The sequence below is a fragment of the Jaculus jaculus genome, chromosome 1, assembly GCF_020740685.1.
Source record: "Jaculus jaculus isolate mJacJac1 chromosome 1, mJacJac1.mat.Y.cur, whole genome shotgun sequence".
NCBI lineage: Eukaryota > Metazoa > Chordata > Mammalia > Rodentia > Dipodidae > Jaculus > Jaculus jaculus.
In genome coordinates, this window is record NC_059102.1 from 96,552,311 (window position 1) to 96,624,399 (window position 72,089).

The window sequence follows — 72,089 nt, forward strand, 5'->3', positions numbered from 1 at the left end:
CTCCTAAATTTCTTTCCTCAAGTCATGTAATTACTCAATTGGTAAAGCATGAGGACCTGAGTTTAATCCCCAGATAAAATACCTGTGGCTGGAGAGATGGTTCAGCGATTAAGGTACGTACCTGCAAACCCTAATGACCTGAGTTTGATTCTTCAGTATCCATGTAAAGCCAGATGCACAAAGTGATGCATGCATCTGGAGTCTGTTTACAATGGCTAGAGGCCCTGGAACCCAGTCTTTTCTGTCTATGCTGGATGTGGTGGTGCATTCCTTTAATTACAGCACTCTGGAGCCTGAAGTAGGAGGATAGTCATGAGTTTGAGGTCAGCCTGAGACTACATAGTGAATTCTGAGTCATCCTGGGCTAGAGAGAGACCCTACCTAGAAAAACAAAAAAAATTCTGGGTACTGGAGAGACAGAAGCAAGTGATTCCTGGGTTTCATTGGCCAGCAAGTCTAACCTAATTGAGAAGCTCCAGGCTATTGAGAGACCCTGTCTGAAAAAGATGTCATTCCTAGCTGGGCGTGGTGGCACATGCCTTTAATTCCAGCACTTGGGAGGCAGAGATTGGAAGATCACCATGAATTCAAGACCACCCTAAGACTACATAATGAATTCCAGGTCAGCCTGAGCTAAAGTGAGACCATACCTCAAAAAAACAACAACAAAAAGCTGTCATTCCTGACAAACACCTGAGGTTGTCCTCTTGCTGCCACATGCATGTGCACATGCACTGACACACTTTTACACACACACACACACACACACACACACACTTACATTAAAAAATAACAAAATCCTTACATTTGGCAAGTACATTTATCTCTGTTGAGAATTTTGTATTACCAGTTACATGTTTTTTAAGGCTGCTTATGGGCATTTCTCCTCTGGTATTTAATGCATCTTCTCGATTGGCATTCTTTCTTGAGCTGTATCTAAATTATTGCTGAATGCAAGACTTGGTTCAGGGAAGGGTAATCTTTGCAATTTATTGTGAGAGTGTGTGTGCTGTACATGTGTGTGTATGAGTATATGTATGTGGTATGTGCATGTGTATAGTGTGCATGTATGTGCGTGTGGTGTGTGTGCATGTTGATATGTGTGAGGCCATCCCTTATCCCCACCCATCTGAGTGTTGGAATTTATATGGGTGAGTGCTGGGGATCAAAATTCTAGTCTTTCTGCTTGTGCGACAAGCACTTATTCACTGATCTATCTCCCAAGCCCCCTTTGCATTATTTCTAATCTTTTATATATCACTACCAATATATTGCCATCTCTGAATTTGTTTTACATTAATAATTTGTAGCTTTTGTTTAATTCATTTTACAAAATGATCAGCACCCATCAAAATCTACAACTACTGGTTGGTGCTCACTCCCCCACTGAAACTCATTCCTACACTGTTTAATGTTTTTATTCATTGGAGAGAGGGGGGGAGGGGGAGAGAGGGGGGGAGAGAGGATAGAGAACTGGCATGTCAGGGCTTCTAGCCACTGCAAACTCCAGACGTGTGCACCACCTTGTGTGCATGCATCACATTGTGCGTCTGGCTTACATGGGTTCTGGGGAGTCAAACCTGGGTCCTTAGACTTTGCAGGCAAGTGCCTTAACCACTAAACCATCTTTTCAGCACAATTCCTACACTTTTAATGAAAATATTTTGAATCATTTTTTTCCCATTTTCCAGCTCCACATGAATCCTGTTATGTTTGTCATTACTTAGAAAATATGTAAGTGTTGGCTCATGTTTCCCTTTAACTTTTAATAGCTGCCACTGTCAGCCCCACTTCACAAGCTGGAGTGCTGAAGCGGCTCCATAGCAACCGCCAATTTGCTTATCCCTTTCTGTGTTGGATGACACTTGGCATCTTGGCCTTTTTGCTGGAGAATTATAGGGAAGGTGTTTTAAATGTGACTGTTTCTAGGTTATTTTTAAAATTTTTCATTATGTAGTGAAAAAGAAAGAGGCTTGGGGTAGAGTCTTAGTTGGATTACCCATTTGTTCTGCTAGTGGGTGCCCCTCCTCTTCTGCTATTGTTGTTATCCCACAGTTAAAAAGCAGAGACCACTGCAGAGGGACTGTGGTAACAATGTGAGACATGTCCATAAGTCACAAGACTCTTTCCCTATAGGATGATACCCTTTGGTCATTCTCAATCATTTCTAACATTTCTTTTAATTTCTGTAACTAGAAGTCTTAAATTCCTTATAAGTGTGAGGGTCATGCTCTTTGTCTTTTCTGTTTCACTCAGAGTCAGTGTTGCAGCCCTGCATGGGTCCTCCTGATAGCCAGAGGCCTACATGTGACAAACAGAATGGCATGCCTCAGCTCTTCCCCTCTCCTTGTAGTAGCTCTCTGCCTGGATTGAGTTTAGTTTTGTGACAATCTTTGGCCAGTGAGATACTAACAGATGTGATAGAAACCGAATCTTGAGAGCTGCATTTGTGGCTGAACTTGCTGTATCCTTCTCATTCTCATTGTTAGTAACACAGGGACATGTGCAGGGAAAACACTGATCCCAAAAGGATGATAAGGAGGGGCACTGAGAACAGGGAAGAGTATTTCTATCACCCTACTTGAAGCCAACCTAGATTATCCAGCAACCAGCTGACTCTAGATACAGAAGCAACCCTTGTAACGATCAGCTCAGAGCTGACCTCCTGTGAGAGATCTCACACACATTTATGAAATGGATCTGCAGTTTTAAAAAATATTTTATTTTTATTTATTTGAGAGATTAAGAAGCAGATAGAGTATGGGCATTTTGATACCCACATTGTAATTATAGCACTAGAAACTAGATGTACTGGATTTTATGACCATCTAAGTTCCTGGCTTTAAGAGCAGCAGTTTTAGAGATAATGATCCTGAAAAGCACCATCGTATGAAGAAACCTAAAGTTTTATAATTAAAAGAGGGGAAAAAATTAACAGAGGGTAGAGAAGCAGTAGCCAAAATGCTATTAAATATATTTTAAAATTCCAATTCTTCAGTGTGGAAAGTCTCTTGGAATCACTATCAGTGATAAGGAGAAAAAATGTGGCACTGTATCTTGCTGGGGAAAAAGGTACCACTGAAAAAACATTTATTCTGAACTTCTTAGTTGAATGTCTTCTTTACTTCTAGTTTCCTTCTTTTGATTTTTAACAGTATTAGCAAAATGCTGGTGTAATTTCTAGCTTCTTCACCAACTATCATATTATTTGCAATGAGAGAGAGAGAAAAAGAGAGAGAGAGAGAAAGAGAGAGAGAGAGAATGAGAGAGAATGGACACACCAGGGCCTGTACCCATTGCAAATGAACTCCAGATGAATGTACCACGTTGTGCATCTGACTTTATGTGGGTACTGGGGAATTGAACCTGGGCCATTAGGATTTTCAGGCAAATACCTTAACCTCCTAGTCATCTCTCCAGCCCTGAAGTACACATTTTTCCAGACCAGTTCTCTGATCCATATATTGATAAGTTAAACATGTTTGATCCTCTGTCCAGCCTCCATAGACCTAGTTATATGGCCCTACAAAAGCAGATGGTGGTAGAAAAGATAACATGTGAAATGTTGATACTCTCCTACCTCTAGTGATTTTAATCCTATGATTCTGCCCAGTTGTGTCAGAAGGCCTATGAGACTGACATTCCATAGTATAGGCAGAGTTGGAGTTCAGAAAACAGTGGAAGCTGTCTAAGGGTCAGGGAAATAGTGGTAAATCCTTGACATCTAAAGTCAAAGGCTTCATCACGCCATGGTCTTCCTTGATCCTCCCTCTCTGTCCCCTTCCAGCAGCAGATAAAGAATGTTGGAAGCTAAGGAAGAGCATTAGACACTGCTTAGGACTAAGACTTCATTTTGGGCCAAGTTCCAAGTGATGACTCATGTGATGAGTACTGAGATGATGGAGTCCCCTGTGGAGAGTTGACAAGCCTGTGCTTCTGAGGGCATTGCTGTGCTGTACCAGTACTCAGGCCCTGCTCTGCTTCTGAGCCTATGGTATGGAACACTGAACTTCTGTTGCTTGAAGCCATCAAGGTCATATCTACATATGACCTTGTGCTTTGTTTGTGTTAAAAGAAGTGTATGGAAGTGATGTGGGTTATTTTTGTGTGGAAGCATTTATGTGCAGATACTAAGATATTCCAGCTTGCGTCTTCTCTTGCTGGGGGTGGTGGGGGGTAGTCAGAGCCCTCACATTGGTATTATGGATAGTCTTCTGGAATTGTAATACATTTTGATGTATAAGGAATGGATTTTGTTGACTTTGAGGACATATTTTATTACTATTACACCTATACTATCCTGACAAGGATAAGCATTCTGTTTCCTATGTAGCTAGCTGGAAAGGAGATATGACAAAGACTCTCATACCACTCAGCTTGGAACCATAAAACTGAGATGGCTACACTGAGATAGTGTCAGAGGTGAGAGAATTGATTATTCTTTTTTAAAATATTTTATTTTTATTTATTTGACAGAGAAAGAGGGAGAGAAAGAGAATGGGTGCACCAGGGCCTCCAGCCACTGCAAATGAATTCCAGACGTGTGCGCCCCCTTGTGCATCTGGCTAATGTGGGAACTGGGGTCCTTTGGCTTTGAAGGCAAATGCCTTAACTACTAAGCCATCCCTTTAGCCCTTTTTTTTTTTTTTTTTTTTTTTTTTGAGAATCAGAGAATGGGCATGCCAGGTCCTCCAGCATCTGCACATGAACTCCAGATGCATATGCCATCTTGTGACTCTGGCTTCTGTGGGTGCTGGAGAATCAAACCAGAGTCCTTTGGCTTTGCAGACAGATGCCTTAACTGCTCAGCCATCTCTCTAGCCCTTGTTGACAGATTATAATTGTCCCATTGGCTCAGGGAGACAGCAGCTAGCAACTGAATCCCCCAAAGGATGCATATTTTAGAGGTCATGTAAATCTGGATATCTTAAAGGGTCTGAGACTATGATGAGGGGTCAGTCTGTAAATGATGGTACAGGCCATTCAGTCAAAGACCACATGAGGTCAAGGGTATAGTACTTTGGTGGAAGTCATTTTGAAGGGTTGGCAACAGTGGGTACCAGGTGTTGTGATTGCATATGATAGTAGAGATCAAGTCTGAACAACACTTGAAACCTTTTGTCACATACATCATCTCACTGTCATAAGCACCGGGGCTAGAAACAATCCCAGAGAGATAGGGGAAAGTCCATGAGCTGATTGAGCATACTGTTGAAATAATTAAGAACCTATTGAAGTGGTTTGAGTTTAATTTGAAATGATGAGATCAGTATTGCATCAGGAGGCATGAAGGGCTCAAGATAGAAATTAACTTCAATTATGAATGAAAAGCTCTATATTTTTTAATATAAACTTGTGGTTATCAAAATCATGCATGCCTTATGTTTTTCTGAGAGGACTGATGGAACAGAATGTTTCAAGAGTTGGACTAATGCATTCAAATGTAAATACAAGCCGGGTGTTGTGGCACACTCCCAGCACTTGGGAAGCAGAGGTAGGAGGATTGTTGTGAGTTCAAGGCCAGCCTAAAGCTATATAATAAATTTCAGGACAGCAGGACAGCCTGAGTTAGAGTGAAACCCTACCTCACAAAACTTAAAAAAAAAGTCAATACAAAGTCATGCTATTTTACAACTTAATATGGTTATTAGTGGCAAGGAATTATTGTATCCTTCAACCCATTAGAACTTTGCTTTGGAATTAGTACCTAACAATTACTATTGCACACAGGGCTGTAATTGTTCAGCTGTGACTCAGGCCCCCATGCCCTGGCTTACTCTATTGTGTGGTAGAAGTGTTTCTAGCCTAGTGCTGACTGCTAAACATTGAGTTCAGGCTACTTTGCCAGATGACCAAGATGTCCAGTGAATATTGGTGTTCAGAATCTCATACCACTGGGCACTAAAGTTTGGTGTATCAAATTATTTTGTGACTAATACTTCCTTATTGAATAGAGACTTTATAAACAAAAGCATTTAAAATATACACATGAAATTAAGATACCTACAAAGATGCTTAACAATGTTGTCATCCATATCATGCTACATGTATTGTAAGATAAATACTTATGAGAAAAGTAAACTTAAGTTGAAATATTATTAGATTAGCTGATTAAAATACTGAGAATACAACAACAACAACAAAACTAGTGTGCCTAGAGTGATATAAAAATGCCTCAGAACACTTGGAATGTGATCAAAGGTTTGCTAAGCATGTTAATACAGGGCTTTTATTAAATCTATTAACAATGCCTTGAGTACTACTTAGGCATACTTGACACTTGAGAAAATTGATATGCAGACAACTACAACTTCTTCCATCCACATACTAATCCAGTATGACAGCTGATTATATCTTCTCCAATATCATGGAACCAGTAAAATAATAGAGCTGTTCTTTTTAAGACTATGAACTGTAGGCTCTTTTTACTTCAACATTTTTCTGTATAGACTTCCTAACATCCTGTTCAGTGGTTTTAATTCCTTCCTCATTCTTATTTGTGTTCCTGATAAAATTTCTTTAGGCAGACTTACATTAGATTATCAAAGGAATGTGTCATCAGGAAAACAAAGTCCTTACTTAGGCTTGGGTCAGCTAGTGATTGCCAGTCTTGGCTATCCATCAGAATCATTGGAAGGCTTAAAACCACATTGATGCCTGGTGCCCACTTTGCTCCAATTAAATTAGAATCCCTGGGGGTGGGATTTGGGCATTTTTCTCTTACACAGGATCACAGGCCATTCTATTGTGTGGCCAGAGCTTAAGCTAACATTTCAACACACTGAAAATCAGATTGTAGCATGATAAAGCAATTAGCACAGGTGCTAAGTCAGTGCGCTAAGCACCTTATCAAAATAGTTTATCATCAGCAGGTGGTAAAGCAAAGAACTTTAATCAGTGTTAGGAAGGGCCACTGGCATCTGTAACTCAGGATGTTGCTCTGAAACTTGAGAAATGAATAGGTTCTCAGTTGTGTAACTGGCATTGAAATCTCATATTATTTCCAATTTTAAAAATGAGAAGAGGGAAAATAAATGATGAAATTCTAGTGGGGTCTGATGAGCTGAGATTTCCTCATATTTTCATACTTGTGAAGCAGGGCTTGATCAGGAGTGAAAGGTCTATGATAGAAACTGTGGCCAGAGAGAAAACCTTGTGTTCTAGGCACATGCTAATTCCTGCTGGAGAAGAATTTATATTGACAGTGGGGAAGTCTATGTATCAGAAGGGGCCTTAAATAAACATTCACAGAACTTGGCAAGTCTTCTTTAACAGTGATTGACTCATGGAGCCCAACATATGAATTACACACACACACACACACACACACACACACACACACACACAGTTTAAAATAACATGTCTGAATCCACAATACATGTAAATTAAAGATGACATTTGGGAGATGGAGTCAGGAAGATCAGAAGTTCAAGGCTAGACTTGGCAGGCTACACACTGAATCAAGACCAGTCTGGGCTACATGAGACTCTGCCTCAAAGAAAAAAAAAAGCAAACAATAAAATAAAATAGGACAAAAAGTACCTAAAGTCATCACTTCAAAAATCAGCCGGGCATGGTGGAGCACGCCTTTAATCCCAGCACTCGGGAGGCAGAGGTAGGAGGATCGCCATGAGTTCAAGGCCACCCTGAGACTACAGAGTTAATTCCAGGTCAGCCTGGACCAGAGTGAGACCCTACCTCGAAAAACCAAAAAAAAAAAAAAATAAATAAAAAAAAAAATAAAAAAAAAAATAAAAATCATAACTTGGGCTAAAGAGATTGCTTAGTGGTTAAGGCACTTGCCTGCAAAGCCAAAGGACTTTCCAGGACCCACATAAGCCATATGTAACAGGGCACATGTGTCTGGAGTTTGTTTGCTGTGGCTAAAGGCCCTGGCATGTCAATTCTCTCTCTCTGTCTTATGTTTCTCTCTCTACTTGAAAATAAATAAAATAAAATAAAAATTTAAAAAAGTCATCTAATCATGGTAGGACATCCTAAATGCAAAATATTGAAGTCATATTGTATAACTGAAAAACAGCTAAGGTTTCTTATTGTTTTCCCTTATTTGGACTTTCATTAAAATATGATTGACATTAATTTTACTTTTTTGATATTAGTAGTTCTATCCTCTTTTCTATCTTTAGAATCTTCAGTTTAGGCAATGTCATTACCCTTTTGGGCCATTGAAGTAGTCTTGTGCTTGTTTCCAGCTTTTGGAAATCTTGCCACAAGATGGCTCCCCATTGCCTGCAGAAAAAGGTCTAAGATCTAAAGTGTAGCATGTCAGCTTCCTACTGCAGGTGATTCTCATATCATCTGTATTTGCATCACCTGGAAACTTAGACATGAAGACGTTCAGAAGTTCTGCTTCAAGCCTGTTGAATTAGAACCTTCATTTTGACAAGGTCCCTATGGTGACTTGTGTGTACATTAACATTTGAGAGGCACTTGTGTGTCATAAGGATCTTATAATCTGGCTTCAGCCTATTTCTTTCTCTCTTTTGGGCATTTTATCTTCCAGAAATATCAAATGTACCTCAGAAGGACTGTCTTCCTGTCAAATGCCAGCTTGTTCTTGAAAGACTTTTCCATGGAGTAATCCATTTAATGACATTTTCTCTGTCATTTCCTAGACAGTTAATCCTGCCTCCTCTGATGATTTTCATTCCTTGTGGAAAACCCTAGTGCTGAAATTGCTTGTTTGCCTGTTGCTGAAAGTCACCCAGCATATGTTAAGTGCTTGAAAGAGAGGCCTGTGTTCCTCATCTCACTATTTCTGGTTAAACAAGCCTGGTCACTGGACACCAAATTAAGCACTTCCAATTTGTTGTTCAGAATGTGACCCCACAATTGCCTCTATTTTGCAGGGGCATGTAGTTCTGGGATTGTTCTGGGATTATCACGTCTGAAGATTTAAATTCTGAATTTCTGACATGGAAGTTTATTATTTTTCTTCAATGAAAATTATTAAACTATTGTATATTCCTCAATCCCAGCATTGAGGAGGCTGAATAGGAGGATTATCATGAGCTCAAGGCTAGTCTCCATTACATAATGAGTACCAGGCAGGCCATGCTACATAGCAAGACCTTATTTGAAAAAAGAAACAACAAACTGGTGGATATTCATATTTTCCCTATATAATAACTTTCCTCAGCATTCTGAATTGGGCTGATTGGTTGTTTCTTAATTTTAAACAATGTAGTTGAAGCATGTCATTTGTTAACAGCAAGAAGCTGAAGATTGACAGCTCAAGAGGCACCTTCAGTGGAAAGGGCTTTGCTTCCTTCCTACCCTTGGGCACCGGTGACACGTATTGTCTATGAAAAACTAGCTTCAAAATATCTCATTTCCACAACAAAATATTTGCAGTGGTTATTTCCATCAATAGGATCCACAATAATCTTTGTTTTTTTCTCCACTTTTGTTTGTTTGGCAGGCTGCTGATAGGCTCGTCTGCCTCAAATTCCTCCTTCTCCAGCTTTTGCTAATCAACTCTGCCTGTGGTGCTAATCTTCCTTTCTTTACTCCCTCTGTACGTTGTTTCCCCAAAGTTAGAATTGCCAGACTTAGAAAATAAAGAGAGGATGCCCAGTGAAATTTGACTTTCAGATAAACATAAATCACTTTTCAGTAGAAATATGTTCATAATATTGCATGGGACATATACTCAAATATGATTTGTCACTTCTTTGAAATTCAGATTTAACATAGAATCTGATATTTTTAGCTGGCAGTTCCCACACGAGCTCAAAGCCTTTGAAAAACTCAAGCCCTTAATCATCTATAAAACAATGAAGTACATAAGTTACCAATTTGAAAGAGAAAGGAATATTCCAGACAGAAACATCCACATAGATAATATCACTGAAGAGGTTTTCTTTGCTCAGTTAGCTAGCTTGCCTCAGGGATTCACCTGGCTCTGTCTTCTAAGTTCTGGGATTTGATGTGCATATATCTGGCCTTTACATGGACACTGAGGATCTGAGTTCATGTTCTCACACTTGCGCTTTACCAACTGAGCCATTTTCACAGCCCCAAGACTCTTATTTTCATTTAAAAATGATTTCATCAAAAATCATTACTAACTATATTAGTAATATTTAGTATATTATTATTTAACACCAATAAAATATCATGTTAATTATATAATTATTAATTATTATAAGTATTAACATTGTTTCCCAAATATATTAAAGGCATATTTTATAAGGCAATATTTTGTGAATTTTAAATGATTTTAAAATGACTCATGTGAATAAGTTTAAAATTAAATTAACAAGTGCTTTTTATTTTAATTCAAAGTTAAATACATAAGAAATTCTTGATAGTTATAGAAAGTGAAATAGTAAAGATTAACACAATGGGAAAATATCCAAAGATTATTATATATCTTATGTATGGAGGAAACAACTATAAATATTTTGTTAAATATCATACACATATCTATCTCTATCAGATGAGTAAATTATCTATACCTTCTATTTTATTTTAGCATTTAACTTAGTCTTATAAACACAACTTCATACCCACAAATGATATTAATGAAAAAAGAATGAATTCAAGGCAGCCTTTAGAACCCTGAAACAACTCTCTATTATACAAATACACTGGATCCTCATGTTTCCAACCACATGTCTAAAATTTTAGCAAGTAATAAAACCAATGATTTTCACAGACAGCATACCAAATGGCTTTGATTTTGTAATACTGAAATAATGAGAGGAATTGCCATTATTTAACATTTAGATTAAATGTTAAAGCCCTGACTCACTTATTCATTTTATTCAGTTATTTAAGTGTCATGGAGGACATTATATACAGTAAGTCTATAGTTTTAAATAAACAGGCAAAATACCTGCCCATACAGAGCCCCAAAAGTAATAGCAATAGTAGACACAAGTATATAAACATATTCGTATCTATTTATTGAGGGGTTGGAAATGTTGCTCAGTGGTAGAATGTTTGCCAACTTGAAAATTGGGATCAGAAAAATAATAGTGTGCTTTGATAAGAAATAATAATGTAGCCAGCATGGTGGTATATGCCTTTATTCCTAGCACTTGGGGAGGCTGAGGTAGGAGGATCACATTGCGTTCAAGGTCAGCCTGGAGCTATACAGTGAGTTCCAGATCAGCCTGGGCAGGAATGAGACCCTGCCTAAAAAAAGAGAGAGGGCGGGGGGGGGGGGGAGAAAGAACAAATAAACAAAACAAAAAAGATATAATAATGTGAAGGCTGGAGAGATGGCTCAGTGGTTAAAGGCACTTACTTATAAGCCTGATGGCACAGGTTTGAGTCCCTTTACCCATGTAAAACAAGATGCACAGAGTAGTGCATGTGTGTGGAGTTCATTTGCAGTGACAGGAAGCCCTGGTATGTCCATTCTGTCTCTCAAACAAATAAATGAAAATATTAAAAATAATGTAGACTAGAGATTAGTGGTCAGGGAAGGTTGAGAAACAATCTGAAAAATGTGTTTATTTTCCATATTCGAATTCTCATGGGAAACCAGGGAGGAAAGTATTATTACCTCCAACTTAGAGATTTAAAATATAGGACTCAGAGAAGCTACATGAATGTATTTTTGTATGCTTTCATGCAAAATTTTATGTTACCATGAAATCTAGTTGTGGTATGGGGGAACACTTTATAGGGTATGATTTGTTGTTATTACTGTTCACTCATCCAAGGAAATTCCTGTCAACTGGGGTTTGTGATCTCTAGAGACAAAAGTCACCAGATATCCATAATTAATCATGACAGTTTCCACTCAACTTTCCATTCTCAACTTTTATTTATTTTCAACACTACAACTCAAGTTAATTTTAAAAGGTAGGGAAATATTGACATTAAGGTAAGTGTGACAATATTTGGAGCAATAGTCATGTGAATATGCTCCAGGGCCCTTTGCAAACATGATTCTGGGCAGATGAGAATAATTCAAGGTTATTAGTGGTGTCAAATTCCTGGACAGGGAAGTTACTGTGCAAGACAGAGCCACATACTTGGGCAATTAAGACAGAACAAAAACCTTGGGGCTGAAGGCAAGAATAGAAGATAAGACATGTACCTGATTGGCTGTTCCTAGTCCACTAGCTTATGAATGAGCCTCAGAATTCCTGTGGTGAGGACTAGACTTTTCCCCAGAAAACTGTGATGTCTGCTTTAAGACAGGGTTGCATAGGTGAAGAAGTTCCAGTATTTTACTCTATGTTAACAGCATGACCACAGTGTATTTATCTTATATAAATTTCAAAATAGGTATTTTAACTTTCCATTATAATTATTATCAATGAAAAGTAGTCCATCAATATGTCTAATTGAATTACATATCCTGTTGACCCCCAAGGAAAAGAAAAACTATATTGTCAAGAACTATGATTGTAAACTATGTGAAATTGGAGTTTTTCCTAACTGGGGGATATTGGAAGCTGTGGCTCAGAATGATTCCAGAGGACATTGCCTTTATCCTTTCTTATAGGGAGTTGGGGGGGGGTGCAGATGAAGGATCCACTAACACTTTAGCTGGAACTCTAGCATCTATAGAGACGACAACTGTGTGGTAGTGTTGTGTTAAGTCTCACTGCCTTTCTAAGGAACATTATGGCTAGTTGTAGGCACCAGCCCATGGCATTGGTGCATATGCACCAGAGATGCCTTCACCTGGGTCAAACCTTAGGGACCAGGTGGCATCTTAAACACTCTCTAATCTTTCAACTACTCTAAGGCAGTGGAAAATGGTGCCTTGACTAGGGAAGACCTTGAGAACTGAAATAACATTTACTTGATAACAGTATGCAAGGCAATTTAAGATAAGCTAGTAGAATTCATCATGTCACAACGATTATGGATCTATATAAGCTGAGTGTTAAAAGTAGCAAATTTCATCCCAGGTCACCTTTAAGGAGACATTATAAACCTTTAAATACAAGTTACTTTTCTTCTCAGTGGGAGGCTGGTAATGATTGCTAAGGTGACTCCCATTTATAAGAAAGTGGTGTAAAAGACCCTGGCAGCTATTGTTCTTGGTAATCGGCCTTTTCTCTTCTATCCTGAAATTACTTTCAAGGTAGTTCATAAACTGGTTTACAGTTTTTTATGGCTTGCTGTTTTATAGTGCCTCCCCAGTCTAAATTTTGCTCAATATATTTTACCTTACCAATAGAGCTTAATTTATTGCTTCTAGTAGACATGGTTGGAGAATGGATTCAAGTAGTTTTTTTTCCCTTACTGCAATTTTTTTCTTACTACATAAAGATTTGTCAGACCAAATCTGCTGGCCTTTAACACTCAAGTCTATTTCTTTGCATTTGGCAGGACTTGAGTCTGTATTTTTTTTTTTTTGAGTAAGAATAAAATATAAAATGTGATCTAGTACTTATACCTAATCTATTGCCTGGCATATAGCAGGAGATCAATGATCATTATTCATTGACAGTTTATTTAAAATATAATTGAAGCCAGGCATGGTGGTGCACACCTTTAATCTCAGCACTTGGAGGCAGAGGTAGGAGGATCGCTGTGAGTTCGAGGCCATTGTAAGACTACATAGTCAATTCCAGGTCAGCCTGGGCCAGGGTGAGACCCTACCTCAGAAAACAAAACAAAACAAAAAAATTGGTTGGCTAGTCTATACCAGGTTCCATGTCTTGCACATAATCAGTGTGCCATAATTTTATGGATAAATTCATGACTCTATTCAAGGTCACTGTTATCCATGGAAGAAGCACCTGTAAACAATGGTAGAACCAAATAGAAAGCCTGAGACCAAAGTTCATTCAAAATACTGAAAAAGAAAAATTAATCATCTCAAAGGAAAAATGATATTTATGGAGAGGATTATTATGGTTTCCATAAAGATGTGGAGTGATGCATTTGAGTCTAGACATCATCTGTCATCTTTCTTTTTTTTTTTTTTTTTGAGGTAGGGTCTCACTTTAGCCCAGGCTGGCCTGGAATTCACTCTATTCCCAGGGTGGCTTTGAACTCACAATGATCCTCCTACCTCTGCCTCCTGAGTGCTGGGATTAAAGACATGTGCCACCACAGCCAGCTCATCTGTCATCTTTTTGAGACACTAGGGCTGTCAGAAATTTGTAATATTGGTGATTATTAATCTTAACTCTTCAAGCATCATGAAGAGTTGAAAATATTTTGTGATTTCAATGAAGAAGCTCTGTAATCTTGAGCCCAGTGTCCCACTGACCTATCACAGATGCGCACACTAGTTGTCATTTTCCCTAAACTGTGAATTATTGAAAGAAAGAGTAAGATGGGTTGAAGAAGGCAAAAGGGGGAGATCTGGTAAAGTGAAAGAATAGTAAGATAACACAGCAGTGGAACGCTAAACACGTATAACAGAAAATCATTCAGAAAGGCATTCCCGTATTTTTTTTTTTACAGTTTAATCTATTTCTATACATTGTTGTTGAGAACCTTAATATATGAGCATACTGTAATTTGAGCATATTCCTTTTAAAATATGTTTATTTATTTATTTGAGACAGGGATAAAGAGGCTGATAGAAAGATAGATAGATAGAAAGGGGGACGGGGAGAGAGACTGGGTGCACCAGGTCCTCTAACCACTGAAACGAGCTCCAGACATATATGCATCTTGTGCATCTGGCTTACATGGGTGCTGGAGAATCGAACCTGGGTTCTCTGGTTTTGTAGGCAAGAACCTTAACCACCAAGCCATCTCTCCAGCTCACCATAAATCTTCTTAATACTGACTGCTATAGTTCTCACAATGGAGAACAGTGGTGGAATGTTAGTATACAGAATTTGAGGCAATTAGTACAAACTAAGATTGTGTAAAAAAAGGGTAAATGACTTGTCATCTAATGTCAAGTAAAATAAAGGTGGATTCTAAAAATACGTATGAGTAACATTATATTAAAACACAACTTTGTGTGTACAAAATGCATATAGATAAGATTTGCTTTAGGATGGAGAAACATTGACTTTTTAAGGCATAATTGTGGAGTGTGTATGTAGTATGTGGTGTTTGTATAGTGTATGTGGATAGGTGTATGCACACACATGCACAAATGCATGTACCCTGTATACATGCACATGTGCAGAGGTCAGATGAAGACATTACCAAGTATCCTCCTTTGTCATTCTTCTATCTTATTTCCTTGAGGCAGTTTCTCTCACTGAACCCAGAGATCTCCAGTTGTAGGTTAGATTGGCTGGCTAGCAAACACCAGCAATCATCTGCCTCTGTCCTACTCAGTGCTGGCTTACAGGCATGCAGGATCATGTCCAGATTTTTATATGGGTGCTGGGGATCAAACTCAGGTCCTCATACTTATGCCGAAAAAGCTTTTATCCACTGAGACATTTTCCCAAAATGACTGCACTTGATAAAAACCATTTTTTAAACAATTATCTTATTTAAACTATGAAAAATATCTCTCAAACTAACAGAGTTGACATTTACCTGAAACTCTTTGGAAGCAAACAAAATCTTTTTTCCAGCATGCACTAGGAGGTGGCAGGAAATTTGTTTATTTAGCATCATGTATATTGTCTGATGATGGAGGATATCCCCTAAACGCAGAGCATATCCTGACCTACTTTCATCCGATCTGCACATATAGGGTAGAAGTGTTTTGTGAGCATGTTCAGATACAGTCTTGCTAGGTTTGTACTCACAGTTTCCCCCTGGAGCCATGTCTCAGTAGGGGAAGATTAAAGGAAAGGTAGGCAGTGATGACTGCGCATGGATGCCCTACATTGTCTAGATACAGAGAGAAGCTCAGTGTATGCTGTGAATTGGATGATGGGGATGGCAGGTAAGGAAATTGGGAAGAAACTCCTTTAATTAGTCAGTATTAAAGATCTTCAGGGATATAGGCTTACCTAAAGTCATTATCAGGCCAGGGAGGGATAGTTTCAGATCTTATGGGAATGACATATATGTAAAACTCTCTGTGTTTTCAGATCTAAATTGGTCCTTTAATATTAAATGACACAGCATTCCAGATTCTAAACTTTCTTGTGAGTACAAACTTTAAGCTCCTTCTTTGAGCAAAACTTGGTCTAGTACTTTGGATCTGAGACACATTTCAGTAGGCAGTATTATTTATTTAGTTCCCAACAAGGCTGAACATGGGGCTCAACACCCTATTAGGGCCCTAATAAATGTTCATTAAATGAAATGAGTAAACCCCTCATGACTCCTGTCCTGTCTCCATAGCAGCAGCATTTTGTGGTCCTTTATCCATATTGTATCCTAAATGTCTCAGTGCTTTGCCAGGGTTGGGTGGCTGTCATTCTCTAAAGATCCCCTTTGTTTCATGGGAGTATAGACTATACTCTTTGCTCAGTCTTGACTGTGTGTTTTGGATCTTTCTCTTCACATTAGATTTCTGTTTATTGCATGGCCTTCAGATAAAATGCTATGGGGTGTCTCTGGGTTTCATGCACCTGCCCTCCTCTTTTCCCCAGAGGTGACATTGGCTGAATTTCATTTATAAAGCAACTTGGCATCTTAAGTTCTGCCTTAAGTCACTTTAACCCAATTTAAAGCTTACTTGTCCTCATAACTTTTCGAGATCTGCAGCATATGTCTTGCCTAGCCATCAAATCTAATAAGAGCCGACAGTCTTGTCCCTCGGATGGTCCCTGTGTAATCATCCTGCATCCCTGTGTCATCCAACACAGAGCCTTTTGTCAGGTTGGAAAAGTGACATTACAAGCTTAAAAGTGGAAGACATCCTCAGGAGAGGTGTAGCTATGGCCACCAGTGCTGTAGTCTCCAAAAAGGGATAGCAGAGGCGTTGCCTTCCTTGTTGGAGCAACACAGCGTGTACTGTTGACTCCCTTGGAGATGATGACTAAGACCACTAGTCCCTCTGGCACTGATAGTGAACTCTTGACCTCCCATTAGCACATTTCCTGTGCTGAACATTGCCCTTTGGCTGAACCCTCTGAACATCATGCTTGCTGCTGTGTCTTTAGGCCACAGTGTGCCGCATCAGCACTTTCTGCTGTTATTTCATTGGCCTTCTTTGATTTGGAGGCCATAGTGCAGTCCTGAGAAGTGAACAGTTAAGGAAGAACACACAGAAAGAGAAAACTCACAGAGGAAACCACTGCATAGTACAGTTGGATATTAACTTTCTAAAAAGAGGACTTTTCAAATGTTAAAAAGAAGCTAGATTGTGATGACAATACTTCCTGCTAGGGTATAGCTGAATTGATAGAACATCGGGTTAAGAGTATAACCTGAAGGAAATATGACCAATATGCAACATGTTCATATAGCAAAGTTCACAATTAATAAAAAAAAGTACCTAACTTCTGTAGATATGTCCTCCAGGAGAACATACTAGCAGTTCTGGCTGCTGGTTATGATGTTGCACTTATAATACATAGTAGACTTATAGGATTAAAGTACAAATAGAATAATTATGATAAAGTTACTTAGAATGTCATAATCTAAGCATTTTATATACATCTCATCTTTCACTAGATCTTTCAATATATTTCTTTTTTAAAAGGACCTTTAATATAGGAATTACTAGCCCACTTGTTATAAATGGAAAAACCAAAGCTGTCAGAAGATTATCCTGAGAGTGTACAGCTAATACATGCAGGAAGTACATGGTCCAATTACAGATCTTTCATAGGTCATTTGGTATTAGATCAGGAAAGCAGAATGACTCCAAGTGATATGAAATACAAAATGATTGTAGGAATTAGCTCTTTGCCAGGAGTGAGAACCAATATCTAAGAAAGGATGTTGCCTCTGCATCTCTAGTGGTCAGCATGAAGCTGCTGTTGGTTAGCAAATGGAACATGTTTTCAGGACATAGAGGTATCTCATGAAATACTGAGCTTTAAAAAGTGCCTGGAATGAGTGATGATTGGCCACTTGTCAGGAATCAAGACATGAGCTCTCTTTCTTTGTCTGTCTGTCTGTCTCTTTTTCTCTCTCTCTCAGTTGCATCATCTCTTTCTTGGAATTGACTTTTTTATTTTTTTGCTCCTGTTCATGTAGTGGAACATGGGCACTTGTGTAGCTGTGAAATGTATAGGTCTTATACCAGGTGAGGAGCAGAGAATGACTCAGGACTATCAACCTGAATTCCCGGTTCCAGGGATGTAGAATCCCATGACCCACTTGGATTAAGTGTCCAGTCGACTGTAAGTAGGGAGGAGTGTAATGAAGGCAAAGAGGGTTGGAAGTAGTCATCTACCTCCAAAAGAATATTGCAACTTGGACTGTTTTGGCACTGTGCAAAGTGTGAAAAGCAGGAAGTGATGCTGGGAACAGGGAGAGCAGGTGGGATGCTGTTAATATCTTCCCATGTCTGGACCTTCAGGAGAGGTCAGAGCTTGTATATTCATGAAGGGCATTTCATAGGCTTTGTTGGGGTTTTAATTTAATTTTTTATTTTTTTCTCAATTTTTATTAACATTTTCCATGATTATAAAAAATATCCCATGGTAACACCCTCCCCCCCAACTTTCCCCTTTGAAATTCCATTCTCCATCATATCCCCTCCCAATTTCAATCAGTCTCCCTTTTATTCCTCTTATGATGGTCTTGTGTAGGTAGTGTCAGGCATGGTGAGGTCATTGATATCCAGGGCATTTTATGTCTGGAGGGAGCATGTTGGAAGGAGTCCTACCCTTCCTTTGACTCTTACATTCTTTTCGCCACCTCTTCTGCATTAGACCCTGAGCCTTGGAAGGTGTGATTGGGATGTTACTCAGTACTCCAGTCACTTCTTTCCAGTACTATGATGCCTTCTGAGTATAACACTACTCTCACTTTGGGTAGAGAATCTTCTCTTTTTAGATGGCAGTGACCTTTTTTTGGGGTTTTTGAAGTGGTTTTTCTGAAACTAATTGGACCAAGGGGCTAAGACATTTTTTTTTTTTAAAGCAATGTGTTCATTTCCAACTGAATGTAAAACCAGCATGAAAGATTATATTCTATCTGGGATTTTCATGGTTTTCAGATAATTGTAGAATTGTTATAGAGCTATCACCCAGTTTCTATTTGTTCAATTCATTAGTAAGGAAACTGATGATCAGAGGGATTAAAAGATTACTAAATCCATTTTTAATTTAATTATATATTTAACCATAATCCTTCATACAAATTGTGTAGATCCTTTTGGAATGGGTTTGGAAAAGAGATTCACTGATCAGAACTCTGACAGATTGGTTTAATCCTTTTGGCATGTGTTGCACTCTGGTTCACATTACTGGTAGAAATCACCCCCCCCCCCCGAAATAAAAAAGGAAAAAAGAGGTTTATTTTGGCTTATAGGCTCGAGGGGAAGCTTCATGATGTCAGGGGAAAATGATGGCATAAGCAGAGAGTGTATATCACCCTCTGGCCAACATAAAGTGGACTACAGGAACAGGAGGGTGTGCCAAACACTGGCATGGGGAAACTGGCTATAATACCCACAAGCCTGTCCCCAACAATACACTGCCTCCAGGAGACTTCAATTCCCAAATCTCCATCACCTAGCATTCAGAACATCTAAGTTGATGGGGGACACCTGAATAAAACCACCACAGCATGTATGTATGTGGCATTTGGGATTGAACTCAGGACCTCACATTTGCCAGGTGAGCGTGCTACCACTGAGTTACCTCCTCAACCCAGTTTTCAGGTTTTTAAGTGAATTAGGGTTAAACTGAATTAGTCTCACCATATCTTAAAATAACTAATTTCCTCACGAAAAGAACACAAGTTTAGGTTTACAGTCTTTGTTTTGATTCTGCAGCTGCCTAAGTTTGAGCATAAGATGAGTGTACCTGAGCCAATATTTCTCCCAAACACTGGAGATTTGAGACCAAATGTCAATCTCAAATTTGATATTTATTGGCTTTAGTAACTCTTTCTCATAACCTTCTTTCAACTTTAAAATAGTTTAAGATTATTATGTTCGTCCGAGTGTCAGTAAAAACGTCATCACATTGTATGTAGTACAGAACAGCTAGAACAGTATTTGAGCCATGGTAGTGACTTGTTTCAATTCTAGAATACTAGACTTTTCTTTGTCATATCACAGCTTTCCAAGCCATTGATTCTTCTTAATATATTGTAATAATTTTTTGTTATTTTCATTTTTATCTTTCCATCATCTTATGTGAATTTAAAGTCACTTACAAGAAGAAAAAAAATAAAAGATTTTTCTTAGGGTCCTATACATTTAACTTTTACTGAAATACTTTTATGCTGTTTTTACTTTATTGCAACTATTAATATTTATGTGTAGTTAAATTTCCTTCTAAAATTTTCCAAGAGACCAAGCTTTAATAATATAGGCAGAACAATGTGAAATGTATAATATTGTGGATGTTGAGGTAATTTACAATAGTTAGCCTGCAGGTAAGACATTTCTTAGAATAATACATTGAAAAAAATGTATCTTATTCCATAGACTGGTTGCTATAAGTGAGTTTGAAAAATATGAGTATGGGTTTTAAAGGGGAGGTGGAATAGAGTTAATAGAATCAAGGGCTGAAACAGAATGTATTAGCTTTATCTTTATGGACTGATTTTGGTCAGATGTTAAAAATATATCAGACCAAAGGAATATGTAGTTAGATTCTAATTAGTTCATCTTTTTTCCTCTTTCATAACTGTTTAGACATATTTAGCAGGTTATTTGGCTATGAGCCACTAGATGAAATAACAGAGTGGTGGACATATGTTATGTCCTAACCCTTAGCACTGCCTTGAAGATTTGTACCACTGTAGGCAAATGGTTTGGCTGAGTTGGCCTATACAAGAACTCAATGAATCACCTATTTTGTAAATATATTTATTTATTTGCAAGTGGAGAAAGAATGTGGGGGGACAGAGAGACTCTGAGTGGGCATGCCAGGTCCTCTTAACACTGCAAGCAAGCTCCAGATGTATGTACCACTTTGTGCATCTGGCTTTATGTGGGTACTGGGGAGTTGAACTCAGTATGTCAGCTTTCGCAAGCAAGCACCTTTAACCGCTGAGCTGTCTCCATCCCTAGATCACTTATGATCAAAACTTTAAGTCTAACATTGGAATAATAAAATCTGCCTATGTAATGAGTAGGAGATTTATGGCTGACTGAGTACAAGAGCCCTGCCATTGTCTGTCAGGAGAGTCAGGGTGGCGTCACTCCTTTGCTTTTGAGTTCTGAGTGGCTCTGCTCCAGCATCTGCTTTTATTTATTTACTTTTGAGGCAAGCCCAACAGACTGGCCTTTTAAATTTATTTTTTAGTGAGAGAGACAGAGAGAGAATTAGGACACCAGGGCCTCTAGCCACTTGCAATCAGACTCCAGATGTGTATGCCCCCTTGTGTGCCTCTGGCTTATGTGGGACCTGGAAAGTAAAGCATGAATCCTTAGGCTTTACAGGCAGGCGCCTTAACTGCTAAGCCATCTTTTCTGCCCAGCATCTACTTTTAAATTGGACTCTTTCTTAAAGCAAGCCACAGCCTTTCAGTGAAGTTGTGGGTTCGCTGGATGGTGAAAGTGCTGCCTTCATATCTTATTGTCAGCATATGGTCTATGAGCGTAACCCTTCTATTATTTGCACAGCTGTTGAGTAATATTATGTTAAAGCATTACATGCACAATTATGTTCAATTATATAAAATGAATCTATTTTACCTAATGCTAATTCTCCAGGGTTTGTGCATCTTTAGTTACAGGAAGTTTAGTGCAGAGTGGCAGATGGTTCAACACAATGTTTGTCAGCTAATAAATTTAAATGTCACAGCATGCTGCATTTTTTTAGAATATATCTCTATATATTTTAGTCAAATGTCTGAGCTCATTTTTGAAGTAGAAGGACAACTATATATGTTAAACTTCTTTGGTAGGATGATATGACTTTGGGGCTATAGGGCAAGAAGCATTAAGTCATAACATTTTTTCCTTTGGCCAATTGTTCCTTCCCAGAGACACCATCCGTCAGAGGCACATCTGTGTCATTACCTTCTGTCCTTTTTCTACCACTGCTCTTCCAGCACTCTGTTGTCAGATGATAGTGACATTGCTGTCTCACTTCTCCCTTCACCCAGTTTCTCTGCTGCAGCCATACTGCTTGTGGACTGACCCATCCTTCACCTGCAGGGATGCTAGCAGACCTCCTAGTGAGGCACCAGTAGCAATGTCCCTTCTGAAATATTCTTGCCTCTCTGTTGGCTCAGACATTTCTGAGGGTATGCAGAGATTTTTATTGAACATGTAGAATGTGGGGCAAAGGTGCAGCTCTCCTCTACTTAACTCCTGCCTTCTTCCCAGAGTAGAGGGCATTCTCCTTTCCAGTGTACTTTGCCACAAGGGAACTTGGTCTTTTTGCTTTTAATGCCATGTTTTCTAAGACAACCTGGTCAATGGGACATATGTGCCCTCAAGAATAAAGTTTACAGGGCTGGATAGATGGCTTAGTGGTTAAGTGCTTGCTTGTGAAGCCTAGGGAACCCGGTTCGAGGCTTGATTCCCCAGGACTCATGTTAGCCAGATGCACAAGGGGGTGCACATGTCTGGTGTTCGTTTTCAGTGGCTGGAAGCCCTGGCGTGCCCATTCTCTCTCTCTCTCTCTCTCTCTCTCTCTCTCTCTCTCTCGTCCTCCTCTCTGTCTGTCACTCTCAAATTAAAAAAAAAAAGAATAAAGTTTTTATTTTACATGGATCTGAAGACTTTCATGGGAGTGTCATACTTCTAAGTCATCTTCCTTTCTGCCTTTTGATTTCTCAAATTCTGCTCATCTCTGGGCAGAGCATTTTGCAAGTTCATATTGCCATTAAAGTACAGCACAGAAACCCAGAAATGCTTTGGCTTTGGGAGGAGGGGAAGCTATTACTATAGTTTGGCTAATGGATATTTTATGTCCACCAACTCACCCTCTCAATATTTATGCTTATTTTAAAGCTTCTCTTTATGTGGCAGTGATTTCTGGGGAGACTCAAAACTCATCAAAGTACTGAGACATGACTGTGGAGTGTTCGTTGCTGAGAGACAACTCAGTAACACTCTGGAAGGATCAGGGAATCATTGCAGAAGAGGGGGAAGAAAGAATGTAAGAGTCAAAGGAAGGGGACAAGTGCTTTGTATGTTGTCTTCCACATACAAAGTGGCCATTGCATTCATGACCTCACAGTAGCTGATACTACTGATACTCCACTGATGGAGGTAGGATAATGAACTGATTAAAAAGCTCAGACACTGGGGGCAGAGGTCTGAGCTTGGTGTCATTCACTCATATTGCCTACCTTTGGCCAAGTTTACCCCCTTCTGAATGTCAGTTTCCTCACTTACAAAGTCAATGACCAATTCTACCTCAAGAAGCTATGGAAATTATATGAGACAACTTATTTAAAGCACTACTAAGGTGCTTGATGGAGCAAGCACTCAGTGAATAGTGGTTATTATAATGACAGGGATGAAATTAGTTAACAATAAGAATTTGTTCATTTAATAAGTAAATATATACTCTAACAATGGTAGTTAACTTTTGTTTAATTTAATTTTTTGGGTGGGGGTTTTAGGTAGGGTTTTACTCTAGCCCAGGTTGATCTGGACTTCACTATGTAGTTTCACGGTGGTCTCAAACTTGTGGTGATCCTCCTGCCTCTGCCTCCCAAGTGCTGTGATTAATGTACACCACCACTCCCAGCTTCTAACATTTATTGAATAAGAATGAAATCCCTTACTCGCATAATTATGTTCTATAGAGTTTACATTTTAGAATTTCGATATTCACTCCAGAGTTTGTGGACTCCAATACATGATCCCAACACTAAGCTGAGTGGCAGTGAGTATTAGTTACTTTTCTTGTTTCTGTGACAAATACCTGACAAAAACAATGGAAGGAAAGAAGGAAGGAAGGACTTATTTAACCTTAAAATTCAAAGGAGTAAGTCCAGCATTGTGGGGAAGGCATGGTGCAGGAGCATGAAGCAGCTGGTCGCACTCAGCCCATGGTCAGGAAGCACAGAGTGGTGAATGCCAGTGCTCAGCGACCAATCTCCTCCTTACGTAGTCCAGAACCGCAGGCCATTTCACGGTGCCACCCATGGGTCATGTGGTTTCTCCCATCTCACTTAATCTAATTTCGAAAGTCCCTCATAGGCATGCCTAGAGGTTTGATTCCATGGTAATTCCAAATCGTGTCAAATTAACAAATGAGATTAACCATCACACAAGGTGAGGAGCATCTGCTCCAAATTCAAATGTAGTTCTGCCATTTATTCTTGCCGGGCTCTGGGTTAGTTTATTTATTCTTTGTTTTGTTTCCTCATTTGCTGATGGTGGAAATGTTATATTCAATTTAATGAGATAATAAATGTGAAAATGGCTGGTATGTTGGAGAGAATGATACTGCTTTTGACCTTCCTCCTTTCCTCTCTCTCCTCCCTTCAGCAGCAGCAGTTTAGAGGTCTGAAAGTTCACTGTATGTTGTCCATGATGGACATAATCTTGACTATTGCCTCATCCTCCATTGTCTGACATGTGGTCAGAGGTAACAGAATTCTCCTAGACCACAAAACTCTTGCTTTTGTGAATGCCCATCAACATATGATGGTGAGCTGTATCTGGAGAGCCTCAACTTGGGTGACCATAATATTTTTAGACAACTTTCCAAGGCTATTCAGTTTTAAGACTTTTTAATTGTCCTTGGATAATTGGTCAATGCGAAATATCTTTTTCAGGAGGCTTAGGACACTACAAGCTGATGGTTCCCTTGCTATGTGGGGAACTACTCTGATTAAAGAGAACTTAACTCTTAAATTTAACAGTTTTTCTAAAGGATAGCAACCCATTTCTTTTTCTGGGTTGAGATCTTTGAAGGAAGTACACTTTGTTATTACTCTTCCCAAGAACTTCTTGATTTATGGCTTATAAAACTTCTAGTTTCCTTGGCTCACCATTTTCTGGATGGGAAAACTATGATACAGTGGTCATAGAGAGAAGCACTAAGTCCCAAAGATGCTAGAGAAGCCAGAAAGAATGGTCCTATTCTTTTTAAGACTTATTTTTATTTATTAATTAGAGACAGAGAGGGGGAGAGAGAGATAGAGAGAGTGAAAAGGGGAATACCAGGACCTCTAGCCACTGTGAATGAACTTCAGATGCATGCACCATGTTCATCTTGCTTGCATGGGACTTGGAGAATCAAACCTGGGTCCTTAGGCTTTGCAGGCATGGGCCTTAACTGCTAAGCCATCTATACAGTCTAGGCATGGTCCTATTTTAATCTGTTGTGGATGAAATTATTGGGGCAATTGGATCAAGAAATCCACTTATGCTGGTACAAGATGAGCACTGGTAGAATGAAGTCAGGAGAGAAAGACTCAGAAGACTGCCCTCAAAGTGTCAGTCATCTGAATTGCAGTGAGAGGACGAATGGTCCCTTCCTTGATGTTTGCTATCATGGGGAGATGTGCTGGCAGTGGGCATTGAAAACTGCATCCATGAAGTATGAAGTTCAAGCATCATTATTATTTTTTAAAATATATATATATATATATATATTATTGACAACTTCTATATTTTACAGACAACAAACCATCAAACCATGGTTTTTCCCTCCCCTCCCCTCCCTTCCCCCACTTTTTCCTTCATAGCACTACTCTCCATCATATCCCCTCCCTCTCTCCATTAGTTTCTCTTTTAATTTTATGTCATCATCTTTTTCTCCTATTATGAGGGTCTTATGTAGGTATTTCTAGGCACTGCGAGGTCTTGGATATCGAGGTCAAATTCTGTCTAGACAGTTGCATATAAGGAGTGGTACCCTTTCTTTGGCTCTTACATTCTTTCCACCACCTCTTCCACAATGGACCCTGAGCCTTGGTGAGTGTGAGATGGTTCAGTGATGGACACTCCTCCATCCCTTCTTCTCAGCACTATGTTGCCTTTTGGGTCATCCTAGTGGTCTCTGCCATCTGAAAAGAGAAGTTTCTCTAACCAGAAATGAGAGTAGCATTAATATATGAGCATGAACATTAAGTGTAGTGTTTTCAGGGCAATTTGGTGAGAGTAATATATGTATTTATTCAGACAAGAGCAGGCTTTATCCCCCTAAGGCTTGTGACCTCCCCTGCCATAGGCTTTTGATTAGGTTTTCAGTACCAGGCACATATTACCTCCCATGGAGTGGGCCTTCAGTCCAATTAGAGAATAGTTGGTTTCCCCAGAGCAGACATGCCACTGTTGCACTCATTCAGTCATTTTGCCTGTCTGGCCAAACTTGTGGTTTCCAGTGTCCACTGTTTTCACCACTGATAACTTCTGTTTCCCATAAGACTGCATACAGTGCAGCTTTTTCCAGCTTTTAGTTGACTGGGCTACAGGGAGAAGTTTTCTCCTCAGCACCAACTTGATTTCTCAGTGACTTTGCCCCTCAGGCATGTGAGGTCTTCAGCAATAAGGTCTTAGCATCTCTTTTTCATGGGGAACCAAGGGCCTTGGCAGTAGCCTGTAATGTTTTGGAGGCAACAGGGACCTCCCTGGCTAATGACTTACTGGAAGGTATCCCATCCTGGCACTGAAAATTTTCTAGTAACAATCTATGGCCTCTGGATGTGCCATTATTTAAGAAAGTAGATTTTCATATGCCTTATTCAGAATATCTTGAATTTTGATTGATTAAGCATCATTATTAAGGGCAGGGAGGAAATACTGGTTGAACCTGCCTTGATACATATTTTAGTTTGAATCTTTGGTCATTATTTTGAAGAAACTGTTTCTCATAGGTTATATATATGCCATGTCACTTTTTCCTATATTTACAACTTGTAATGGTAGGAAACAAGAATATTTCCTGTTTGGAAAGGGACAGGATAATATATTTTAAGAACTTTAAAAGGTTTACATTTTAATAGAGGGATCTGTCTCCTGGAAATTTCTCTTAAAGAAGTAATCTAACAAAGCTTTATACACCATGATGTTTATTTCAGAATTGTCTGCTTTAGAGACAATCTTAAAATTGCCTAAAAGACCAAAATTAAGAAAACATGCCCTAAATTTAGCTCATCAAATCTATGGACTATTCTGTAACCACCATGACTTATAACTGCTGACTCTGTAGTGTTAATGGAAAAAATGTTTGTAAGTAGAGTAAAAGAAAACTTCCCAATATTGTCTCAATGCTACACTCAAGTCCATAGTGTTTATTTTCATTTGTTGACAATGATTAGAAAAATGAAAATAGAGCCTTTTGAGAGTTAAGGGAATTTAGGTGATTTTCTCTTTTATCTTTCTAATTTTCCTTATATAGTACCTACACAACCAGAGATTTGTGGGACAGTGATAAAGAGGATGCATAGATTAGATATGTGAATGAAGACTTTTAGTGATTCTTATTCCCCAACCTTGGCTATGTAAATGAGAATAGTTTATCCACTAATCCCTTGCTTTTTGCAGAAGGCTAGGGTTAGTTAGAAGGGAGAAATGCAGAAGTTATAAACAAAATCTTTTAGGAAGCCAAGAAAATATCTGCAGTTCCAGCTATATGATACCAAATGTAGGTCAATAAACAATTGTCCAGCAGGAAAAAATGTGATTATCCTGGGAGATGCCAATGTGAATAACAGCTCTGTTAGGTATCAGTTTATCTGAGAACAGTGCCATGGACTAAATGTTTGCCCTTTGATGTCCTCAACATGGACCAAGTCTGAAAGTGTCACTGGTTTGATGTAAGTGGAAATTCTAGTTTTTTTTTTACAAGTTCAGTTTTTGCTGTTATTGGATTAGTGGAGGGGAGGGCTATGGCCAGATAGTCTCTGAATTGAAAGAATGCACCAGTTCTGAGACTAGAAGAAAGCTGTCCAAGAAAATCCCAGAAGAAAGTACTACCAAAATCAAAAGTAACTGGAAAGAGAGACGAAGAAGCTGCCTCAGAACTAGAAAACAGCCTGGTCACCTCCACTCAAACAGGGATAGACTGGAGTGACTCAAAATTAGTATGACAAAAGTTTCAGACTCCTACAGTTTGGTGAAAGGATACATAAAGGATGAGCATGAGGCAGGGGGTTGTTATACTTACTATATTTCCTGATGGTACAACATATATTTGAGGCAGCATAGAAGCCACAGCAAGACAGGTGTCTGATGTTTGCGAGCTGTTCCTCCAGGATCTCTTGTATCAGGGGCTTATTCTACCTATAAATTTACGGTATTTAAAACAGAAACAGAAAGCCAATCTGAATGGCTTCCTTACCTTTTGCAGGCTTCTCTGTGTGTGAAGCACCAGGCAAACAAAGAAGGGAACATTTAGAAATTATCCAGTTTATCACTTTCACATTTAAAAAGAACCTCTCTCTTTGTCTCACTTTCTCCTTTCTTTTCTTTCTCAAAGATGCCTTAAACAAGAAAGTTTTTCTTACGGGGTTGGGGAGACCACTAACAAAAGCAAAACACAAGTAGGAGCCTCTAACCTCTTGCTCTGTGGACACAGGCAGATTTCAGATGACCCAAACCCACCTTCTGGCCCAGTGATACTTGCCTCTGGCTTGGCTTTGGTGCCAGTCTGAAAGTCTCCAGCAGGAACTGGCATTCTTAGTTGGGTTTTGTGACTAAGGATATGACTTAGAGAAGACTTGAAGAGGTTTTCTGTCATGACAGTTGATCTAGCCTGGGTTTTGGATAGAGTGAGATTGTGGAGATCACTATTTTCCCAGAGAAAGGTTAACAGAGGCTTGTGGAGAAGGAGAATAACCCAGGAGAAGGGATTGTGGGGTGGGGGCATGAGGGGGTCAAGGAGTCAGAGCTCAGCTGTGAACATTGGAATTGATACTGATTGCTTGGGTTGAGAGAAAATGGAACTGGAAAAACTAAGAGTATTCTTATCTTTTGCAGAAAGAAAGACAGAGGCCAAAGTAGACTGTAATAATTCTATAGAGTGTCTATTGTGATCCTATAGGGTGCCTCACCTTATCCAAAGTTGTGTGGGCTGGGGTCCCTTTAAGATTCTGAGTGACACATATGGTTTTCAATGTAAGGAATGTTTGAGAAATGGAACTGTATCTCCTATAAAGAATCTGTCTCTTCCTCCCTCCCTCTTTCTCTGTTTTCCTCTCCTCTTACCCCTTCCCATTCTATTTTCCTTTTCATTGTTATCCTCACTTCACTTGTTCTTCTGATAGAGACACCACAGATGGGACCAAGCTCAACTGTAGACAGGAGACCACAAAGGATTCAGGGGTGTAGAGTGGACCTTCTGTGGGAAACGTGTGGGAAACAAGACAGAGGCCATGTGTAGCTACATGTCCATATCCTGAGGAAAGCTGTTGAGTCACATCTTGGAAAGGCAAGAGTGCTAGAAAACCTGAGGGAGTCAAAGAAGGCCGAAGACAAAGCTTTTCTATTAGGATGGGATTGAGTTTCTATGGAATGACAGGCTGTGGAAAACCAATTTTGATAACAGGCAAAAGAAAGCAAAGTGCTTTCAGACAATCAGAACAGTTCATGGAGCTTCATTTGAAGGACCTCAGCAGCTTTGAGAAAGAATTTGCACTGCCTTTAGAAGTCAGTATGGACTACGCTTGTATAATCCTGCATACATGGGATGTTTTGGGATGCCCAGAACAAAAACATAGAGAAACAAGAAGGACACTGCTAAGAAATGCAAAGACCTTGATCCAAGGCAGAAACCGAGGGAATGGAGAGGCAAGCCTTGGTGAAGGAAAGGAGGTTCAGCGCTCACCCCAAAGTGAGGGAAAGCAAACTTGAGGATCATACTCCCTCTGGGATGAAAATTCCTCTAACATAACTTGCTCAACAAAATTCTAATCACTGAATGAATGAGTTATCCCTCTGCCCAACCTAAAGTTCTAGACAAGTTAGAGAACTGATGTAGAAGAAACGCAAGGTGCCCCTGAGAAGATTACCAGCATGGGTAGCCAGAGCTCCAAGGCTCCCTGGGGCGACACGACTCCCAAGGATGAGGACGCAGCTGGCGCTCCCTGCCCAAGGCAAACAGGAATGGAAAAGCAATGGTGACTTATTCCCTAGGGGGAAGGGGAGTGGCCACATGTGAATGTAACAGATGAGGCAGCTGGAACTACCTGCGATGCCATCAAGCCTACACCTCCTAGCCAGGGCTCTGAGGCCAAGAAGGAAGTCCTTCCCAAGGAGATCCCCAAGAAGAAGAAGAAATTCTCATTTAAGAAGCCTTTCAAATCGAAAGGTCTGTCCTTCAAGACAAACCAGAAGGAGGGCATGGGTGATTCTTGGGCGTCTGCAAGCACAGAGGAGGAGCAGGAGCAGAGGGAGATCAGTGCCTGCAGCGACGAGGGCACTGCCTAGGAAGGGAAGGCTGTTGCCACCCCTGAAAGCCAGGAGCCCCAAGCCAAAGCAGAAGCTGGTGCTGCCTCCAAGGGAGGAGACACAGAAGAGGAGGCAGGGCCCCAGGCTGCAGAGCCATCCACTCCTCCCTTCAGGCCTGAGGGTGGCCCTGCACAGGCCAGCACTAAGCAGAATCAGCATCTGGGTGGGGACAGGTGGGTGACCTCTAAGCTGCAACAACTGTGCTGTCCTTCTGAGGTCACTGCCTGGACCTGGTGCCCTGGCTGCCTTCCTGTGCCCAGAAAGGTTTTTTTACCCCTCTTCCCTCAGCCACACTTCCTTTTCTTCTCTCTCTTGTGGATTTTCCCATCAGCCATCTGGTCTACCTCTAAAGGCCCGTTGAAGATGGTTCCTTATAGTTTCCCAAGTTAGTTTAGTGATGTGAAATGACCCTACCCCTTGGCCCTTCCCTCCTTCCCAGTCCCCACCCCAGTAGAAGGCAATTGTTGGTTTTCCCTGGAATATTTTTCAAAGTAGGTTTTGTTTATCCTACTCCCCAAATCCCTGAGCCAGAAGTGGGGTGCTTAAACTTCCAAAACCCGAGCGTCCAGCCTTCCTCCTTGTTGAGTTTTTAGTCTCTTGTGCTGTTGGGGAGGATATTGTCCCTACTTAGGTTTTTATACATGTCTTATTCATGTACTTCAAACCTCAAAAAGAAAAAAAAAAGCAAAAGTAAAGCCTGTCACTTAAAAAATTATTTCTTTATTTTAATAATTTTTCATTTTCTTAGTTGCAAACACAGATTTAGGTATCATACATTCTGACATTTTCAAATATGAATTATTTTTGTTGATTCTTGTTGCATCTTCTATCCCCAGTCGTCTTCTTCCTCCTCATTCCTGTCCTCCTCCAGTAGCTTCTGTTTACATGTCACATATGTCCTTTCTGAGCCATAACTTGTAAACAAAGTCTTAGTCTGTAGTTATGGTCTTCCTTGGATATGGTTGTTGCAAGAATCCTGGTGTAGGAATGCCTGGGTTCTTCCTTCTGGTACCATGAAGAATTAGAGTATATAGGACACAGGGTAAAGCAAGCCAAGTTTCTTTAGAACAAAGGTAAAAGAAAGCAAAAGCTCTCATTGGGATTGGAGGGACCCCAAAATTGGGAGTCCTCAGAGTGTGCTTTGGCTTAGGGGTTCTATAAGAGAGCCAGGCCCACTCTTCTTTTTAGTTTGTCTATCACCCTGATTGATTCTCCTTTGTTGGTCAAAGCTTAGTCAAGTGGTACCTCCTAGGAGAATGTCAAGAAAGAGATGGGGATGGGGAGATTTGCTTTGTGCTTGTTTAATGAACTCTGTGGCCTAACTCTGGTCCTTTTATTGTCCTGAACTTACCATTTCCCTTAACTGTACCTTGTGGTCACCTCCAGCAGGGCCCCAGACATTCCCCTAACATACCAGGTGAGCTTTAAAACTGAAACATGGAGTTAAGTTTTAGTAAATGCTAGGGGGACATAAAAAGAGAATAAACACATAGAAACATACAGTCAAGGAGTCTAGCTCATAAAGATGGTTGCTTGCGAAGGACACAGAATCAGTCACCTCGACTTCAAAGCATCTAGGTTTGAAACAGTGACACCCAGAGGAAAACTGGTTGTGAAGGTTACCAGTGGATGTCTTCTCCTGCAGTCATCTGACCTCTTCTCCAGTTGTCCAGTTTACTGTGGGGTGACTGGGTAGGTAAGTTGATACAAGAGACGAGCAGAAGATACTCATGTTTCAAGAGAGCTCAAAATTCTAAGAAAAGGTAACCTCAGGAAAAGGAGGCACTTGGACATGAGGTGATCAATAGCTGCCACCAATTCCAGCAAAACAAAAACCAAACCAAATCAAACCAAATCAAAACAAACTATCATTGTTCTTTTGAGGCCTTTTTAAAAACCTTTTTTAAAAAAGAATTATTTATTTATTTATTTGAGACAGAGAGAGGGAGAGAGATAGAGAGTGAGTGAGAATGGGCATACCAGGGCTTCTGGCCATTGCAAACAAACTCCAGATGCATCCACTACCATGTGTATCTGGCTTATGTGGGACCTGGAGAATCGAATTTGGGCCCTTAGGCTTCACAGGCATGTGCCTTAACCACTAAGCCATCTCTACAGCCCTGTCCTCTTTTCTTATGTGAGAGAGCAAGAGAGTGAGGGTGGGGGGGAGAGAATTGACCTGCCATGGCCTTTAGCCACTGAAATTGAAATCTAGACATGTGCACCCCCTTGTGTGCATTGTGACCTTGCATCACTGTGTGTCTGACTTATGTGGGACCTGGAGAGTAGAACTTGAGTCCTTAGGCTTTTCAAGCAAGTGCCTTAACCTCTAAGCCATCTCTCCAGACCAACTTCTATCATTTTTGATATTTTAGTGTTTAACAGAGGCTGTGGGCTGGAGAGGGTGGGAGAAGATGAGTAGAGGAATTCCACTGGTCCCAGTTGGTAGGCTGTGATGAGATCTCCTCTGTGAATAGGATACATTGGACTCTGGAGATGCGGAGTGGAGTTACAGGAGATGAAACATTTGGAATAGGTTCTGCCACTCTCAGAATCATGTCGGACCCATGGTCTCTATATAAGTATAGCTGGGATCCAGGCATAGAAAGTCTCTGATGTGCAGAGAAGCAGACCCATTCCAAGCAGACACTGGCTTCTCTAAAGGATGTAAACCTAACACACCAAAGGAATGATGAATATTTTCTCCTCTTACCAGCAGGGCATTTGAGAGAACGACTCTAAATTCAGATGGCTAGTATTATGTTGGAACGTAGTGATGAATAGCAAGCCATCAAAAGCAATACAAGCTGTTGTTTTCAGTCTAATCTGGCCTTTGGCCACATGTGTTTTACTAGCACTTTTTTTTTTTTTCCGAGGTAGGGTCTCACTCTGGTCTAGGCTAACCTGGAATTAACTCTGTAGTCTCAGGGCAGCCTTGAACTCATGGCGATCCTCCTACCTCTGCCTCCCAAGTGCTGGGATTAAAGGCATGCGCCACCACGCCCGGCTATTACTAGCACTTTTAACATGTAACTTTTACTGTAGTCTGAAAAGGAAGACATTGCCATTCAGATTTCAAACCTGATGAGTCAGGACAATCTAGAAAGGCTTAGTATGTTGTTCAGAGTCACACAGGGATAACTGCCAAAGGTGGTATTAGAGCCCCGATCAGCTTGACTCCACAGCTCTCCTTAAGATACCTGGCATCTCCTAGCTATTCTTGTCTACTTCTCTTGGATAATCCAAAGGTCACAAAAAGTACAAAAGCAACTCAGGAACAAACAAAAGGTCCTCTGTGCACTGGGATGATTACATATGTCACCTATGGGGCAATATCTACAGATCTGGTTAGCCTGTTTCTCATGAGAGCCCAAGTACATGTCCTCAGCATTGCAATGGAATGGGAAAGACCCCAGAAATAGTTTTTTTTTTTTATAAGAAAAGAGAGAATCAACCCTTAGCTATTGATGCTGTCTATAAGAATAGGAAAGAAGGAATCCTGTAGATATTTAGAAAATTTTTATACATAACAGACAGAGATTTATCTGCAGACATTATAAATAGACTGACATATAGACAGGTTTTGGTTCACTATAGGACTGTAGTTGTCTAAAGAATAAAATTGCCTCCGTTCCAGTGCCTTCCCAGCATATAGCAAAGATCATTCCCATCATAGCTAATAATTTAGGCAGATGGGCTCCAAAATTTCTTCTACTACTAAAACTACAGAACCTAAAATGTTACATTGTATGCTCTATCTAGCATAAATAAATGAACAACAAGCTGGCCCCCTAGGGATTGTCTTCTGCAGTAACCATGTTTATGTGTGCAGACTCTGCTCTTTTAATCTTCCCCCATGCTTGGTGGCTTTACTAATAAGAGACAAGGCTGAGACAGTATAGTTCTGCATAGCCCTGCTGGTCTACAGGGCAGAAGTTTCTGCAGGTACTCACCAGACTGTACAGGATTGATACGAAAATCCAGGGAAGGCTTGCAGCTCTGATGGGATGTGGTTTCCTGATTGGAGGAGGTGTTTCTGCTCTCGAGTAGAAGAAAGAAATGCGACATCAGATGACACAGCCAGGATGGTGACAGAAGCAGGGAGGTGTAGGGAAAGCCTAGAGCATGACAGGGAGAAGTGGAGGCTGGAGGTGAGGCCAAGACCTTATTGTTCTGAAAAGATGGTTACAAAATTCTCTCTCTCCAGCTTCCCTGAGACGCAAATATTTTTCCTTAGGGAAATGTCTTTCAACATCCAATGAGAGGTCAAGTGTCAAATGAGATGATTCCTTGACCTACAACTGAAGAAGAGAGAAGTGAGCCTCTTAGGTAGGTATGCAGACAAGAAATTGGTAAGAGGAGAAGATTCTGACAGGAGGCTCTCAGGTTAAAGGCAATGGACACAGGAGCCATCAGAACTTCTGAGAACATATTTTTCTTTCTCTCAGTTTTGCCTTAACTACAGGCCAATATTCCAAATTGAAAAAGGTCCCATTTGCTCCACACGGAAAACAGAATTTAAGCAATGTTTTATAGCGTAAGATTTTCTCTAAAATCTTGATTCAGAAAATTGTGCATGTGAGATTTTGGCCAAATTCAAGCATCTACTATGGGAGTATTTTAATGTGCGTGCGCATGTGAGTAGACTGGGCTCATCTAAGTACCCAGGTTGTCCCAAGGATCCCCTGTCTCTGCATCCTGAGTGCTGAGATCATGGGCTGGCCACCACATCCACTCAGCATTATATGTATTCTAGGTATCCAAACTCCAGTATTCATGTTTTCTCAGCAAGTATACAGTTCACTGAGCCATCTTCCCAGCTCTGTCCTATGGGATTCTTTTAAATGCTTGTTTTATTTATTTATTAATTTTTATTTTTTAATGTGGGTACTAGGGATTGAATTCAAGTCCTCATGCTTGCAAAGTAAGCACATTATCAAAGCATCTTTCCTTTTTGCAGCTCTGAGGTTTGAACCAAACACCTTATGTATGCTAAGCAAGCACTTTACCACTGAGCTACAACTTTAGCCCTTCTATGGGATACTTGAGAGCAGGTATCTTGATGAGCACCTTCTATGGTCTCAGCCATGTTTCACTGTATCAGCAGCACCTCTCCTCTGAGCACTGGGCCTGAGAGACTTCCTTCAAGGCTTCCTTCAGTAGCACTAAGTATTAGCCAAATTCCAACCTTGACTTTGGACCACCCACCAAACTGAGTCTAAAATCCATGCCCCCTCCAGAAATTTTAATTAAAAACAAAATACCGTGTAACAAATGCTCTTTGTGGCATTTTTTTTTGCTTTTTTTCATAGTAGAGTCATAATTTTGAATTTTTTGGATATGAAAACTGTACTCCTGACTAGAAAGCATGGATTATGTATTTAACTAAACATTTAAAGTAGTTGTAATTTTGTTCCTGAATGCATTCACACAACTTTAAACTTATTACTTCTGCCAAAGGCACATCTAAGGCTTCCTGTTTCTTCCAGGGTAAGACCTAGCTACAGTGATTGACAGAAGCCCCAGGAGCTCCAGTTAGTGGAAACCTCAGCTTCTCATGCAGAAGCAATAAGCCACATATGCCCCACCAGTTTTCACTTGAGTGCCAACTTTCCATTATCACTCACTCTGCATTATTTTTCATTCCATTTGGCCTTTTTCATATTCAGAAAGTTTGGACTTTGTCCTTCCCGCTCCCCTCTCCAAATCTTTCCCATCCCTTTCATTTTCTGCCTGACATTTAGTTAGTTGAAAATGAATTATTTGAGAAGCTTGCCAAGCCCTTACTGTTCCTTCTCCATGGCTCAGTTCTCTTCGTAGAGCACATGCAGTTCTGTCACCTAAGTAAGCCTGGCTTTTTATTTTCTTACACTGAAAATCCTGATTGGTGTTCACACCTTGGTAGAGCAAGGGCAGTTCTCATCTGGAGCTGGGCTCTGCTCATCTGTAATGTTCTTTTCAAGTGAGGGAACATCAGCTGGTCTAACATCTGCCCACCTCGACTCATGGTGATGGGGGAGGGGATGCTTTGGTTTCGTAGATTGGAGGCTGAAAACTGGGTATGGGAAGCCCTGGATTTTTTTCTTCTCATTTTACAAAGCCAGTTGCAGTTGCACAGTATATTAATTCTCACCTGCTCTTGAGGTTGAAGTTCCTGGAAGTACTTGGAATGAGTATAAAATCTGCCTAGAGTAACAAGAAGTTTTGACTTCTTTACTAAGCTACATCTAGGGCAGCAATGTCTAAATAGAAAATAAATAATTATGATTTCAACCTTCAAGTCTCTTAGGCATTAAACTGAGTGACATGGGCCTGCAATGGAAAGGTGGGTCTAGACTGTAGTCTCAGGCATTGCTCTTCTAAGGGATTGTATGGACAGGTCCTGTGTAGGATTGGACACATTTAGAATGGGACACATAGGGTTGTACCCAAGAAGTCAAGTGTCTGAATTTTAGAGAAAATTTTGCATTTAAGATTTCTCTTAACGTCTCTACATGTATTCTGGACTCCTGTTCAGTATCCCAGCCTTAGGCACAAGTTATTTCAGAAGATGAATTTTTCTCACTTTGTCTAGCATTTTCCTGGGCTTAGCAATGAGGGTCTAGCATCCTTGGGGAACATCTCAGTCCTCAAAAATCTGAGATGGTTGGTTGGTCACTCTATCATGTGATATATGGTTATATGGTCATGAAATGTGGATATGAGTTTATGTGAATGAGTAAATGTAAAGTCACCAGTATAACTACCACACAGAGGGAACACCTCTGAATGAATCCCTTATTCTTTGCAACTAGTTTCTCTTCTGTTTTGATGTTATGTTTTTTTCCCTCCTGTTATGCAGGTCTTGTGTAGATAGCATTAGCCACTGTGAGGTCATGAATATTAAGGGTGCTTTGTGTCTGGAGGACTGTATTGCATACACTCCTCACCTTCCTTTGGCTCTTACATTCCTTCTGCAAACTCTTCTGCATTGGTCCCTGGACCTTAGAGGGTGTGATACAAATGTATCATTTTGTAATAAATACTCCACTGTCACTTCTTAGCACTTTGGTGAGTTTTGAGTCACCCCAGTGGTCACTATCTTCTGGAAAGAGAAGCTTATCTAACCACAATGAGAGTAGCATTAATACATGGGCATAAACAGAAAGATTCAGAGGTAAGTTTGATGGGCATATTTAGCCAAACAATGATAGTAGTTTCCCCAATAACAGGCATGCTACCATTGTATTATTGGTACATTTGGCCTAGATGACTATCCATAAAACTGGCAGGGCCCACTGCTTGTTAAGACAGTTGTTAAATTTTCTCCCCAGCAGGATGCATAGCTCTTTCAAGTATTCCGACAGCTAGTCAACAAGGAGGAAGCTTCCAGCTCAGCTCCAGCTTTATTTCTGTGAATTGCAGACCAAGCATATGACATCTTAAGAAATGGGGTTTTATCATCTAGTTCGGGTGGGCATCTAAGATCATGGTAATATCCTGTAATGTTTTAGGGGCATCAGGGGCCTCCCTGGCCAACAACTCACTGGAAGGTCTCTCACTCTGGCAATGAAATTTTTGATAATATTCTATAGCTTATGGGCACATTATCTACCTCCACAAGATACTTCTGCCCAAACACACATTCTCTTTTTAAACATATATTATTTGCTAGCAAAGAAGTAGATTTCCATGTGCTTATTCATAAATTTTAATTTTTGATTAACTCTCTTCCTAGCTCTTCTCCTTCATCCCCTCCCATTAGATCATATTCCCTGTACTATTCTTCCCCTGTCCTCACATATCTGCTATGCCCTTCCCTTCTCTTCCCTCTCTCTCAGTCCCTTTCTAGATTCTTGGCTTCTATTGCTGACTTTTTATTTCAACTCACATACAAATCTAAAAATTTGAAGCTATGATCCACTCAATACCCTCACTTTATGTGTGGGTAAAGTGGGTGGAGCTCAGAGAGGCAAAGTGATTTGCTTATTATTATTCATTGAATTGGTGACTAATTGGGTCCAAAATCGAGGTCGCAGCATATTCTATATTCTATGGCCTACCTTTCCTGCACGATGGCAATATTTTCTTTTACCTTCATTCTTATTCTTAGCAATTTTTAGACAAGACTTTGGGGTTATATTAACTTTCTGTATTCCTGTAAAAAGTCACCACACACTTAGCAGCCTAAAGTAACATGAACACAGATTTTGTGGGTCAAAATTATCTAGGCACAATTTTGCTAGTCCTCATCTCAGCATCTCACAAAACTGAGGTCACGAGGTTGGCATAGCTGTGTTCTTTGCTGAAATCCAGAGACTCATTGCAAGTTCTGTGCCTGTTGGCAGAGTTCAGTTCTTGGTATTTGTAGGTCTATGGTGTGCTTTGCTGGTTGTCACCTGGGAGCTTCTATCCACTCAAATATCCTTGCTCCATGACCTTCTCAGAATGTGGTAGTGCCTTTCTTCCTTGCCAGCAGATGAAGCTGTGGCTTCAGGAAGGGGCTAGCTCCTCCTTTTAAATACTTACCTAATAATGAAGGCAGGCCAGTCACGATAATCTCCCTTTTGATTAATTCATAGACAATTGATTTAAGGCCTTACTGACATCTGCAAATCTTTTTGCCTTTTCTAGATGATATTGCCTACTTATGGAAGTGGCATCACAGTCATAGTTGCAGGAATCCTGGAAGCCATTTTAGGATTCTGCTCACCACAGGCATATTGATCAGGAAAGACTTCCATGAGTAGAGCAAGAATGAAGCTAAGTACTGAGAGATGGCACAAAGATTTCTAGTTTGTCTACTATTCTGTGGCTTCCTTGAGGCATGTTATTCATGCTTCATTTACTTGAATTCTAGGCTTTTATAGTAACTGGATTTTTGTTCCAGAATTAAATTTACATGCCAAAAGAAACCAGTATGAGCAAAGTCTTAGTGGACTGATAAAGTCTGATAAAGCATCTTGGGTTTTAGGACCTATATAGGCTCAGAAGAAAATGAGAGACTATGAAAGCTCTGTAGCATTTTGGTCCATATTATCGGTGGATTAAGAGGTTCAATTCTCTGACTGTGGTTACTGCTGTCCATTACTTGTAGTATTGCCTCTGGGACATGAATTTCCTGTGTAGAGGACACCAGGGTTTCTCATGCTGCCTCAGTTGGCTGTTTCCTGCATGGCTACCTGAATGCTTTGGTTCCCAGGTACTGGGCATCCACTGCTTCCTGAGACATCCTACCTAAACCCAAACAATCAAGTAATGCTGTTTTGTTTTTTTAATCAATTCCAGAATTCTTGGACAGCCAAGAAGAGGAAGGAGAATTGCTTAAGTTAGATCCCATAGCTAAAACTAAAACATATGCCTATATTCAAACTTTACTTTGAAAGCACTTCCAGTGTTCGGCTCAGCTCAAGGGAAGGGCGCTTTGTTACAGACTGCAGTGAAGGCTCAGGAAAATAGCAGCCCCTGTGGCTTTCTGTCACGGGGAGCATACATGTAGGAGGTGAGACAGTTTGTGTGAAAAGCTACCTTATTTGGAAAAAACCTTGGTTAAAGTTAAAAAAACACACTTTGAGATTTATAGGTTTGCAAATGAATAGAAATAGATATTCCTTGGCAGGCCTACTTTGTGATGATGCAGGAACCGAGGCAACAAGAGCATTGTGAGTTTTTCCTATGAAGGGCTGAACAGCTCTAATTCACAAGAAATTTTCTTTTTATCTTAACAGATTCCCCTCTATGTCCTTCACTTCAAAAAAAATTATTTTAGCCGGGTGTGGTGGCACATGCCTTTAATCCCAGCACTCGGAAGGCAGAGGTAGGTGGATCACCTTGAGTTCAAGGCTACCCTGAGACTACATAGTGAGTTGCAGGTCAGCCTGGGCTAGAGTGAGACCCTACCTCAAAAAACCAATGTGTGTGTGCCTATATATATATATATATATATATATATATATATATATAACATATACATACATAAAAATGCATATATGTATGTATATGTATATATATATATACACATACATACATATACATACATACATACATATATATATTACTCTTAGCAAATAATACAAAAATTAAATTATAAATTTTTGGATTTATTGAAAACAGCAGTGGAGACAGGTACAGGTACAGCCACTACCACTTAGGAAACACCCCAAATTTGGTTAATGTCTTGTCTCCCTTGTTCTTTCTCTTTTTAATGGGCATAATAGCATTTATTTTCTATAACTTAATTTTCAGGACCTATTCCACACTCACAAAATATCACCCTTTGAAAACTGAAGAATCATATGTTTTTTTTTTTTTTTTTAAGACTAAAGATTACATTCAGGGGCTGGAGAGATGGTGTGGTGGTTTGATCAGGTGTTCCCCATAAACTTAGGTGTTCTAAATGCTAGCTTCCCTGCTGATGGAGATTTGGGAATTAACACTGTGTTGTTGGGGGGCCGGCTTATGGGTGTTATAGTGTTTCCACTTGCCAGTGTTTGGCTCACTTGGCTCAATCTCCTGTTGCTATGGTCCACCTTATGTTGGCCAGGGGGTGACGTCCACCCTCTGCTCTTGCCATCATTTTCCCCCGCCACCGTGGAGCTTCCCCTTGAGCCTGTAAGCCAAAATAAACCTCTTTTTCCTAGAAGCTGCTCTTGGTTAGGTGATTTCTACCAGCAATGTGAACCAGACTACAACAGTATAGTGTTACTGAGGAGTGGGATTGCTGCTAGACACCTGACTGTGTGGCTTTGGCCTTTTGGAGCTGATTTTCAAGAGGAATGTGGGAGGATTTGAAACTCTGGCCTAAGAGACGCCTTACAGTGCTGTAAGTACAGCTTGATGGACTAGTCTGGTCAGAGTTGAAAGACCTGAATGCAGTAAGAACTATGGACTGTGAGGTTGGGCTTATGATGGTGAGAAAGAGCTTTGCCTGGACTGGGCTAGCAGTTTGTGTGGGAAGCTTGCTTTTATGCCTAGGTCCTGAGAAGTTGTGCAGGGCTGCTTTGTGTAGAAATGAACTGGTGTGAGCAGATGAATATGGCACAGAAAGAAAAATCTGAGTGAACTTCTGCCTGCTCAGCTGAAATTGAAAGATTACAACCTTTGAGATTGGGCTAGCTGACCTGCACTGGGGCCACAAAAGAATATAGACTCTTTTGAAGGGGCCTGAATGCTCAAGGAGTGTCCTATTCTCAAAGTCTATTTTATTCCCCCTCCCTGGCTTAACAAATTGGCACTCTACCTGGTATTGTGGAGTATAAGAAATATAGAAAAGAGAATGTCATTGAGTTTGCAATAGCCTTGTGTTTTGGAAATGGCCATGGGCATTGTGAAGCAGGTTTGCTGGTTGCCTGCATAGAGACCTCATGGGGCCATGAGGATGAACAGTGGATTGCAGTGGAGACCCAGAGGAGATGCCAGGTCCACAAGATGGCTGCTAAGGAAAGCTGCCAGCCCTGATGAAGTTTTCCAGGACTGTTATCAGCCTAGCTGGGGAGGTGGAATTGGAACTCCAGAGACTTGTTTCTGGTTAGAATTATTGGACTTGGAGATTTGTCACTGGCTAGAGTTGCCGGACTTGGAGTTCAGTTTGATGTTTGCCCTGGTTGTTTTAAATATTGTATTGGTTGAATGTATTTTTTTGTTATGCTCAATACCATCTTCTGTAGTGTGAATATTTTTTCTGTGCCATTATGGGCTTTTTGAGGGTATTTTTTGGTATTATAGCTCAGTTAAAAGATCTTGGACTATGGGGATGTATGAACATCAGTGGAATTGATAAAAAACTATGGGGACTTTTAAAGTTAGATGAATGCACTGCATTTTACATCATGCATGGTTATGTGTTTATGGGGGTCAGGGGCGGAATGTGGTAGTTTGATTCAGGTGTCCCCCATAAACTTAGGTGTTCTGAATGCTAGATTCCCAGCTGATAGAGATTTGGGAATTAACACTTCCTGGAGGCAGTGTGTTGTTGGGGGCGTGCTTATGGGTGTTATAGCCAGTTACCCCTTGCTGGTGTTTGGCACACTCTCCTGTTGCTATGGTCCACCTTATGTTGGCCAGGGGGTGACATGCACCCTCTGCTCATGCCATTGTTTTCCCCTGCCATTGTGGAACTTCTCCTCGAGCCTGTAAGCCAAAATAAACCTCTTTTTCCCAGAAGCTGCTCTTGGTTGGGTGATTTCTACCAGCAATGTGGACCAGACTGTAACAGATGGCTCAATAGTTAAGGCACTTGCCTGCAGAGCCTAGTGACTGGAGTTTGATTCCCCAGTACCTGCATAAAATCAGGTACACATAGTGTCTAGAGTTCATTTTCTGTTGCTGAAGGCCCTGGCATGCCTATTCTCAGTCTCTCTTCTATCTCTGCTTACAAGTAAATAAATAAAAAATATGATTACATTCCATCAGTCTAAAATATAATGTAATGATTTCCTCTGTTTCTATAAACTTTGTGCAGTAGCCAATGTTTGAGCTAAAGACGTAGGGGAAACTGGGTTTCCCCTTAAATATATAGACTCAGCATCTTTGGAAGGCCAGGATTTCTTAATATAATGTTTCTGAAACTTGAACTTGCAAATAAATCTCTTGGATTGCTTTTCAAAAATATAGAACGAGTGGGTCCTACACCCCTATTCATAGTACTTAAGAGGTAGATGTATAGAATCAGGAGTTTAAGGTCATCCTTGTCTACTTAGCAAGTTTTAGGTCAGCTTGAGCTACATGAGACCCATCTCAGAAAGACCACACAAAAAAAGGCAAAAGAAAAGAAAATGTAGATGTTTCTGGTGCACAAGAATCTTTTTTATCTTTAAAAATATTTAATTTATTTATTTGCAAGTAGGAGAGGGGAGACAAAGGGAGGGAGAGGAGAGATTTTGGGAGTGCCAGGGCATGCTTCCATTGCAAATGAACTCCAGATGCATGTACTACTTTGTGCATCTGACCTGTGCCTTTATATGGGCACTGGGACTTGTACTCCAGGTAGGCAGCCTTTGCAAGCAAGTGCCTCTAGCGGCTGGGCCATCTCCCCAGCCCCAATTTTACATTTTAGCTGAACTTGTCAGTGATTTTGTTTCAGCATCCACATGCATGGAGAAATGTGATAACATAAATTAGGGGTACAAGGCTATTTTCATTTTCAGGAAAAAACAGTCTGGGAAAGGTTTTGGTATTTCTAAACCTTTCTATCTTATTTTAATGTAGTGGCTCATTATGAGAACCGTTGTTCCGTGTAATTATTGAATCATTGATGGAATCAGATGGAGTTCACATTCTCATAGGCCATCACGGCAGTCAGGAAGCCGCAGAGCGCTGCTGCAGTAACGTTTGGTCTTCTTCGTTTCCATACCGATGTGCCTTTCCCTTATTCTTCTCTGTTTTGGTGTTCAAAGAGAGCTGACTGGTGTTTTGGAAAGGTCTACTTGCTTAAGTAGCAATATACTTCATCCCTGCATTCTAAACACTTTCTTTGTTTACATTAGAGTCGGGAGCAAAGGCACAAAGTGATACTTTCAGCTTCTGCTAAAGGATGTACTTTTCTTTTTTGCTTCTGGTAGGTGATCCAAAGCATGCCCAGAGAATCAATATAATGAGCTTTCCCTTTTCATCATTCTGTAGTTTTAATTATATTGTCCATATCCCCTGAATTGAGTCCTCAAGAAATTTATAACCTAAAGTTAGTCTGCTTTCTCACAAGGCAAAAGGAAACCCCACCAAGCTCTTCTATGCCTTTTGCTAACCACCCTTTAGGAAAAGGAGAATTCTTCACGTAAACTCCCTGGTGCATTGTGGAGCATGCTGACTTCACACCCCTTCTTTGGGAGGTCTTAGCTCCTCATTTGACCCATGTGGAGGTCTCCCAAGCTATGGTTCTGGTCTTGACTTTTTTTTTCTTTCTCTTCTTTTTTCTTTCTTCCTCTCCTTTCCTTCTTCCCTCCCTCCCAGTCCTCCTTCCCTCCCACTTTCACTTTAATGTACACATATACATGCAAATTGATTATGAGAATTGCTTTAAAGAAAAAAGGGATCTTATGCAAGTGTGATATTCAAAATATTTCACATGGTGTACAGATAAGCATTAACCCTTAAAAATTATAATTTGAATGAAAACTATGAACAATTTTACTTGTCCTGGTATAAAGTAGCTGAACAGTATTGCTACTTTTATGAAGACAGTGAACATGTTAGCTCTGTAGACTTAAAATTTATTTGTGAGGTAAGACAAGTGATACTTGAAGCAAAAAGATGAGTAATTGGCCAGCCCAAGGAAGGAGGTACAGGAGAACCTTTCATGGAAGGAAAAGCATGTGAGGACTCTACAGTTCCCTCATTGACTTTTCTTACCCACTTCATCCTGTCCTCCACCTAACTCCTGGACAATTCTAGACCCTTAGTGCTGAGCCTGCATCATATAAAAACAAACAGTGTCTCATCCTATGCAAACTAGTTGCTCCTCCTTTAGTTTTGCTATTCATTCTCAATTCCCAGGCTTGGTGACAGGAAAGCATATTTTATTACTTATTTTCCTATAATCTTAGAAATGATTACATACAAATTCTATTGTTATTCCTAACACCTGTCAAATATTGTTTTCTTATAGTACCATCCTAACTCAAATCCCACCTTATGTGTGACTCGTTGAAAGAGGCTGTTCTTATCTAGTTATTAAAGACTTTTCTCACTTGAACATACCAACCTACACCCGATAGATGAACAGACTTGGATATTAATTGCTTTTTGGGAAAATAATCACCCTTGGGATTGTGTTAGATTAAAAATAATCTCTAATAACTCCACTGAGGCGGACCTTCAGTGGAATGGGGGCAAGGAAGTGGGGTGGGGGGAAATATGAACAACATGTAACTTGCTCATAAAGTTTATGATTAATAAAAGTAGAACAATTCTGGATTTCTATTCCTATACATAATATCCTCATTTAAAAATTTTTATTTATTTATTAGAAAGAGTGAGAACAAGAGAGAGAGAGAGAGAGAGAGAGAGAATGGGTATGCCAGAGCATCCATTCATGGCAAAAGAATTTTAGACACTTGTGCCACCATGTGCATCTGGCTTACGTGAGTTCTAGGAATTGGATTCGGGTTCTTAGGCTTCAAAAGCATGTGCCTTAACTACTAAGCCATCTCTCCAGCCCTGGGATCCCATATTTACTGTTCATTTCACAGTGAATATTTCCATAGTAGTAAAAGCAACCCAGGCTGATGGAGGTTTAGTTCTTAAAAGACTTCAGTGAGCAGAAGCCTTCCTATTTCATACCTTACTGCTTTGTGCAAGCCTAACTATTTTTCCTCCAACCTCACTGATCCTAGATCAGAGCCTTCAGTCATCCATCAGGAGGGAAGAGCAAAAGAACTGTCTGGAGAACGCCCTGGGAAGGTGGGGAGTCAGCCATCTACATTGTAAGACAAGCCGCATACATGCAAACAGTGAGCTCAGATGTTCACTGAGCATCCAAACTTATATCTGAATACACTGCCTCTAGTCTCCATACTATAAACTGTGGAAACCAGATGCACATGGTGGCATATACATTTGGAGGTCGTTTCCAGTGGGTAGAGGCCCTGGCGTACCCATTCTCTCTGTGTCTCTAATAAATAAATATTAAAATAAAAGAATAAACTGTGGAAATCGAAAGCACTGTGAAGCTACACCTTGAGGGACATGTTATCCTGGCCCTGGTCCTTTGGCTATAGCTTCTTCAGGACTGACTCAGCCCTGTTCTCTGTGGGAATTTCACCCCTTCTCCAGTTTCATCCTTTAAACGTGCACATATGAGTGAGTTGACTCGATTTCAAGAAAGGTTTTCACTGCTCTGCGTGCACAAGTACTCATCTACTTTTGCACTGAGTCTTCTCCCAGTCCATCTTAGCCTGCCATTGCCCATATCATTGTCTTCAAAAACCCTTCCTCCTTTTTTTGTTTTACAAGATTTCCTCTTCCCATAAGCCCCAGTGCCAGTAACCCCCAGTTCTTGGATTGAATGGAAGTGGAAAGGTAAGGATAAGGGGAAGGCTTACTTCCTATGCCAAACATTTAGGAAAGTTTCCTTTTTAACAGATCTGTTCTTTCTTTGACATGAATTGTGGTGGTAACTTTTAAGATGAAAACATTTTTTTCTGTCTTGCTATATGAATATATCATACAAATAGGTATATAGATATATGTTCACAGACTACATATGTATATGTAAGGAATATTTCAAGTAGGAAAATAGAAAAATAATCATGTATCTAGCTGAGTATAGTGATGCGTGCTTGTAATCCTAGCATGTGGGAGGCTAAAGCAGGAGGATTGCCATGACTTTAAAACAAGTTGGAGCTGCAGTACCTGGGCTGCAAAATGCAGAGGCTATAGACTCTGTCTTAAAAACTAAGAAAAACAGGGGACTGGGAATAGAGTTCAGTAGTACACCACTTGCCTAGCATACATTAGGCGTTAGGTTCAATTTACCAGCAGAGCAAACAAAACAAAACAAAACAAAAACAACAAAAGAACCAAATAAGCAAACAACAATAACAACAAAAAACACAACCTCATAAAGTAAATCATACATCTATTTCACACAATATACATATACAGAGAGAATTAACCCAAAAGGAAAACATAGCTGAGTGATGGCTGTATTTATACTCATCCTGATCCCTTTTCATTTTCAATTGATAACTTTAATACATGAACGTATTGCAAATTGTTTATATTCCACTGGGTTACACCCTTATGTTTCCTCCTCCCCCCTATGTCCATTCCATTGAGGATCCTCCTCAGTGGGGTTATTAATATTCACTGTGGGGTCTTTTAATATATATATGTTGTTTTTTACAAGTTGGGGTCTCACTCTAGCCCAGGCTGACCTGGAGCTCATTCCTAGCCTGAGTCTGGCCTCAAACTCAGCAATCCTCCTACCTCAGCCTCCTGAAATGCTTGGACTAAGGTCATGTACCACCATGCCTGGATTACCACAATTTTTAACATATATTTCTGTATTTTTTTCTGATATAAGAAGCCATGATATGTCCCCAAACTCACCTACTATTAAGCAGGTTTACTGCTCCAGAAGATTTGGAAGTTAGGTTTTCATTCTTGCATAATTTCTTGTGACCTCAGGGGATCATTTCTCCTCTCCAAGTTGTTGAAGACACAGAATTGATCTTTGGATTTTTATAGGTATAAATATATGGTGACATTAAAAGAGCTGTTTCAATGTGGTAGGGACAATTCTGATTGCCAAATGGGTTTCCTTATGTTGACTTCCAGTGCTACTTTACCTGGCCAAGCAGTGGACACCTCAGCTATTTGGGAGAGTAAGGCAAAAGCATTATTTGAACTAATGAGTTTGAGACCAGTCTACATGACAAAATGAAACCACATTTAAAGAAAAAGAAATAAAAGAGAAACGTAGGAAATAAGGAAGAAAATCTTCTAGAGAGATAAAATCACTTTAAAACCTTGAGAACATAGCATATTTTCCATAGTTTTTAAATGTGGAAATATATAGTGTGATCTACTGAGTAAGAGGTGGTTTTCAAATGAGTTGTATTTTTACTTCTAGGAAAGGTGTATGATAGCTTCCTTTATTATAGTGGATAGTTAATGTAGTCTTTTCCTGTCATTGATGAAGGTGATGCTATTTATCACCTCAGAGCAGGCCCACGGAGTTATTTTTGCAGAAGTAGACAAGGCTTTTGAAGCATGCTTTAATACTCCTTGTGTGTCTCTTCTTGTCACTAGAAGCCTCATTTTGAAGATAGCTAACCAAGCATAGTGTTGAGAACACAGAGCCTGAATTCAAACAGATATGGGTCTGAATTCCCTGGTTATCATTTGCTGGCTTGTCACCTTAGGGTAGGGCTTAATCACAAGGGTTTCTTTGTTTGTAAACAGGGATTGCGATGGTTACCTCACTGACTAGTTGATGGAATTAAATGGGAGAACCTATGTCTATGAAGGTACTTTGTATCTGTAAATATTAATTCTCCCTCTCTGGGGAACCAAGCTTTTATAAACTTGCCCTTAGGGTTGAAGTTATTACCTTGGTCTCTTGGCAAAAGCTCACCTGAGTGGTCCAATTGATCATGAAGCCACCATACTGTCCCATGCTTGTCCTCTTTTTTGAGGCATTTCTGTCATGATGTTGCATTATGTTCTATAAGCTGTTGTGTGCTGTGATAGGATATTTACACAGCTTTCCTATAACTTAAGGGAAAACAGACTTTCTGCATCAGGTGAAAACCACTTAGTGGTCCATTGTTTTCCTATTATGACACAAGCCCAGAAGCTGACCATGTGCAATAGTCTCAGCTATGCAAGTATGCCCCTGACCAGCCACCATGACATTTGTTAGGTTGAAAAGAAACACCTACAAGCACCTGGAAAAGATGTCATTCGGGAATTTGAGAGAAGCATTTTGTATGTTTCCCATTTTGCCTTTCTCATATGTATCCTAATTTGAACCCTGAAGATAAATATTATCAGTAGACAGGGAACTAACAAGAATATCAGTGGTGGTCTAGCTTCTGACCTTCATATGCTCAACAAGGCTTCAAGGCTGGCGGATTTTGGTCTCTTACCACCTAAATAGACAGTGCTGCAGCAGATTATGCTGCTAAGGAGAAACCGGTAGGTGGCGCTGCTGTTCCATGTGTTACTTCAAGAAGCTCTCAGTCTGCACAATGAAGAACATTGCATTTTTTATGGGGAAGTATTTTAATGATGCTGGTGCAAGGGTCTGCTAAAAAGAGTAGCCCCTTATTGTGTCAGTCAGAAGTAAGGTTCTCTCAGAAGGGGCTTAGCTCATTTGACCTTGGAAACTGAAGGCTTAGCTCTACCAAAGAGAATAAAAATCAGAGGGAGATTTGCAAAGAACAGAGCTTTCAATTTCCCCATAGAGAAATAAGGTTAGTGGTCTAGAGACAGCAAGCAAAAAACAGCACAACTGAAGATATTAGCCCCGGAGAGTGCTGGGGTTAATGTGGATGATAAGAGCCACAAAACCCTGGTACATACTAATTTGGTTTGTTAACTTATTACATCCTTGAGAGAATATTTTTTTCCCTTGGACTAGATGAAGAATTCCCTTGAGCAACACAGGTTTTTGTACCAGGAGATTAAGTAGCATAGAAAATTACAGCCCTGCATTTGTGCTGTCTGAGTTAAGGTGGTGTCAGCATTCCTATTTTAAGCCATTATTTTCAAGGATGTGAGCTTGCCTGGGACATACAGATTCAGCCCCAGTACCACACATGCACAATGTGTGGTCTAGGTGGGCTCATGCAGCTACCTAGAATCCCTGCCAAAGAGATGGGTCGTTGGAGCTGACTCTCACTCTTAAACCAAGAAAGACAAAAGAAATTGAAAATCTACCTCTAAAGTATGTAATGAATTTAAAAGAAAATACTGCAATAAGATTTGTACTGCAAAAGACTTAGTGTTCAGGCCTGACAACCAAATTGATGAAACACACTCTTATTATTTTTTAATGATGACTTGGACCAATGGACTGTGAACTAAGATAGATCTCTATGAAACTATAACAACCCTAAAGGGCATCTGCATAATAAATATGTATTTTCAAAATTGGCTAGCAGACAGAAATGAACATTACTCTGAAGCCAGCTGTCTGGGATATATGATAACAGACAAAATGCCTGGAAACAATAGAGCCTCTTCATAGTTTTTCTTTCTTTTTTTTTTTGTGTGTGTGTATGGTTTGTGGGCACACATAGCATCATATGTGTATGGAGGTCAAGGGGCAACTTGAAGGTGTTGGTGTACCACTTGGTTTGAGGCAGGGCCTCTTGCTGCTGGAAATGAACTGCCAGACTTCAAGGAAACATCAGCTTAGCTGACTCTAGAGCTTGGATTTTCTAGGCTCCATTTCTCATTGTTGTAGGCACATTGGGATCACAGATGTATATACCACTTTGTTTCAGGCTTTACATGGGTGCTGGGGAATTGAACCCCAGCTGGCAGGCTTTGCATGCAAGTGCCTTTAACTACTGAGCATCCCACCTCTCCTAACTTCCACTGTGCTCATTGAAATCACAAGGGTGGGAGGAAAGCTAATAAGCAGTTATGGGGACTTTTGTATGGTCTAAACTCTAAAGTTTCTGGCTCCCACAGCGACTTCCACACCAATGTGTGTGTAATAAGAATTACTGCTCCTAGCCAGGCATGGTGGTGTATGCCTTTAATCGCAACTATCAGGAGGTAGAGGTAGGATGATTTCTGTGAGTTCAAGGCCATCATGAGATTACATAGGGAATTCTAGGTTAGCCTGGGCTAGAGCAAGAGCAAAAGCAAGAGCCTACCTTGAAAAACAAGCAATCAAACAAAAAATGAATTACTATTCCTATTTGAGAGGTGAGAACACAGAGTCTTCACTAGCTAGAGCCAGTTTGCTTGGTTTCTCAGTTGGTGAGTTCCTGAGAAGAGAGCTCAGGATTATTCAGAGTGAGGCCCAGTCTATTTTTCCTTCAACCCATGAATCTCTTCATCGAAAATGGTTTCATTCCCTTTCAGTTTTGCTTGTTTTTGAGAAAGCTACGCAATCTCAGTTTCCTCATCCACAGAGTGTGGGTGACATTTTTTGCCTTTCAGGGTTGTTGTGAAAATGACTCTGAGGAAGTACTCCATGGATGCTGCTGCCGTTATGGCTGTGGCTTTGCTACTGGATGGAAAACAAAGCCATAGTGACAACAGACTTTGAGTGCAATTACACCATTCAGCATTTAAGAGAATTGTGCCACAGAAGTGTTAGTTTCCTCAATTTTCTCAGATTCATGAGGTGTAAGAGTAGAGTACATACATTGATTTTCCAGCCAATAAGTAGACAAAGACCAAGAAAGAAAACAGGCATGGAAAATTGCGTGTCGATACTTAGAGAAACAAGGTGATTGCAGTAATTGAGCAGAACCAAAAGAAGTCACACGTGTGATTATAGCTGCTGTTAGAATATTGGTGCTGGCCTTGCCTTCATGGTCTTGGAATGGACTAGATGGAATGGCACCAGTATAATGCCTTTATCTCAGATCAACAGGGCTAAGTGAATTATCACACATGTTAATTAAGTGGCTTCAAGAAACAAAAGGCATACCAAGGGTTTTGATCATAAGCCCATTTGTAACAGTGGTTCAGTCTTTCAGGAGGCCTGGTGGCTTCTTATAAGTGTTGTAGTGCCCAGTGGTCTCCTGCAGTCTTGTGTCACAAAGATGTGGTTGGCAGCCAGGAAGGAGATTGCATTTGCTGGGAAAATGGGTAAGATGGAAGAACAGAAGTGGGGGGTGGGGCAAGGTATGAATACAGACAAACCAGGAGAATGCATTTGAATGCGAAGGGGGTTGGGTGTGGTGGTGCGCACCTTTAATCCCAGGACTGGGGAGGCAGAGATAGAGGGATCCCTGTGACTTTGAGGACAGCCTAGACCTACACAGTGAGATCTGGGTCAGCCTGGGTTAGAGTGAGACCCTAGCTCAAAAACAAAACAAAACAGAGCAAAACAATAAAAAAAAAATAAACAAACAAACAAAACAAAAACGTGCAGTGAAGAAGTATAACTGGTCCAATGTCTCAGAAATTTCCCTGATTTTATGATGCTTCAGACTAGTCATGAGTGCAAGTTTTCTATACAATATTTTCAAACTTACAGATGTTTTACACATACCAACATGCACACCCACCCTCCCCCGCACACATCAAGCTTTAGAGAGAAAGTATCCCTGAGGAAGGAGCTGTCACTTCCTACCTGATGATGGCCCACATGCTTCTGTTCTCATTAACTACATGACTCCTACTACAATGGACATTGTATATATTGCATCGGAGGATACCAACATTGAGCTTTTGGTCTCATAGCCAGTAAGAAAGAGGCAGAACAGCGGTTTACATTTGCCTCCAAAGTTCAACTTCTCCTGCTAAGTCAATGCCAGGTTTTCATTGTGGTACAAGATGTTGATGGCAGCACCTTTCTCTGTGGCTGCTTGTAAGAATAAAAATGGACGAGGCTCATATATAAAGCCCCTGGTATGCAGATCTGTACATGATAATGTTCAGAAATGTTAGTTTGTCTTTATCCGCTCATTAAGTAGTCAGAATGTATGTTGACTATGCCTCCCAGTTAATTATCAAGCTGGGCTTAATTCAAATTTTGTACTTTGGGAGAAAAATAAAAGTTTTTTTTTTTAATAGAAGAAAAACTTTAATTTTATGAAATAGCCTCTGAGAGACACTGAGAGGTGCTAAGAGCTGAGTTTCCATTTCATTACAAATAAAAACAATCGAAACTGCTGGACAAGGCAGGGTAATCAATTACAGGTAACTGTCAGGAGCCCACATTCACTGAGAAGCAATCTAGAAGCTCAGTGATATTTGAAACAGTGTGAACTGCATCATTCCTTAATGGCTCTGGCCCTCTGGATACAGGCAGATGGGTAGGATATGAGCTTCTTTAAACTACATTATTCTACCTCCCCAGGGATTTCAGTTCATCTGTGTGAGCTCATCTACATACTATGCAGGTTGTTGCTAGTAGAAAGTGTGTCTGAGGAGGGGTCGGTTTAGATGGAATAAGGAATCAACTCCTGTTTAATGCAAAGGAAACACAGTGATGCTAAGTAGAGAGCCGTGCAAATTAACACCATCTGGGTTAATAAGGCTGATGTTGACAGAGTTTAAAATTGCCTCAGCAATTTAAGTGCCCAAGGAAATCTATATGTTTGGGTCTCAATGAGGATACACCAAATAGTGATAAAGATTTTTTGTTGCTAAAAATAAAGGAAGGCTTTATTACAGACATTTTTTCAATTTTCTATCAACAACCTCCATATACATATATACAATGTACCATAACACGATCCCCTCCCAATACTTTCCCCACTTTTGTTCCTGTCTCAACCCCTCCCTCCATTGAACCCCTTCTCCTTTCAATTGGTCCCTCTTACATTTTGATGTCATTATTTTTTCTGTATTATCCAGAACTTGGGTAGGTAGTGACAGCTACTGTGAGGAAATGAGTGCTATGGACACTGTGTGTGTGAAAAACAGCATTCCAAAGAATGCCTCCTCTTTCTCTGGCTCTTACATTCTTTCCACCATTTCTTCCACCATGGTCCCTGATCCTTGAGGGTGTGATAAATACGTCTCACTTAATGCTGAACGCTCTACTGTCTCTTCTTCTTGGCACTGTGATGAGTTTTGAGTTTGTCCGGTGGTCACTACTGTCTGGAAAGAGCATTTTCTCTAACCAAAGCACAAGAGGAACATTAATTATATAGGCATAAACATAAGAATTTACAGGGCAGTTTTGTGGGCATAATATATCTATTTAATCGAACAACAGCAGTACTTTCCTGCCCTAAAGCTTAGGAGCTCCCCAGCTATAGATTTTGACTAGGTTTTCAGTTCCTGGGATGGATTCCCTCCTGTGAAATGGGCAATTTCAGACATTTTGAAAGAAAAGGAAGATGTGAAACTACCTAGACCAAGTGGGTCCTTCATTCGGCCTCCTGCAGCAGGCTGTTTGTAAAGTAGCCAGGCCACCATGCTTTCTTGTCAATTCAACCAAGCATGGCACATTGCTTGGCAAGGAAAGAAGACTATCATTCTTTCCCCAGGGCTCTGTGCCTTGTGTTCCACAATTTCTTGCTCTTCTAGAGGACCAGTACTTCAGTGTGCAGAGTTGAAAATGGAGGCACAGGAAAACCAAAATGCTCCATATGACCAGTGAGTGACAGCTTGTCAGGGGATGTGCTTCTGTACTCATCCTGGCGAAGGTACCCACAGGCTTTTATAACTGGCCTCACCAGTACACTTTGTTCTTCCCTGACTAGGGCCACCTACATGGGATTGCCACAGTGTCCACTGAGTAGAGCACTGGCACCTAGCACCTGTCACTAGCAATTCACATCACAGACACGCTGGGCCTAGCCTGGTCTCCTCTCTCCTTACTGCTAACAATCTCTCTTTACAAATGGGTTATTTGAATTGATGTGTTGAACTTTGGGGAGTAAACACCAGCGGCCACTTCTTAAAAGAGCTGCATTTTTATTGTGCTACTAAAATGCTCACCTGACGTGTTCAAGTCGTCTTCTCCAGGTGATGGTTCTCTGAGAGCTTTTCGCAAGCATCTTCACCATTTTCGACGTGTCCTAAGGGAGCGGAGGCTCCGGGCAGGACTCTGCCGCCAGCTGCTGACACCTTTGTGAAGATGATGACGCTACAGTTCCTTCCTCTGAGTAGCACATCTTTCCTTCCTCATTTGCTCTGTCTTATTCCTCTCTGCTTCCAGGTCAGGAGCTCTGAAGCCAGGATCTACTCATGGGCTTCCAGAGCTTTCAGGGATCCACAGACTTCCACATATTTCTCAAAATTAGGGTGTTTGAATTTAATCTGATTATCAAAGAAGAAATGGCTCATGAAAAATCAGGTTATGTGGCTTTATAAATGTCTGTGGGAGAAGCAGATAGGTTCTGATATACCACATCTCACTTGATTTTTTTTTTTTTAAATCTCTGTAACAAAGTAGAAAAACAAGGATGCTCATTTATTATCTACTAACAAATTTTGGATTCCAAAAATGTGGGAAACATTTTTGTGGAGAATTACTACATTGTATTATTTTCCTAGAGATTGTATATTGTTTACCCATATTTTTTGTTAATTTGCAAACATTATTTATGAAAATGATTATTTTTAGTTGGGAGCAACAGTCAGAAAATTGGCAACTTTTACATAAAAATGAAGATGGTTAGCATTGCTTAAATATTTGGAAGATCCATGGAAGCTGGACTTGTATGCATGAAGGAAAGCACAGGCTACAGCTGATTTCTTCCTTAGTGAGCCACACTTTTTCTCTCGCTATCTTCCTCTGGAAACTCCTGTGTTATTTGTCACTTCTCTTACAAATATTTGCTCCCTTTAAGAAATATATATATATTTTTGTTTATAGTTATCTCTTTCGTGTGTATGTGCCTTCCTGTAGGTACGTCTATTACCTTGTTCTGGAGCTTTAAAGTCAACATCTGAGCTAGGAAAGGGGAAAGGGGAGAGTCACTGCTGTCACCCTCCTGGTGTCTGGACATATACTCCTTTCCAGGCTGACCCCATGTCCTCCAACTGTGGCATGTTGGTTGCTAATAGCTCACAGCTCCTGTCTCTCATTTGTCCCAGCATGCTGTAAAGTAGTGACCCATGCCCCAAAATGCGTTCCTGGAGCACACAGCCAGTGACTGACTAACCCAGGACCCAAAAGTGAGAGGAACTTTGTTGCTCAGTGTTTGTTCCAAGTCTTCAGTAGGGTCAGACTAAAGCAGAGAATCTAGTTAAGAAGGCATGTTTGCTCAGCTGTCCTCCCTGCCCTACTTGCCTGCCTCCTATCACCAGAGGACACTTTCCAGCCAGTCACCTGTGGGAGAATCCCTCTCTTAAGATCATCTAGGAACTCCAACCTGAAGAAGAGCTTTTTCGAGGGGAGACTCTGGAGGCAATGAAGTTTGTGGTAGTCCAGCTTTAGTTTTGTGATAGCACAAGTGGAAGCCAGAATTTAAGACAATATTTTGAAGCCCTTCAACAACTCAGTTACTAGAATAATTCCTACTCCAGAAATGGCAAGTGAATTTCACCCCTAATTATAATGCTATTGCATTAGTATCCCTGACTTGGAATACTGTGTTGTGAAATATTTGGGGGTTTGTGTCCTGCTTTTCATTCATAGAGGTGAGCGAGTGACATCATAGAGAAGTCAATGCCATTGAAAGAGAAGTTTAATGTCATGCACAGCTCTTGGAAACAGGAAGCCACCATCTAGGCCACCAGAGGAGGACCACTGGTCTGGGTCAAGAAGCAGAGCAATGACTTGGCCATGGTCTCTTCTGGCTTCCTTAGGGAAGGGGAGGCAAGGCAGAGGAGACAGTGCAGGACTGCTGAGTTTAAATGCTTCCTTTGGGCTATAGTTGCCATATACCTGGACTTTTAGTGGTGGTGGTGGGGGAACAAAAAGCAAAAATAAAAACGTGGTGTGCAGAGTTAGATGAAGAAGTAAATGGGGGTATAAACACGATTAGCTGGTTTGCGTTACAATCATGCTCTTAGGCAAGTTATTATTATTATCTTTAGGAATTAGCTATACCTGGGATGAGGGAGAAGCTTTTCCTAGGAGTTGTAATTCTCCCAAATGTTAGGGCACCAAGATCATGGAAAATACCTAGTGCATTTGACCCTGTGATGCATGAATGCCAAGTAGACAAATGCAGAGTCTGAGAAAACGCACCAGGTACTAGGTGACATGTAGGCTTCAGGGGAGAGAATGCTGTTACTGTGAGGTCTGCTGGTACTCAGGATGTGGGAAGGTTAGCCTATGTATCCTTGTCTTGTCCTTGCTTCAAAGCTCACTGTGGGTGCCATTTCTTTCTGGAAGCCTCTGTGTACCCATGAGTCAAGCAAGACCAGATGCCCTTTCTCAGAGTTTTTATAGAAAACTGTAATTATCTACACTGTCACATTTCTTAAAATGCTGATTAACATTTTTTGCAGTATAATTGACACACAGCTTTAAATTTTACATTTTTACAGTGTTTTGACTGCCCTCAGTGTCTTTACACTCATGGTTACAAGTATAACTAGCACCTTAACATTTTTCCTCTGTAATCCTTCTTGCTTTTTCTTCTTTCCTCTACTGCCTTTGGTATCTACAAGCCACTGCTCATCTGATTTATGTCATTGTAGACTTGGCTTGAGTTTTTGAGTTTCTGTAACTAAAATTATTCAGTATACATTGATTGTGTTTGTTTGCTTGACTTCTTTCAATTGCTTTGATATTCATCATCAATATCAGTCCTTTATATTGCTGAGTAGTATTCCATCATATGGCTATACTGCAATTAATGGCATATATTCTCCTATTAATACACATCTGTACATTTTCTGCATGGGGCTACTGTAAGTAAAGCTTCCATGTGCAATTGTGTACACATGAGGAGAATGAAACAATAGACCATAGATGAGGAGAAGATATTTGTAAGACATATATATGAAAAATAATTGTATCCAGAATATTTAAAGGGTACTTAAAACTCAATAATAAGAAATGGGAATAAAGATTCAAACAGTCACTTCACAGAAGATGATAATAGAGATAACATATGTTCATAGAACATGTTGCTATATATCCTAGGTCAATAGGGAAGGAATTATAATGAGATGTCATTTATATGTTTACTATAGAACAACTTGAAAGAATTTTTTTGAAAAAAGTTTAAACATGAGGGCTGTGGAGATGGCTCCATGGATGAAGTGCTTGCTGTGCAAGCTTGACAACCTGGGTTCAAATTCCTAGGACCCACACGAATGCAGATACATAGTGTGAGAGTCTGGAATTCCACAGTGCACCCTACCGTAAAAAAAGGCAGAGAGAGATAGAGGCTCTCCAGGAAGATTGAGGGCCAGCTAGCTTGCCATGTACAGTAAAGAAACAAGAGACACTGGCTCATAAACAAAGTGGTAGGCAAGGACTGACACCGGAGGTTGCCCTCTGACATCTGCATGTGCTGCATGGCATGGTTACACTTTCATTTGTACATATAAACACACACACACCATATCCACACATACACAATTAAGAAAATATCACATATATGCCTACTGTTTTTATTTCTATTATTTGTCTATTTCTTTTATTAGAATACAAGCAAATTGAGTGTACAGACACTGTTTTTTAAATCTTATTTTTTAAAAAAATGTGTACATTCCCAGATTTACAGAAAAACAAACTGGAAGCCATTAATCTAGTGTAGCATCTATTCCTTGGAACCCTTGTGCAAGGTACCCAAAACCTAGCCCACTGGTAGTGGGAAAGTCCATATTGTATGACAACAATTTGGAGGATGGTTTATCAATTTTAAATTTGCTCCCATGCTTAACCTAGTATCTACAGTTCTACAACATGGTAGGAAATATAAGAGCTTTATGAGACTCTTGTCATAGTTTCTTTTTAGTACAAATAAGGAATCATTATACCCTAGTGATTATAAGTGAGAAATAGTGTTTTTTTCATTTGTTTTCTAGTTTACACAAGGCATTTCCTTGGTTCCAAGTCTGCTTTTTAAAAAGTGGGGTCCTTCTCTGTAGCTTAGGCTGGACTTCACACCCGCTCTGTGGCCTAGGCTAACTTCAAACTTGCCTTCATCTTGCTGTCTCAGCTTCCGGAATTAAGGGATTACAGGTGTGCAGTACCATGCTGGCATTTCTTTTTTTACACGCCATTTTAAAAGGATATGTGAATGTCTAGCATAAGATGGTAGCACAATTCTCTTGTTACTGATGATTTAATTTCTTCTCAAGGAATGGGAGTGGGTTATCATTGCATGACTGATAAGCTTAGGATAAAAATTTTCTATAGGTTGGATTGTTTCCTTGTTTATAGAATTGCTAAATTGATTTTTTAAAAAAATCTTTTCCAAAAGGGTTGCTCTATAGATGGTACTTCCAGAAATGCATGTGTGTTTGTAAGCTAATTTAATTGCTTTCAGAAATTCACTTGATGGTGAGTTAACTATGTGACTGTAGCGTTAGGTGAGGATGGATGGTTCTTTCTTTAGTCCCTGCCACTAGCTAAAGATTATCTTCTTGATATGTGCAGCTTATTATCACTATTTGCTTATTAAATAAAGCAGAAGTTTAAATATTGCAGAAGTCCAATAAGTCTTTGCTACAGCTAATGTTCTGCAGAAGTTATAATCACTGATTAAGGATCAAAAGAATTCCCTAATTCTGTGCTCTAATTTTTGCATCAAAGCCTTCATTTGGCACTCTAGCATTCTTAACAATGTGAAAGTATAACAGGCAATATCCTGATTAATTTTTTTCTGGTTTATGCTTTTTCACTGCCTGCAACATTGCTATCCAAATCTCCTGAAAAATGGAATTGAAGGGATTTAGTGTCCATCTCTCAGTCAAGTACAACCATCATGTCCCTAATCCAAGACTTTACTACATTCAACTTAAATAGCTTTTTAGATCCATGGCAAGAGTAAAACCCTAATACAATTAAATGAAATCATAATCACCAATATGATTTTGGATTCTTAATAAGAATAAAAAAAGACATAAGGAGAAATGTAATAGAAAATGACTCAATTTTTCATCCTTTATTGAATATGCTGTTGATTCTTACATTTGTGAGGTAATTCATATTTATTCATATTTAGTGGAGCTCTATTATCTATCTAATTACCTATCAATCATTTCTTCCAATCATCTATCTATCTTCTATCATCTATTTAACATCTATGTACTATTAATCTATCTGGCATCTACCTCTATCCCAATGCTAGCTCTCACTTGTTTACTTCTCTAAACCTCTTGCTCTTTGCTTTGTCTTGTGATTCTGGGGTTAGGACTGATAGCCATGTCTCCTTTGAGAGCTGGTTCAACATTACATTTTGTCAATGAGAGGGGTGAAAGGCTGGAGACAAACCAAACGTAACAAAGAGGCTTTTATTCTGTGCTTTTCTCTTTCTCCTTCAATAGTGAGTGAGATTTTCCAGCACCTTGGTAGGAAGCTTCCTGCGGACTAGCTCCAAATGTTTTGTCCTGTTGATCAGGTTCAACCCAGCACACTCCAGTGAGTTTGGTCCATGAACTTCTCTTGCTGCTCATATGGATGCAGTTTTCCATCCTCCACTCAGGACTCATAGTTTTAATTCCTTCTTTGGATACTCTCTTTCACCATGGGGCATCACTGCTGCCATTTTCAGTGCATCCACTGTAGCTAATTTAGGAGTTTAATTATTTTCTATTGAGAAATTATCACATAACATTTCCCTATTAAAATTCCTGCTGGGGTTTTGTGTGCTTGTTTTTCCTGACTGGATCCGGATTGATTCAATAACAACAAATCTCTAAATTCTGGTTTGGGGCCTAGTACTTGACATTTGTGGTAGTCAGGCTCTTCACTTCTGTGACAAATACCCAAGGGAAACAAAGGAAGACAGACTGATTTTGGCTCATGGTTTCAGAGGCTTCAGTCCATAGTTTACTTGCTCCATTGCTCTGAGCTGTTGTGAGGCATAACATCATGGAAGCAGCAATATGTGGTGGAAGATGCTACTTACCTTGTGGCAACCAAGAACCAGTCAGACAGGAAGGCCAGGGCAAGGTAGAACCTTCAAAGACATGCCCTTGGTGACTTGATGGCCTCATCTTCCACAGTACCACCACCTTCCAATGGTTTATGAAATCTTGAATCTATCATTGAATTAACTTACGGTCTTCATAAATTAATTACTTCCCCAAAACTGCACATCTGAACACTGCTTATATTAAGGACCAAACTTTTAATACATAAGCCTTTGGGGGAGGCATTTCATATTCAAACCATCACAATATAGGAGACATGGTAATAAAGATGACACACAAGCTTCTTGTCTTCAACAATTTCATGTGTGTGTGTGTGTATGTGTACATATATATACATATATGTATATATATGTACACATATATGTATGCATATATATACATATATATATGTATGCATATATATCTATGTACCCACACACACATCCATACACATATATGTGGATGTGTATATGTGTATAAGGGAAGGAAACACTTTGATGAGACCCATGAGGTAGGATCAAAAAAGTTCTACTTAAGGAAAATTTTCACCAAAATTAGAGAATTGTAGAAATTAGTTAGGGGAAGTGGTAGGGGAAGAATATTCCAGGAATAGGAAGAAGTTTGTCTGAGGACTAGAGTCAGACTTGCAAGTGACATGCTGTAAGTCTTGAAGCCTGGAAAACACACTGCTAAAAGCCGAGAACAAGGGAAGAGACAGAAGCAGGGACCAGATTTCTGAGGTACTGGTACCATACCAGGCGTTCGGGACATTACCCAGTCATCTCCCGGGTTGAGTTAGCAAACAAGGGACATGGGCATGTTGGTATTTCTATAACTGAGAGTGGTAGTTCTTGGTCCTGAGTTCATTTGAAATATGTAGGGTGCTTAAAAGAACCTTGGTATTATGGTATGAATATTGGTGTCCCCTAAATTCTGGTGTAGTGGTACACAGCTGCAATTATAGCACTTAGAATCCTGAGGCAGGAGGATGGTGAGTTAGAGGCCAGCCTAGATGAATTAATGAGATCCTATCTCAAAAAACCAAACCAAAGCAAAAATTTAATCCCTGGACTCTGATACCCAATAGGTTAGTGTTATGAAGTTGGGCCTATGGAAAGAGACCTCCAGGGAGTTCCCTTGTTCCTTCTGCCATATGAACACACAGGTAGAATGTACCATCTTCAAATCAGAGTCATGCTCAGACACAAAATCTACTGGCACCTTGATTTTGGACTTTCCAGCCCCCAGAATTGAGTAATAAATGTCTGTTTGTAAGTTATCTTGTTTAGACTATTTTGTTATGGTATCCCAGGTGGGCTAAGATACTAGTTCTGGCCTCTGACCAGTTAAATCCATCTCTCTGGAACTGACTACCAGGCTTTGGTTAGTAGCTGTTGAAGTACTTCAGGTAACCCAAATGTACAGACTAATTGAAGAATCACTTATCTTGAGGAACAAAACATAAACAGCATGGCATGATGAGGGTTAAATGAGCAGCCTTTAGGACTTCTTTGTTATGTAAAAGTTATTTAGAGATTGCTTAATTGTTAAGGCACTTGCTTGCAAAGCTTAAGAACACAGATTCAACTTCCCAGTACACTTGTAAGCCAGATGCACATGGTGGCACATGCATCTAGGGTTCATCTGAGTGGCTAGAGGCCCTGAAACACCCATTCTCTCTGTACTGCTCCCCTTATTTCTAATAAACAAATAAATAAAAAACAAAAAAGTTACTTAGGATGGCAAATACACAGATTTATTTAGTTATAAAGGTTGTAGTCTTATATCTTCCCCTCCTTCCAAATTTCCCCGAAGGCCCTCCTTAGTGGGGTTATTGGTATTCATCGTGAGGTAATTAAGACCTCAGTTAGTCTGGGGGCAGGGCTGTACCTCAGAATATTCCTTCTCACCCTGTGGCTCTTATAATATTTCTGTCTTTTCTTCTGCAATCATCCTGAGCCTTGTAGGGGGCCCTTTAAGCAGTATGATTTAGTGTTGGGTTCTCTGGAGCCTCTAGATTTCTCCTTCAGTGGGTTTTGATTAACCACAGTGTCTGTTGCTGTTTTCCTGAGACTGGTGGTCAGGCTAACAGTGGGAACAGTACTCATGTCACTGCTTTCTCAGCAATTTCTCCTGCACCCCAGCAGATATAGTAGAGGTGCCACGTCTCATGGTAGGCAGTGGGGTATCCTTTGTTGTTGTAATGGTGGATCTTGGATCTCTTTAGTATTCTCTGCTATCTGTAAAATAAAATGAATTTTGCAACTAAGAGGGAGAGCAGCTTTGATTAAAGGAGATATACATAGTTATTTGAGAGGCTTTAAAAAATTATTTATTTATTTGAGAGCGACAGACAGAGAAAGAGCCAGAGAGAGAGAGTGAATGGGCACGCCAGGGCTTCCAGCTACTGCAGACAAACTCCAGAAGAATGTGCCCCCTTGTGCATCTGGCTAACATGGGTCCTGCGGAATCGACTCTCGAACCGGGGTCCTTAGGCTTCACAGGCAAGCGCTTAACCGCTAAGCCATCTCTCCAGCCCTTGAGAGGCTTTTTGATGTGTAGGCCCCACTCTTCTTATCCAGAAAGCAATGGGGGCTTTTGTCTGTAGTCTATGACTATCCTGGCCATGGGCTTATGACTTGGTTCCAAGTACCAGGTATGAATTTTCTCCCACTGAGCAGGTCTAATCAGAGGGCAGTTGTTTACCTGCAGAGGCTGTGCACTACAATTAGACAGGTGTGTACTTCTTTCCCAGCTGGTTGATTGTGTAGCTGGCAGGGTCCCCTGCTTGTTCCCACTGTTGGTGATCGTTATCCCCTAGAAACTCCCAGCACCATAAGGGATGACCAGAAGACAACTGCTTCCCTCTCAGTTCCAGCATGGTCGCTTAGTATCCTGTGACAGCAGCCTGTGGTGTTTGCAGCAATATGGCCTTACCTTTTAGCTCTGGTGGGTAACTAAGTGCTTTGGCAATGATCTTCATTGTTTTGGAGACTTCATGGGTCTCTGTGACCAATTGCTCATTGTGGGGGATAACACAGTTTTGGTGTGGGGAATTATCAGCCAGAGCTCATAGTTTTAGGATTGAGCTCTCCTCACCTTTTGCTGGGCATTTCTGTCTGGACCATCTTCTCTTTCCCTTCATTGAAGGCTATATCTTATAGAATGGTATCCAGGAGGAAGGTTTCTATGGTACTGATTCATGTTGTGTTTAGTTTTGCAAATATACAGATCTTCCATTTAAAAAAATATTTTATTTTTATTTATTAATTGTGAGAGAGAGAATGAGAGAGGGAGAGGGAGAGGGAGAGAGAGAATATGCTAGGGTATGCAGCCACTGCAAATGAAATCCAGGTACATGCATCACCTTGTGCATCTGGCTTATGTGGGTCCTGGGATGTTGAACCTAGGTCTTTTGGCTTTGCAGGAAAGTGCCTTAACCACTAAGCAATCTTTCCAGCCCCAGATCTGACATTTTTTATAATTAGAAAGTGGTTATAGGTAGTAACTATTTTTATGTGCAGCTGGGGAGGTGACTCAGTGGGTTAAGAAAGCTTGCTGTGAAAGTATGAGGACCTACATCTTATCCCCAGCACAAAAAGTAAGCCTGCCACAGCTACATGTGCTTGTGAGTCCAGTGCTTGAGGGTGTGATGACTGGAGCATATCTGAGACTTTCTAGTCAGGCACTCTAACTGAAAAATGACAATGCCAGGTTCAGTGAGAGACTCTGTTTCAAGGAGATAAGGTGGAAGAGAATAGAGGACACTCAACGGATGTGTGTGCATGGGTCATGCACACAAGTGCATATACCACAAGCATACACACTGTTGCAGTCCGGTTCACATTGCTGGTAGAAATCACCCAACCAAGAGCAGCTTGTGGGAAAAGAGATTGATTTTGGCTTACAGGCTCGAGGGGAAGCTCCACGATGGCAGGGGAAAACGATGGCATGAGCAGAGGGTGGACATCAACCCCCTGGCCAACAGAAGGTGGACCACAGCAACAGGAGGGTGTGCCAAACACCGGCATGGGGAAACTGGCTATAAAGCCCATAAGCCCGCCCCCAACAATACACTCCCTCCAGGAGGCATTAATTCCCAAATATCCATCAGCTGGGGAGCTAGCATTCACAGCACCTAAGTTTATGGGGGACACCTGAATCACCCCCCTCCACTACACACAAATAGGAATAAAAGGGGGAAAGAATTGCAACATTGAATTTTTTAATGAGTTTTGTGTTAGTTAAAAAGAATGGCTTCATATAAATATTTGTTTAGTAAAAATGGATGAATGACCTCTTTGTAATCAGATTTCAATTAAACATAAAAATAAAATTTACAGTATGTCTGCCACTCCTTAACTAAAATTAATTAAACATTAATTTATCATCTGAGAATAACATAAAGATAAACCAGCTCTTAGAACTGTGTTCATCTAATTTGTGGAAGCCTATATTTAGCATAAGGGTGAGAAGTACCAATACCTTTGATTTTTCTCCTAGAACTTAAAACAAATACCCATTTCAAAAGAATCTTAAGCACTTTTTTTTTTTTGCCTCACAGCTGTTTCTATTGCTTTCTAACCTGCTGTGCCGACCCCCAAACCACACTGTTTGCGTTACTTTAGAGACAGAAGCTGATGCACCACCTCTGGAAACCATGCAGGTCGAAGAGAAAAGTCATTAAGTTTTGCATTATAGAAGCATTACAGGGAGCAAGGATTGAAATCGTAAGGCAGCTGCAGTAGACCAGCTAATTTCAGTGAAACGGAACATGGCTCTTGTGTGCTGATTACATGGCATGGCAGCTGATGCAAAATGGATTGCTGTCAAGAGAGAATGAATTAATTGATTATCAGGGGGTATTTTAGTCAGCCTGTAATATGAGTGGACCATGAAAATTAATGTTATTACAATTCTTATTCAGTGTTGAATCCCCTTCCTCAGCACTCATTCTCCGTTCCACTTACTCTGGCCTTCTGTTTTATGAGGTGTACTTTTTCCTCCAGTAGTTAGTTGTATGCTTGCAAATCTCCTTTATGAGAGTAGAAGCCCATGAGACTACAGTACCAAGTTCATTATGAAATGCTTTTCTTTTACTCATGTACCTGGTGGGGAACTGGGAGCAGAGCTGAGATGTGCAGTAAGTGCTTTTTGAATTATGTTGGAAAGAGCATTAGGTTGATGGGTCATTCCATAAAGAAAACATGTGGCAGAATCCATGGTACTATAAAGTACTTCAATATGTTGTAAAATAAAAGGCTACACCATTCCCTGGGGTTTTTCTCTATCTTGTTTCATACATACTCAGCCTCCTCATACATATTCCATGACCAAATTACAGTGACATGGGAAGCTTTGTTTGATGGTATCTGAAGTATTTTTAAATAGCTATGAAATAGGCCTAAGCATAATGTATGCTGTTTGTATAGTATCTGAAATAAGGCCCAAGAACCAGTCTAACTGGCATAGAAAAGTAACTGGAGTCATGTATATATATACATATACATATATATATATATATATATATATATATATATATACATATATATACACATATATACATATATATATATATATATATTTTTTTTTTTTTTTTTGAGACAGGATCTCATTGTATCCTTCATGCTGGCCTTGAACTGGTGAGCCTTCTGAGTCCTGTGATACAGTGTATACCATCATGTCTGGCCAAAGATAGTATTTTAATGACTGTGTTCATTTGAAGCTGAGTAAACTTCTCACAAGTTTCAGTTGGGAATTACAGCGATTTATATATTACTGTCTATATTGAACTCTCGTTTACTACCAGGAATACAATATGGGGTCCCTCTTTAAATATCCCATCACTTATATCTGATATTTATAGTCACAACAGACAAAGGAGCTAGAAGGAAGCATATTAGGAAGTATAGGCTTTGGTTTTGGTGAGCTACTGAGTAATGTCCTGCCTTGGGGAAATCCATTGGCTCATTCTGAAGAAAATGCCTCACTTTTCCATCAATGCAAAGCTCTCTCTGTTGTAGTACTGTGAATTCAGCTTCAGTGCGGCACTTCCCTGAAGAAAACAGTGCTCATTATTTCTGATACAGCTTATTCTTTTATTCGACAGCTCAAAAGATTTGAATGATTCTAATTTATTGAATAAAATCTAACATGTAATACCTATCTGTGAGGGTTGTGTGACTTCCTGGGCGAGTTAATGTGTGCCAACATCTATTCATCCCAGATAGGGCACAGACCAAAGATATGATTCTACCCAAGTGTAGATTACTGAGTTCATTGGATTTACTTATAGGACCATAGGTAAGAAATGACTTATAGGAACATGGTGACTTAAAAGTAGCATATCAGTTGCTGGGAAGATGGCTTAGTGGGTAAAGGTGCTTGCTTGCACAACCTGATTGCCTGAGTTTGATTCCCTAGTATACACATACAGCCAGATGCACAAAGTGGGTCATGCTTCCAGAGTTCATTTGCATCTACGGGAGACCTTGGCACATCAATATGCTCACATACACACAGACTGTCTCTTTCTTCTCTTTCTCAAATAAATGTCTCAAAAACTAGTATATCACCAGAATGTTCATCTAGTATGTGTGACAACTCATGAATGCTACATTCTTGGACTTCCCTGCACAACTTGTAGACAGCCTAGCTTGCTTGAGAGCCTGCTTTTCCTAGCTGTGGTTTGCTGCTGTCATAACCATAGAGAGGGGTTTTGAGGCTTGAGTTTCATGAGCCTCATTTACTTCTGGAGTCTGTGGAGCTCCTTTCTTTCAGGAGGGAATGTGTCAATTCAGAGGAAATGGCTGCATAATACTTCATCCCTTCCTCTGGTTCTTACAGTACTTGACAGCCTCTTTCAGGATATTTTCTGAGCCTTGGAGGGGGTAAGTTAGGCACCTGATTATTTCTTCCACCAACAGATAAGCAATTGGGTCACTAAATTACAGAAACAGTCATATATCTTTAGGAACTTAACTGATTATAAGCCTCTGCATTAAACTACCCATTGCAAAAAAAAAAAAAAAAAAAAAAAATTCCTCCATGAATGACCAAGGCTAACAGCATCAGCAATCTATGCTCATAAACACAAATGTTTAGAAGGCTATTTGACAGACACATCATATCAATAACAGAACAATAACAACTGCTTCCCTACTGTAGTCCATAACCCCTCTAGCCACAGGCTTTTGACTGGCTTATAGTACCAGATATGAATTCCTTCTTGGGGGGTGGTTCTTAAATCCAATTTGAAAACAATTAGCATGTTGGTGGCTTAGCACACAGGGTCCACAACCAAGCAGGACTGTCAGTGGTAATTATCTTCCTGGAATCGTGACATGGCACCTCCCAGCACTACAATGACAATTAGCAGAGAAGTTTCTATCTCGCCCAGCCTGATTTTTTTCCATGTCCTGACACCAGAGCATGAAATGACTTCAGCAACAGTAACTTATCATCTAGTTCTGGCATACAAAAACAGCAGGGTCCAAGCCTTACTGTTTGAGGGTTCCTGGGGGCTTTCCCTAGCATTGTGATTTTTATCCAACAACCTTACCTCTCCTGGGAGTACTCTTTCCCACTCATAGAGGAGACCTTTTTTTCAACAACCATTATGTTTTAAAATTTTTATTTCACATATATTGTAACAGGTTATGTACTATTATCCCCTTGACCCAACTCCCATTACTCTGGGGGTCCTCCTCAGTGGTGTTATGAAGGCCTCAGTCAGTCCCTATGTCCCTATGTGGTAGTGGAGGACTGAGCTTCAACAACTACTAATTTTACTTTATTTCCAGATGCTTTTCCAAATCCATAAGACATACAAGGATTAGAATTATGTAATGAAACAGTTTGGGGTTTTAAAATATTTTTATGCATTTGAGAGAAAAAATATATATAGAGAGAGGAAGGAATGAGAATGAATGTATAAGCCACAACCTCTTGCTGCTGCAAGCAGACTCTGGTTGTGTGCTGCGTGCACTACTTTGTGCATCTGGCTTTAGGTAGGCACTGGGGAATTGAATCCTAGGCAAACGCAGGCCATCAGGCTTTGCAAGCAAGTACCTTTAACCCAAGCTATCTCCCTATCCTAAAACTATTTTTTTAAGCAGATGATTGGCAGGATCTCTGAACAACCAACACCACTGTCTGCTCCAAACAAGTGTCAGTTGGTCTTGGGTGGCTTACGGTGTAATATTTTATACATACATACATACATACATACATACATACATACATACATACACACACACACACATAGACACACACACGTGTGTGTGTGTGTGTGTGTGTGTGTATGTATGTATGTATCAAGGTCCAATACAGCATGAAGACATCTAATTACTTGTATAATGTTCTCAAAAAAAAAAAAACAAACCCATGTTTGTTGGGTACAATGGCATGAATGGCAGACAGAACTCCATCTAGCCCTCTATTTTCCATGAACCATCTATCTTCTCATCCTGGGCTCTGCTTTTACATTGGGGCTTCTGCATACCTTCTCATTCCTAACAGTATCAACTGGGCTGGCTCATATCCAGGGTGGAGAAGGGGCATGCTGTAGCCTTCTGTGCCTGCTGCTAAAGCTAGTTCCTTATTCTGACAGGCTCGAGCCCAGCACTCTGGGTCTTGTCTGTCCATTTGTCCTACTTGGCTACCTACACCCAGAATATTTTCCTCCAGGAGAGAAACATAGTAGCATCCTCTGGAGAACAAGCTTAATTATTTTTAGCTGCATGGGTTTATCAGTTATGTCTTCTATGAAATGTCACTTGGGCTCTAAAGCCTTCCAGAAGCCCACCAGCTCAGCATTTGGCTTCCTGTTTGGTTTTTCCCCTTAGTGTTTTAGTTTCTTTTTTAAAAAAATGTTTTTATTTTGGGCTGGAGAGATGGCTTAGCGGTTAAGCGCTTGCCTGTGAAGCCTAAGGACCCCGGTTCGAGGCTCGGTTCCCCAGGTCCCACGTTAGCCAGATGCACAAGGGGGCGCACGCGACTGGAGTTCGTTTGCAGTGGCTGGAGGCTCTGGCGTGCCCATTCTCTCTCTCTCTGTCTGTCGCTCTCAAATAAATAAATAAAAATTAAAAAAAAAATTAAAAAAAGCAATGGCGTTCTTGAGGATGACTCCCAAGGTTGTCCTCTGGTCTCAACACATGTGGAGCACCTGCATGAGCAACTGATGTACATATGCATCCATACCCGCATGAACATACATATATGCATAAAGTAAATAAAAATTTAAAATAAAAAAAATTCGTTTATTTTTATTTATATGGGAGTGACAGAGAGAGAAAGAGGGAGGGGGGAGAGAGAGAGAGAGAGAGAGAATGGGTGCACCAGGGCCTCCAGCCACTGCAAATGAACTCCAGACGCGTGCGCCCCCTTGTGCATCTGGCTAACGTGGGTCCTGGGGAATCAAGCCTTGAACCGGGGTCCTTAGGCTTCACAGGCAAGAGATTAACACTAAGCCATCTCTCTAGCCCTCTTCTTATTTATTTATTTGTTATAAATTTATTTTTTATTTTATTTATTTCACACACACACACAGAATGGGCATGCTAGGGCCTCCAGTCACTGCAAACAAACTCTAGACACATATATCACCTTCTGTACCTGGCTTATGTGGGTCCTGGGGAATTGAACTTGGGTCCTTTGGCTTTCCAGGCAAATGCCTTAACTGCTAAGCAATCCTTCCAGCCCTCAGTTTATTTTTCATTGCTGGAATAAAATACCCAACCAGAAGCAACATATGGAAGGAAAAGAGTTTAATTTGGTTTAAGTTCCAAAAGATAGAGTCAATCATGGTGAGAAAATCAAAGTCTGAACAGGAAGTAGGAAGAGAAAGTTGGGGACACATAGGGCCAGACTATAACACCCCAAGGTCTGCCCCCAGTGACATACTCCTCCAAGAAGACTGTACCTCCTTAAGTTTCCACAACTTTCCTGAACAGCATCATCATTTGATAAAGTGTTCAAATAAATGAGCCTGTGGGGCCATTTTACATTCAAATCACTACTCTTAGGAACTCCAAATTGACACAAATCTTGCCAAATTTGTTTAAAAGTGATCTGGACAGACCTCTTGGTCTGCATTTCCTTTCTCTTATCCCTTTCTGACTGCATTAACACTTTATGAACCTAAATTATGTGCCATTTTAAATCATTTAGAGCTGCAAAAGCCTCTACTATCTTGCAAAGGCTTAGTAAAACAATTAAAGCCCAATACCCATTCTGAGGTCCTGTCTGAATCAACTTATTTAAAAAAATTTTTTTTTCATTTATTTTTATTTACTTATTTGAGAGCAACAGACAGCAAGAGAAAGAGGCAGACAGAGAGAGAGAGAGAGAGAGAGAGAGAGAGAGAGAGAGAGAGAAAGAGAGAGAGAGAGGGCGAGAATGGGCGCGCCAGGGCCTCCAGCCACTGCAAACAAACTCCAGATGCGTGCACCTCCTTGTGTATCTGGCTAACGTGGGTCCTGGGGAATTGAGCCTTGAACCGGGATCCTTGGGCTTCACAGGCAAGCGCTTAGCCACTAAGCCATCTCTCCAGCCCACAGCTTATTTTGTTTTTAACTCAACTGTGAATATAGTTCTATCTATCCCAGTGAACTGGCATTGAACACTGTGTCTCACATGCCCAGTTTCCTCAGTAATGCCAGTCCTTCCTTTATTATCTTTCAGTCTCTGATAGAGATGAGGACCTTAGCCCATAATCACCAAGAATACAAGTGACTCATGTGAGCCAATCTATGAGAGAGTGATTTTATCATGTTGCCTCAGATTAGGCAAATTTTGCTTGAAGAGTAGATGAGTAATGATATTATTTAGTCACTAAACTTCCAAAGCACACAGATGGTTTCCACCCATCTATGCACCACAGCCACATGATTCAGGCTATGAGGGACTCTTTCATTCCTTGTTCAAAAGTCTTCCCCATAGCAAGCAGTTCAAATACACATTATTCCATGTTTATCATGGTTTCCTGTACTGGGTACCTATCGGAATAATGAATTATGGATTTTCCCCTTTCTATGGATTAAAAACAAAATCCAGCCTGAGTGGTATCTTCTGTCACTTCTATCTCATTTTCATCCTCTTCATGGTATCATTCTTCCCATGGATTCCAAAACTCTTGATCACAGGAAGACAGACCTAATTTGTCCTTTCTTTCCTTTGCATCTTGCCAGCTCTAAGACATGGCAAGCCACTACCTCCATCTCACCTTCCATTTTTCCCTACCAAATTAGAAACTAATGCATCAGATAGCATTTTCCTATCTCCCCCCCCCCCTCCCGTTGTAATTTCTCCCTTAGGTAGGCAAATTATTTCTAGGAGGACAGCTGGACCTCAATTGCATGTTTTCACACTCAGAACAACTGAACTGACATGAGAGCCTGCTTATCCCATACATACTACTTTGAAGGACTGCAACATATTATCTAATCCATTGGCTCTCTGGGGGTATCCCTGTGCTCACAAGGTAGATCCCATTCTTCAAGGAGACATGATGTCCCATATCACATTGAAGAAGATGTCGAAGCTGGAATTCCTCATAAAGATGTTCTACTTTCAAATGGTTCAGTTTTGATTGCGTGTCCTCCAACTCATCATGAGGAACATGTCACCATCATTATACTACATGGGAAAGGCAGCCAAATTGAGGTTAGGCCCAGGG

At 40.3% G+C, this 72,089-nt stretch overlaps 1 pseudogene; it reads left to right on the forward strand.

The window, feature by feature from the left end:
• The first annotated feature begins 29,872 nt into the window (after positions 1 to 29,872).
• Positions 29,873 to 51,011, forward strand: LOC101597498 (annotated as a pseudogene).
• The last annotated feature ends 21,078 nt before the right edge of the window (positions 51,012 to 72,089 follow it).